The sequence below is a fragment of the Anomalospiza imberbis genome, chromosome 7, assembly GCF_031753505.1.
Source record: "Anomalospiza imberbis isolate Cuckoo-Finch-1a 21T00152 chromosome 7, ASM3175350v1, whole genome shotgun sequence".
Taxonomy (NCBI): Eukaryota; Metazoa; Chordata; class Aves; order Passeriformes; family Viduidae; genus Anomalospiza; species Anomalospiza imberbis.
Window position 1 is genome coordinate 12,671,918 of NC_089687.1, and position 71,835 is coordinate 12,743,752.

Consider the following 71,835-nt stretch of genomic DNA (forward strand, 5'->3'; position numbering starts at 1 on the left):
AGGGAAAGGTTAAGGAATAACAGAGTGATTTAGATCACACCACTTTACATGCATTTATGAGGGAGAAATTCAACACCCAAATAACAAATTCAGTTCAGATTTTACTTCCTTTCTCCCTCCCCCTCCACCCCCCTCCCCCAAAAATGACATACCCTTCCATTTGTAAATTATTTTAATTTAAATACTTCCAGGTTAACAAAATGTCTTAAGTTTGACATGTCCAAAGTTACAAAACAGAAACAAAACCTCTTGACAAAGGGTAAGAAAAAAAAATATAATCCAAGCCCAAACCTCCTTTCCTAAACTGGAGTTTATGGTCTGTGAGCTGGCAACCCTCCAGAGTCTGACACAATGTCTGGAGCACCCAGAGCAGCTGGAATTAATTTTCTTCCTCCAAATCTATGCACTTTCATATGAAGTTGTGTTTTGGCACTGCCGCCCAAGAGAGAGTCCAGTGCAAAAAATCTAAGCCTGGCCGTTGTTTCTTTGCAACCCAACACTTTCTGAGCAAACAACAAAAAGGAAGAAGAGGACAAAAAAATTAAGAGAAAGAAAAACCCCTTCCCTTCCCCCACACATACACAGAAAACTGTACCAAACAGGGGGGCTATTCAAGGCTGTTCAGAAATGGGTCACAAAGAGAAATGTTTGCAGATAAAACCAACACTTTTTTTTTAAACTTCTGCCTTTTTCTTTGTTTTTATAAACATCATGGAGGCCCCTGGAAGATGCTGGGGATGTTTGAGAGTTGAGGTCCTGCTGATCCCTTCTGCCTCCCATTTGCAGAGCTCCCACGCTGGCCGCGATGTGCAGCCCCTCTCCGGGGGTCCGGACCCTTTGAGCCTCCTGCTCCAAGTCTGAGCCGCCGTAGGGAGCCCGGGGGACCACGGGGCCATGTGGGCATCAGCATCGAGCTGCGGCTCCTTGCCCGGGCTGGCAGTGGGTCAGGAGGGAGGAGGGAGGCATCCAAGGCACTCCCAGGGTGTCCCGTCACAAAATCACACACTGGAGTTTATGGGAGCCCGTGGCTCTGTCCCCTCGCCATTTGGTCTTTTTCTTCTTCTTCTGGCTTTTCTCTGGGATCTGTTGCCTGTTTTGGGAGACAGAGAAGAAAACAGGCAGGTGAGGCATAAGGCTGGGCTGGATCCAGAGCCCTGGGCAGCCTGTAGAGCAGCATCTTGGTGTGCATGTGCGTATTTGCATACGGATCTCCATATACCCTTCCAGCACTGCATGGCTTTTCATGGCACACAGCTGAGAAGGCCTTGGCCTGCATTCTTCAGGAAGGAGGAAAGAAGCCATTAAGGCTAATAGCAGGGACGTATGTCCTGCCAGGGCACTATGCCTCCAGCTGCCCATGGTGAACTGCTGCCTCCTCCCATGCCATGGGGGCTGCTCTGGGAAACAGGGATGCTCTAAGCCATGCAACCATCCATTACACTGCTGACACTCAGTAGGGAAGAGGATGAGAGAGATACAGAGAGAACAGAGAAATACACTCTTCTGCCTTTCAGCTGGCATTGCCCTTAGCCAGCTGCACTGAGGCAGACTTGGTGACGGAGGGGAGCTAAAAAATAATAAACCAAAAATTGAGTTTGCTGCCAAAGGGGCTCTGGCTTCCTCTGAAGTTGTGAAGAGCACCGATGCACAGAGAATGAGCTGACCCCAGAAAGATGTCCCTGGCTGTCTGAAGTCACAGCCACTAGGAACACACAGCTGAGCGCCCTCCTGCAGTATTCCCTGGTGTTGTGAGCAGCCTCTGAAGCATTCTGTTGAGGGCTTCTCCCTGTCCAGTAAGGTGAGGCACTGCCCAAATGCGTGTTTGCAGCTGCACCCAACTGCAGCAGCTACTCTGGCAGCCCAGCAGTGCAAATCCAGTGAAGGCTCTGTAGCTCAAACACCTGACGGGCAGCCTGCAGATGTAGATTTTAGTGCAAGATAAAACATACAGACACCAGCAGCTTCTGTAAATTCAAACCTGAGTCTGAGCAGTTCAAAAGCAGCCTGTTTGTCATGTCATATGCCAGGCATTAAACCAAGTGTTCATACCAAGTAATCCAGACCAGGATGAGACATCACTGGGGCATAAATCACTATGCCTTTAGCTGGTGTTTCTCTTACAGACTCAGCTTCCAAATTCTTGCAACCATCTGAAAAACTCAGCCTTGACTAGTAAGACTTTTTCTCAGTGAATCTGAAGGCTGGAAGCATGAAAAACATAAAACTGTAAAGCTCAAAACTACAAAGATGAAATTCAGAAAATACTTTAAATCTGGATAAACACTAAGTGACCCCAAGCTGTTCACACTCTTCTGGATCTGTTTTTGAGATCCAGAAACCAAACCCTGGGCATCCTCAAGGCTTCTGCTGTGACAGTTCCTGTGTGTGCACTGCTGCAGCATAAAAGGGGCATCAAGAAATTTAAACCATCTATTGAGTGGACTCAATCACCCCACTTCTTTCTGCATTACTTCCAGACAACAGTTTCTTGCATGAAGCTACATAAACTGGGAATCAGCCAAGTGCAAGGAGCACAAACAGTGCAACCTGAACAAGCATCCTCACCCTGAGAGCTTACAAGGGCTCTGAGGAAGCCCTTCATTTGCAAAGCACTTTGTCAATGACAGTAACCAGGGAACTGAAATTTACATTTTATTTGAAAAAGCTTACTTGAAAACCAGAAAAACAATACTTGATGGGTGATGCTACCCTCGACTGTGGACAGTTTGTAATGTCCAAAAACCAAGCAAAGCTGCTTTGTTGCCAATGACCAGCCAGATCACACAGCATCTCCCTGCTGACTTAACCTGAGTTCCAGCTCTTGTGAACATTTCTGGTGCCCTTGACATCACAGGCTGGCAAGGATTTTCACAGTAGCTACTCAGGAAACTGAGGTGAACCACTTATTTTTGAGGTTATGGAGTGCATTTTCAGGGCTTCAAATTAGTAATGCCTCATTACAATACCCCTTTCAGCCTGCCTGGAGCTGTATGACATGGAGAAAGCAAACAAAGCCTTTCCATCTTATTTTTGGCTGCTTTCCTTTCCTGCAGAGCAGAGTAGATGGTGGCAAGAGCTTGCTGCAACACAGAAGTAATATCTAGGCAGCTAATACTGAGTTAGAGAACAGTTGGGAAAGAGCTTGGGAAACTTCCAGCTCAGTTCTCCAAAGACTTTCTGCCCTCTGCTTTTGAGACATGAGGGAAGAGTGGGCAGTACCATCTGGTTTTGATGGAGGCTGGCTTGAGGCTCTGCTAGGATATTCACAAGTACAGATATGCTGTGAATAAATGCCTTGTGGTTTAATTGCCGGGCGAGGCACTTTGACTGCACGGCAGGGAGGAGCGTGATTTCAGCTCAGCGCCCTCCCAAAACATGAAAAATGAGGGCCCAGAAAATCTGGCAGACAACTAGTGCCAGAAAAACAAATCTTCTCAGAGAGAGCTGAGGTTATCAGCCGAGATGCTGGGATGTGTGTGCAGCTCTTTTCCTGCAGGAGAGCCGAGCTTTGGGAAGGCAGTCCCTCCCTGCTGGAAGCCGGAGCAGGGGTTTGCCCAGAGACCGCGCGTTTGCCAAAAGGCAGCTCATGCCAAAAACTGGGAACAAACCTCTGCAGTCTGAGGAAACCTGGGGCTTAGCCATTAGGTCATGCAGTTTCTCATACAAAATGGCTTAATTTTTTCCATTAGTGAGCAGAAAATGTTAGAAGTCACTACAATTAGAATTTTGTAGAATTTTTTGCCAGTCCTTTTTAACTTCTAGCAAGGCAAGACCTTGAGAGGACAAAACTATGAAAACCCAAATTACTCGTCCAGAGCTTTCAATGCTAGCCTTTTAGAGCTGATCATTGTAGTAGGCTTTGCACTGTTCATTGAATAAAAAAATTTCACTATGGCCACAGTTATTTCTTCCTGGGCTTGGTACTGATGTCCTGCATGGGTAGCTAAGTGCTAGTAACATACCTAAGCAGATACAGGACTAGAAAGTTAATAAACATCAGAAATATCCTATCCCCAAGAAAACCTGCTCCCCAAAAAATTGGCTCCTGACTCTCTGGGCCATGACTCCTGCACATCCCATCCATGGGCAGTGAGGAAAGGAGGAGTTTGCAGCTTACCTTATTACTCTCACGAGATCATGGAAGGCCTTGTCCACGTTCAGAGGTGGGTCCTTGGCACTCGTTTCTATATAAGGAATCTGGAGGAGAGAAGTGTATCATGAAAGAGATCAGTGATAACACCAGTTTCAAAATGAAAAGCCTAAAGGCTGGAGAAATGGGCTGCTAATACCATGGAAATACAGGTAAACAAAATGTTGCCATGACAGACACTGCTATCAACACCCTCACACTTGCAGCAAGGTCAGCGGCTGCTCACAAAAGGTCTGAAATAAGCACCAGGCTAAACAGCTGCTATGGAGCTCTGGGTCTGGGGGAGAATAATCCCAGACTTCATGTCATCAGATGTTCTCTCCCCCTGAGCTGTGCTCACAGACATGAAAATAGCTGAAGGTTGTTGAAAGACCAGCACTTGCCAAAAATTCTTGCTTGCCACATTTTATTGGGACTACTGCATGAATATTTCATGACTACAATTCCCCTTCAGTGTAAAATGATCTTCCCCTTCAAAGTCTGACAGCCAGATGGGGCCTCCTAGAGTGCTTGTCCAGCACACTGGCAGATTTATAAAACTGCCTGTGATAAGGTATTTTCATGCATGGCCTTTTCCAAGGCGTTCGTATACAGATGGACACAACATGCTGTGCTGCAGTTTAGGTGTCCTGGCTCTGATAGAAACCAGAGTCCGTGGGGAGCTGGGGGAGTGAACCTGCCCTGCCAAACTCCCATCGAGGTTTGCTCAGAAACCACCACACAGCTTGTCCTTTAGGCACAGCAAGCTGCCAAGAGGTCTCAGGCTTGTTTGCCTTTAACCTCTCCTTCAGTTCCACCTCCTAAGGGAGTTGTTGTCTCCCTCTGGGTATTCAGGGCTGCTGGCATTTAGAGGTGGTTAGTGGAGCAGCATGTGATCTACACCCATCTAAGACCAATTTCTCAGGCTAAACTAACAGCATGAATAATGCAGAGCTAAGATGGTGGGCCAGATTTATATAGGCTTAACAACCCTGTTAACTTCATTATCTTTAACAAGCTCAGGCACCTGGATATACCTCCTAAAGCCTGACTCTGCCTTTTCACTCCAGGGAGGTGCACTTTCTTCCCTCATCCTGAACACTTCTCACCACTTTCAGACACCTTGTACGTAAGTCTTAGTGACGGCCACAGCTCTGCTACAGCCTTATGCACAGCACAGGTTCTGGTTTCAGTGAAGATTTGGCCCTACTGAAATGAAACTGCATAGCTGCTACTTTGTAGTAGTCAAAAATGTATATACAAATGTTTAATTGTAAGCTTTAATTCAGCTCCTAATGAGCACAGCTTTCGATTCTGAATGCCTGTAATAGGACTTTCAATAACCCATTAAACAATCCCACAAACTTACGTTATGTTTTGTTGCCATTTCTCTCCCCTGTTCTCTTGTAATTTTCCGTAAGTGCATTAGATCAACTTTGTTTGCAACCAAAATCATTGGAAAAGACTCCCTGGAAAAAATCAAAACCACCACCCAATTATTAGCAGACTACAACAAAAATTATGAGCATAAATTTCACTTTTTGATGCTGACATCATCTAACATTTTCAGCTACAGACATACCACATATGTGTAAAGAAATAAAAACAAAACCCTCAGGCTATACATATGTTCATATTGTAAAAATGTACTTGACAAGCTGCATGCATGCACACATTCCTTGTTATTTGTAGGGACTTCAGGAACTTACTGTCACCATTTTTGCAATGCCTGATGATAACTAAGCCTGCAGATCGAACTAGGTGAAGAAAGATCTAGAGAATTAGACAGAAAATCAACTGAGACATAAAGACAGATCTTGGACAGGAGACTGGGACTCTTGTAGCAGTTAAGGCATCTCAGTAACTGCATATCTTGGCAAGATACTGAGGGATGATGGAAGAATTGGAATAATTTCATTCCTGGTCATCCACTGAGAGCAACTGTGGGGAAAGCAAGATAGACTCTGGGAGCTGGTGCTAAGAGGGGCATCAAATGGTGGAGAAAATGAGTGGGAGCAAAGAGATGCCCTTCAGCTATTACCCCAAGACAAACTGGGCTTGGCAGTGGTAGCTGGAAGGAGGCTGGAAGGAACCAAAGAGATTTGTTAAGCTTCCAGTGCCATTACCTACCTTCTCCTGCTTCCAATCCCAGGAAAAAAATACCAAACCCATCTTCCTCCGTAATAATACACAGTCTTTCCTTAACTACCAGGCATGTAAGTGCCTGCCTTCAGCCACCACCTGAGAAGAGGTCCATCTATCCACAGCATGTCCTGTGCAAGACTCTCCCCCTCTCCCCTTGCAGAAACAGCGATAAACAGAACCACGGCTGGGAGCCATGGGAGGTGTTGGCAGTGCCACTCTCTCCTCTGGCTTCATGAAACAGAGCAATCAGCTGCTACAGGGCCTCTTAGCCACTGCTGGGAGGGAGGAGGTCCCTTCTGATCACTGACAGTTACTGCAGTATTGTTGTCTTATATTTAACCTTAAGCCCTCCTAAATGATCCCAGTGTTCTCTGCTGTAACAGACCAGATTTTACTGGGGTAAGGAGCAGCTGGCCATACTCATTTCTGTATAAAACACTTCTCTGGTAACTCTGGATTTTTAAACATTGTTTCTGGGTCATTTTTCATCAAGATGATAAGAGCTCCATCTTCCCTCTGGCATGTTGCCCCATTGCTCTGGCTGGAAAAATACTGTACTGCACTCTGCATTTTAAATGAGTCTTAGAGTTATTCATTCTGATAATGTGACTGTGATTTAATGTTAATACTTGAGCATTGATATATCTTGACTCTGATCCTTCTGGAGCAAAATATTTGCTTGTCTGGATTATTTGATTGCTTTTTGGCTTGCAGCACATTGATTAGAAAGGGATTACTTTTGGATGGTATCTCATTTGCCTTGTTTACATCAGGCATAAAACTCTATGGGGACTTTGTTCCCTATTGTAAGCTGTACAACTGCTAGCTGGACAAAGCTGCTACAGTTGGAAATTTTACTATAATGAAAGCTGCGGAAAGAAATGGGAGGAAGGCTTTGAACAGCCCTGCTAACACAGCAGCCTGCAATTCTTTTGGATTTTAAGTTGCCAAAACTGCCTGTCAGACTGAAAACCAGAGTGCTGCTCTGCTCTCAGCTACCTGAGGGTTTAGCAGGAGGGTTTTGTTACTCATGCTGCACCCACTGCTGTGATTTTCTGCCCAAGCTCAGGTTTTGGATGAAGCATTAATACGCTCCTCACGCTCGGAGTGGCGCTGAGCCGGGAAACACAAACAACCTCACCAGCCTGTTTCACTTCCTGCCTCTCACGCTGCTGCAGCATTTGCACGGCAGCGTACAGAGGGTAAAAGTTTCAGTCCAGAGCAAATAGTGAACACCGTATCTTATTTTCACCAAGTTAAATTAGATAAAATCAGCATCAGATTGGGGCAGGTTACAGGAAATTCTGTCCTGTCTCCAGCTTTTAGAAACAGATTTACTTTGCCCCAAGCTAAGCCAGTCAGTGCTTAGACTGCTGTGATCTGAGAGGCTGAGGGACTGACATTCTTCTTCATTTAAATGAAATCAGAAGGTGGTTTTTCCTTTACTTTTCACTCTTGTGGGCTACACTTTAGATGCTTTACTGGAAGAGCTGTCAGCTGTGAACCTCACATGATAGGAGTCCACCCTTCCTGTGGGGAAGTTATTCAGAGCTGTGAAAGGAAGCCAGCAACAAGGCCCAAACCCTCTGGTGACTTTTCTTGATGACTTCCATAATTAAAAGTCATTATGAACGGAAGAACTAAGTGTTTCAGAGCTGCAGACATATAAGGGCTTAATTCACACCCCACCCAGTGAGAATGGATTCACTGCCTCTTGAACCAGGGTGGGAAGAGGGAGTTATCTTGGAGATAAACCAGCAGCTTCCCCTCACTGTGCCAGGACACATTTATTTACCATGATTAAACTCCCAGTGCTACCTTCTCCCCTGCACATGCAAGGAGGAGAGAGGTGACCTCTCCTGCTGTCTTTCCCAGGCACAGACAGATGTTTTATTCTGTGTAATTGTTTGCTGCAGAGCACAGTGCATTAACTGTATAACATCCCTGGTAAGAAATACAGTTCCTTCCAGCACGAGTTTTTCTCCTTCAAGACACTTGTTCACACCCCCAAATAATGCAGGGCCTTCGAAGGTGTGTTTGGCACAAGCCAAGGAAAGGAAGATGGTACCAGGACACACAAAATAATTAGGGCTAAATGCTTGCTGACTCCCTGCTGGTGATCCCGAAGTGCCTGCACTGTGCACAGAGCATCCTTCTTCCTCTTCAGAGCTGAGCTGGTTACCCTCAGGAGTGTCTGATCTCTTTTCTCACCCTGCTCTGCCAGGCCATTCAGGCAGAAGTTTCTCCCTTCCAGACACATTTTCACTCCATTGTAACACTACTGACCCTTTCCACCATGAGAGCGCTTCATGCTAATCAAAGTAAACCACTTCTTATTCACACATAAGGATTTGTCTCAGGACACCCAGAAGGCAGAAGCTGTGGTCAGAGGTGCAGCCATGCCCCCAGGACGGTCAGCAGCGTGCAGGAGCCTGGCGGGTCAGGCAGTGTTGGCCCCGTGGCACCCACCTGTCCTTGACTCTGAGGATCAGCTGGTGGAACCGGTCCACGTGCTCGAAACTGGCCTTGTCTGTCACCGAGTAGACGATGAGGAAACCATCTCCAGTCCTCATGTACTGCTCCCGCATTGCACTGAACTCCTCTTGGCCTGCAGTATCCAGAACTAGGACAGAAGAGACAAAGGTTTTTAATTACTGTAGCTGCTGGCACCACTATGTGGCCTTTCTGCCTCTGCTGGGCTTCCTCAAAGACTGTAAGATGTGATGAAATCAAGTTGGATTGACAAGGGGTTTCTGTCCCAGACATCACTCATCCTTGTATGCCTAAGTTGGGAGCAGGAGAAGATGACTATGTGGATTTCATTTTCCTTTTCCAGTACCAATATAGATCACTGAATTTGGTAGAGTTGCTCCTCTGGTAAGATACAGCTCAAAGGATTTCACAACCCTCTCAACTTTTCCCTCTCCCAGAAAAGAAAACCCAAGATTGGAAGATAAGCTAAAAGCCAGTTTAAATGTCAGGGATAACCTACAAAATTCATGGTGAAGCAGAGTTGTGAGACAACCCAAAGTAAAAGGTACAAGCATTTTCCTTTTCTCGACGCCTGGATATTATTTCTAGACAATTTTGTCCTTTCAGAGTGAGCCTTGGGGAACTGCCCTTAAATATTTAGTCTCAAATGGTGTGCTGATATTAAGGAGGTACCTAAAACAGATGGAAAAGCTTTAAGTACCTTGCACATCCAATACAGTGATCACATTTCAGTGAATTAATCCATGCTGAAATCCCCTAAAACACCTCACTTGTGACAGCCACCCAGATGCTGTTCCCCACTAGATTAAACTTAATGGCTGTCATGGCTCTCATCATAACTCACTGGTTCTCCATGGATCTGTCTTGTAGGGGGTCCCATCACTTGTGGAACAAGCTACCCCAGCCTTCTGGGTAAACACCACATACTGATACACGTCAGTGCTAGTTCCTGAGCCCCAGCTTTGTGCACAGCCAGGATTTTGACTGGCAGGAGGAGGGTACAAGAGGAGTTCATCAGTTTAGGCGATGCCAGTACAAACATGGGGTGCACTCGAAGGGCATCAGCTGCTCAGAAGTACTAATCCTAATGCATCGTTGCACCCCAGAAGCAAATGTGGGACCTTCATGATGACTGGAGCATTTTCACATCCCAGTCAACCGGGCTGGGTGGGAAAATTGTTCTGCCTCTGCTGTACAGCTGTGGTGTAAACATCTGCTGCCCACAAGTGAAGGGGAAAGCCCAGCGTAGCCATGGATGGAGACAGTGGCAGGAGCATACTGCTGACAGAGCAGCAGGGCTTGATACAGGTTTGTCTAGTCTGAACCGACCCACAGACCCAGCAAGGTGTTCCCTGTAGGGGAAGTGCTCAGGCTGCCCCAGCTTCCAGATGGGGCCATGATAAAGACCACTTTGCTGCATCAGCACAGGTGGACATGCTGCACATCACAGCACACTTCACAAGCCAGCCACACACCTCCACTCCATGTCTGGCGGAGAGACAGCTACACTGGAAGACCTGGAGACCTTCCTTGGTGCTGGCAGGCCCTTTAAAGCCTCAGCCTCATTTGTTCTCCTGCCTTAACTGGTGCTGAATGTCTATTTTCATGAGCTCTTAAGGTAAAAAGAGCTTCCAGGCTCTTGCAAAGACCCTGAGATTTAGGCTTGTTTGCCAAGATTGTTGGAAAGTCACCTGAATCCCTTCATAGCCTTTTATCCTGCTCCTCCCCTCTAAATCTAGAAAACAAGAGTCTCAGCTCAAAGACCTTTCAGCTATTCTTAAGGACTGTACAAAGAAAAAGAAAAAAAAAAAAAAAGGAAATAGAAAATCCAAAGAGACTGCATGTGCTGGTAAATTTCTATGCCCTGGGCAGAACTGCTACTTGGAATAAGGCCAGGACTCTGGAGCTGGGACAGAAAAGTAAATTAATCTCTCCTACCTGCCCAACCTGTACAGAGAGGCTGGGCTGCCCTCATCTGACTCCTGCAGCAGCTAGACATGGTGTCAGGGCAGGGCTGAGAGCTGACAACCAGCACACAAACCCAACTTGTGGTGGAGTGGGAGAGCTCACCACTGAGAGCCGAGCCCTCCTGCCCTCCCTCCCCCTGAGACAGGGCAGGTGTCCCAGCACAAGATGTGGGCAGGAAGGTGGAGATGGATGTGCTGTATCCTGCATGGTAATTTGCTTAGGGACTTCCCCTTGCTCTGGCACATTTGCAAACTTCTCTTGAAACACATAAGAAGCATCCAGCACTGCCTTTGCACCCATCAACCCATCACCAGCTGCTGCCCCTCCAAAGCTCTGCATTCCCTGGGAAAGGGGGCAAGCCCTGATGGGGGCTGTGGGGCTACCCCAGTGCATGGGGCTCTCCTACCTTGCTTGGATCTTGGCCATCACACTAAACACAGGCAGAGCTGCTGTGTCAGCAGCTGCTAGTTAAAGGGAATTCACTTGCAGCATTGATAAAAAGGTGAGCAAGTCCAGGCAGCATTTAAAATGGCAATTTGAAAGTGTAAGTAAAAGACACACAGCGGTGAAGGTTAAGGTTATTCATACAAAATTAAGCATTGTGTAGATGACCAGAGAAAGTCCTTGTTTTAACTTTAAATGTCCTCTTCATCAAGGCAAACCCCCAGGCTAACATTTCTGTGCTTTGTGAATTGTAAACAACAGAGGAGAGGGATCAGGATCCTTTGTAGGCAGGAAAGGACCCCATCCTGAAAAGCATCAGCACTGAAAAGGGGCCAGATGTAAGTGGCTTTGCTTGTGGTATCTTGTGGCTTAAAAGCTCCAAGAAAACTCCTACCCATAGAAATGGAAAGTAGCAAGGAGGGGGTAACTCAGAAGGTGATTGGCTTCCCAAAGGGATGAGAAGATTTTGCACGTTAGCCAGCATTCACCTTCTTTTAAAATTCCTGTTTCCACAGACAGGATGCCAGAAGTAGTGAGTAGTGAACTGTGAGCTGGTACACTTTAAACCACCAGCTGCCCCACTGGCAGCACATAAATGCCAGCATGGAAACAAGAACCAAAGCACAGTGGGTTTCTCCTACCTCATTCTTCCAAAAACTGAAATCAGACTTATAGGTGGCACAGTGCATTGTCAGGAACTTCCAACAGAAAACTTGGATAAGTTCTCACAAATTTGACCAAAGAAGCAAGGAGCTTTATGAAAGCATTTGGGTAAGCTGAAGGAGAGGGAAGCCAAGGATGATGTATGATGCAGGAACAGACATCCAAAGAGGGCAAAGCCATTTAGAGCTATCATGAGACCATGAGAGTCTGCTGGAGACTAAACTAAGAGCAATTAGGCTGTGAGAGCCCAGCAGGGAGGTCTCCTGCTTTGCAGGTAAGAGGTTGCTGAGTGAAGAAATGGCCTTTTCGACTTTCTAGTGGATGTGACCCCCAGCTGCTGTGATGAACTCCTTGCTAATTGAATCCTGCCCCTTTAGAGCTCTCCACACCATTTTCCTGGGAATCCTGATGGGTTATGCAAGAGTGCAGCTGCCTAGAGAGCACTTCTGAGAAAGCACAGGAGGCCAGGAATACATGGGAATTTGTGGTCCAAAATAGAAGTCCTTGGTGCTTCAAGGTGTACCATGTGGCAATGTCTCTGCAACTGACAGCGCTCCAAGTGCCCATCCAGAGACAAAGGCACGTGGTGAATCTAAACCAAGGACAGAGACACACTGTGAACTCTAAGGCAGCAGTGGCATTGCTTTTTCTGGAGCCTAGGCTGGATTCAGTTCAAACACAGCATTCCCAGCCTTCAAGGAGCCCAGATCTGGTTGTACAGGTGAGTTCTCTTTTCATATCTAGGCAAAATTTCCTCCTACATCTTAGCCTTTAGACTGTCAGGTAACTGGGTGTATAGATCACCTCAAGAGAGCTTCTCCACTGTCCATGGCATCTAGAGGGGATAAAGATGAACTGACAGGCACGTCAACCCATTTTCTGTCCTTCAGCCTTTGGGTTTCACTGCCCTGCAGCTTGGTACCTAAGCTCATGGGAAAATTTAGCTTGAATTGCCAAGTCAAACTAACGAGCCTCAGGCTGAGGAAAGCCACCTCCACAGTCTCTGTCTTCTCCCATCAGCAGCACCATGGGAGAGGGCACTCCTATCAGCCACTGGCTATGGCTGAGGAATTGGTATTCTGGGCACTGCACAGATGGGGTACTGGGGTCACAGCTCCTATTCTGTATCCCTGCACTCCAAATCACCTTGAAGAGATATGAGGTGCCCTTGCCATGTGCAAAGCAAGACAGATGCTTCACTCGATCACTCTGATGCTTCTGCTCCTTCTCAGACACAGCCATGCTGCCCCTGGCATGACAACTTTCCTCAGAAAAAACACATGATAAGAAAACACTGGGGCTTTTATGAACATTTCTTCTGTGCCCTAGCTAAATACACAGATGTTATAAAATGGAAAACACCAGTACTTGAATTCTTGCCCTTTCTTTAAGCAAAAAGAAGACAGGCTTCCACATCAATAAATAGAATAAAGATGCAAGCCCTTAAAGGAGCCCTTTCTCTAACAAAGGGCAAGTATTCAAGGCCTTGTGTTTTCCATGTTGCAACATCAAAATTTTCCTGGCAGGAAAAAAAATCCAACCCAAGACAAAACCCCCCTCTTTCATTGTTGCAAAATCTCAGCAATTAAGGGAGGGGAAATACAGTACACACAAATAATGAAAGTACAAATTTAACTTGAATTTTAATGCTATCAGTGATGCTACTCTAAATTAACAATAATGAGAAGGAAGCGAGCCACAAACCAACCCTTCTGCCTGCAAATCTGAAGTGACCTTTGATCTCCCTCTGGCCTCATGGCTGAATTGATCTCAAGTTTCCCCAGAAGAAAAGCAGACACTGTGCCCAGGGATGACTAGCAGCAAAAACCCTCAACAAAAAGGGATTAAAGGGATAGACAGGTGGAAGGGCAGATAAGAGTGTGGGGGAAGGAATAGAGCTTGGTGTGACTGCACAGGGGTGCACACTAGGCTGTGCAGGTCCAGCCCAGCACAAGGGTCCCCCAGGATTGGGAGGAGGTCTTGGGAAGAGAACTACAAGGGAAACTGAAGCTCAGGAGCAGAGAAACAACTTCTAGGCTTTAAGAGTTTCATCAAAATCAAACCAGGGAAAGGAAAGGGAAGAGAAGGGAGACCACAGCTTCTTTTCATCCAACACAATTCTTTGTTTGGCTCATACCAATAGTCACAGCCCTACTGACAACTAAGAGTTCAGCCCAATTCCCCAGCAAGACCAGGCCATGTGCTTGTGGTCATCTCTTCATCTCCCTTTGCTTGCCATCTTTTTATCTCTGTGTGATGTATGAGCCATAAGGAATTCTGAACCACAGGGAACTTTTTGCCATATTAAGGTATTCCATTTTTGGCTTCATGCCCAGATTAATAATTCCAGACTGGCATTTTGCAGCCACACCGCAAGAAATGCTCTGCTACTTACTAAGTTAGCCTGCACACAGAAAGGAGTGTGCAAAATTAATCACAGCAATGCAACTGGAGCAAGAGCTAATCAAAGCAGATTAACCCCGGCCCCCACTTAATTCTGACCTCATGTCTGTACAACACCTATGTGCATTTCACTGAGCACAGCACTGTGCTGATTTCAGCACTACCAGAAGGGAATAAACCAAGATAATATATGCAGAGAATTGGAGGCTGGCCCTAAAGCCTCATTAGAGTGGCAGCAACCAAAAAATGGGCTAGCCACAAATTGCCTGCACATCTTTGATTCAGGTTAAGTGCCCTCTTCCACTCTACAGCACTTGTCTTCCAAACACTGCGCTGATGGTCTTCTAAAGCTGGCATAAGGTCAACAACAAAGTGGTTTTGTGTAGTGTGGAACATGAACACAACAATCATAGGTCCCACAGTCTTTTGGGAGGCAGGGAACACAGACAACTCTTGGTGAGAAAAACAGAGATGTGCCCAAGCCAAAGAACAAACAGGTAAAAGAAGATTTTAAATGTAATTTTTGCTCCAATATCTAAAATAAAACCCTATTCCATTTCAGCCTACTTTCATTGAGAGATTTCAGCAAAAGAAAAAAATGCAAGTCAAACATTTCATAATGCAGGCAGTTAGTGCTGTTGAATAAATGTGGGTGAAGGTCTTCATGGAGGGAAGCCAAATGCTTTATGCAAACTGCCTAGCAGAAGGGTTTTTTTACAACATAATGCTGGTGCAGTTACAAAATGCTCGAGATGTTTTGTACAGAACTGCTCAGGCAAAAGCCTGGAAAAGGGTGGGCTGTTTCCCTTTTTCAAAAAGTTGTTGGATGTCTACGTATTTGGTTTTTTAAAAATAATAACTCTTTCTGAAAATTTCAAAACTTACAGAGCCCCTCATGCTATAGCCTTATTTGGTTGTTCGTGTTCCAAAACTAGTTCCTATTTTGGGGGTGGGCAGCTGCTTCTGCCCACTAAGCACTGCATGAAACCTCAGCTTGTAAAGGCTTTGGTCATAAAGAACAACTGGAAAGTCTAGGATTTATCATGATGCATCTTTACCCTACCTATCATGTTTGTCCCTAATTTTATACTGTAAGTGATTCATGCAGCCACAGCAAGAGCAGCTGTCCCAGGATATGGTGACCTCTGAGAATGGCCTAGATCCAAAGCCTGTGACAGAGTGATGAGGCAAATGACACGAGTGTTAGTCAGTCCTGGTGCCCTGTTTCTTCTGGGCAGATGGAAAAGGGCCACGTACTTTTTCAGGCAAGAATATTGCCTTTCTTCCAAAACTGCGATTGTTCAAAATCTCAAGCGATAGGAAAGAGAAGCAGCTGCAGTTTCACTTCTCTGGCTGTGAAGCATCTGTGGGCACACAAGCCCTGGAAGTCAGGGATTCCCAACATGCCATTCAAGGCCACAGCTGAATTCAGTCCAGCCCAAGTTCAGCCATTAAGCTCCATCTGAGCAAAAGAAAGGCTTTTTTGTTAAAACAAAGGGTTAAGTTTCTGCTTGTTGGAAAATAATTTCTTTCACCACTCCCACTTGAATCAGGTTTGGTTGGGTTGTTTTTGTTTTGTGGGGTTTTTTTTTGTCTAAACAAAAATTCCAAATATTCAGTAAAAGATGCCTTTTCTACTTTTCAATAATTTGCAAAGCCAAGGCTGTTTCAGCCAACATCAACAGGTACAGCAGCTGGTGTATATATATATATATATCAGAACATGAGGCACACCAGTGAAGATAAAGGTCACTCATTTTAGAGGGCTGGATTGTGGACTCAAAATAATGAATTTCATTTACAGCAGGACTGGATTTCTCTTTTATACAGGACTGCAATTTAAAAAATAAAGGTGCATGTATACATTTTGAGATGGTTAATTGGGAGCAGATATCTCTAATGCAGATGACAAGAAGAGACATTTCAACACCAATTTCACAAATACTGCCTCATATCAACTACTATCATATTCAAATGAACAAAAGTTGGCAAGACTAACTTGCTTTATTGTTTGCTGGTTTTGTTTAATATTGAATGAAAGCTGTTCTTTTAAGGACTTTGTGGCCATTTGTACTCACTAAATTATATCTGATAAATCCATAAGAGTGCAACTAAGATCTCAGGTTTCAGACCAAGCTAAAAGTCTTCACAGCAAACCCCACCAGCATCCATATTCCACCACTCCTGACAATCCCCCAGCTTTCAGTCCCCACACACCAGTGACACTTATGCAGAGACATCAAAGATCTTGAGCACCTTGGTGGCAAGAGGGTGGAGGTAGAATTTGGCACAAGTGAGGCTAAAATTAGTGCAGTTATGTTAGTGGCCACATACATGAACTTGGGTAATTAAGGCACAAAATACCTGGCTTGCATTTACGTATTACCTAATTATTCTATAAAGCAAAACAAAACTTATAACATTTAAGAGCAAGATTCCCTTTGTAGCTGTGGTTAGTCTGCCTCATGCAGCACAAATGAACAAGCTGCAGCTTTATGTAATACAGGGCTTTCTCCTCACCTGCTAATCAAGGTGGTTGGTTTTGGGGGTTTTTTTTGTTTTTTTTTTTTTTTTTTTGTCTGTGTGTTTCACTGTTGTTGTTTTGTTAAAAAAAAAAAAAGGCAGTTTTTTTTTCTTCAAAGAACTGAAAACTTGGTTACAACAGATCTTTGATCTCCAGGCTCCGATCTCCTACCAATATTTAAATGAAACAGGTAATTGAATGTGAAAACATCACCCTGAATGACTGGATTTAAAAGCTGTAATGACTGTTCACTGTCAGTGGACAGCAGTTTTGATTAAATGTTCTTTCTGGTTATAACCCTCACTCAGTTACCCACTCACTGTTATTTCCCAGGGGATGAGCTCAACCTCAGTGAAGTATCTTTAGCAATAGCCACCTGGCAGTGCTGGAATTCACCGGCTGCAGAAGCCTACTCCAAATGTCAATGAGAATCTGTAGGTTTTCACAGGCCTGCAAGAAACATTTTTGTGCAGAACTGGAACCACTGCAACTGGAAGCAGAAGCTTTGCTGGAGACCAGCTGCAGACCATGCACTGCAGCTCCAGATCCTGCCAGCCCACAGCAGAGCAGGAGGGACAGAGACACTACATGCTGTGCGGGACACTGAGGTCTATTTGCAATTGTGCTCGGCTAGAAGGGAAAGGGGATCATGAGAGTAGCTTGCTTACCATCAAGAATTGCCCACTGCCCATCGATTTCTGTGTGCTTCAGGTAGGAGTCTTCAATAGTTGGGTCATAGTCTGGCACAAAAATCTTCTGGAAAAACTGAATAGTGAGAGCACTCTTCCCCACACCACCATCTCCGACAACCACCAGCTTGTATGTGGGGAGGTTTTCGCTGGGAACGGCACTTGTAGCCATGCTTCCAGTGTGCCAAACCTGCTGGAGAAAGAGATCATCTCCAATCACTCAGCAGCAATGACAAGAGGGCAATATGCACAAGGCAGCTTTTACCTCCTGCCTAAGAAGTGAGAATGAAGGCAGCTCTGACATCCAGAATCCTTCTGGAAAGGAGCAGCAGCACCAACCCTTCCCAACAGCTCTGCTCCAACTCAGACCCAGCACTTACAAGTGCAGACATCTCCACCACTGCACCTTGTTTGTCTGCAAGCATTGCTAATTGTCACCAAATGCACATGCAACACCTATGCCACTAAATATCTTTCCTACAGGGGCTGGGTCCACACAGCAATGACAAAAATCACCTTGCCTCAGTGCACCTATCAAGCTCCCAGCAGTTTCCTGTTGCCAGTGACCAAATCCCATTGATAAGTCAGAGTTGTGCTATTCCTCACTGCTTAACCCAAGGTATAGCAAACATTAAATGGTATGTTACATCCTAGGGCCAGATCTGCAGGCAGAACTGCTGGTGATGGATAAAACTGGAAATAAAGGTCCAAGCATGGCTCTGCCAATAGACAAAAATGCACTTAGCTGCTTTCTTCTCTCTCTTTCAATTTTGAGAAATAAAAACAAGACGGCAGAAGGCCAGGAACAACAGTTGGTTTTTGTTTTGCCTTTTTTTTTTTTTCTTTTAAAACCTCAACCCTGCTGTGGCAGGAAGGCTGGTGCCTGTGGCTGTGACACAGCCTAGAGAGCAGCATGGTCACACTACTCCCCTCACCTCAGAGCTGCCTCCTAAAAGAAAGATGAAAAAAATTCCCTGGCTGAACCTGGGCAACAGCACAGGTATGTGGAAAGGAGAGAAGAGGCAGCCATTGCTGACTGGCCCATTTCAACACTCAGCAGCAGAGACTGATCATTTAAGGAGAAGGCAGACAGGAGGTTCTGTGCATGTAAGTGTCCTCCACCCACCCTTGGGCAGCAGTAATACTGACTCAGATCACAGAGGAAACAGGTGGCCATCTCCCAGATCAAAATGACCGTTGCATTTTCTGGGAGGTCTTTAACACACTTAAAGAGAAAATTTTAAAAAATCCATTATAATGATAAGGCTGAAGACAAGGCAGTTGATTTTCTTGGTATTGGTTTTCTTGAAAATACTGTTCAGTGCAGCAGCAGCTGTAGTGACACTTTCTGCAGGCATCTGCTCCCAGACATTCTGGTTTTGCTGGTGCCCTTTGGGCTGCAGGTGCTGGCTGGGGTCAGCACTGAGGCGGGACCAGGACTGCTCTGAGGGAACCTCCATAAACTGTTGGCTCCCAACCTGAATCCCACCAACCCACACAAGCTTTTGGAGGCTTTCCCAATAACTCTAGGGATTTCTTTTTCATTAAAAAGACAATTTTAACTTTTTTATTCTCACTAAGCCAGTCTGATGTGCTCTGAGCCACAGAAGCTGACTGTGTTCTTGTCAAAACACAAGAACATAATCCCATAATCCAGGTTAGTTTCTGATTTCTCTAGTCTCTTTCTCCATAATCATTACTTCAGTTTAATCCAAAATATTGAATCATAAAAGCACTTTTGACCTGGCAAATTTGGGGGTCTCATGTTCTTTCAGTACACTGGAGACCCCATACCACCTCTAAAAAGAAAATCCCATAAGGAGACAGAGGATGAGATTGTTGAGTCTAAGAACAGCAAAGGCCTCTTGTCCAAGTTGAGACCAGCCAACATTTTCCGAGCAAGAAGCGTGATCAAGTCTGCTTGTTTCTAAACCACCTTTGGAGGAAATTCTTGAGAATAGCAAGAATTTCCACTGCAAGCAACACCTGCTGGATGGGGAGAAGATCAAACCAGCTGAGATTTCAAATGGTCTTACTGCATTTCCTCACAAAAAACCCAAGGAAAAGTTTCTTAGCCCTATTTTTGAGTAAGTCACTTTCTCATATTTATGAAACCACACATCAATACACAGCAGGCTGGGCTGCAGAAAAACCTATAAATTTCAATTAAATACCTTCTTTTTGCTTAAAAGACCAAGTTTTATTTCAGTGTAATCCTTCTTGGGTCAGATGATCCTCACAGGCTTTTTGACTGGCCCTGGCTAAAGCTCTGCCCCTCCTTCCAACACATTTAATGACAATATTTTGCTCTGCTCATGGCCAAGATTTCACCCATCTTTCTTTACACAGCAGAACAGCTCCAGCCAGGCAGAATGAAAGACTGATTGTTACTGACATGGCGGGGGACAGTCTGTGGATGTGAAAAACATATTCCATTTGTGCACGATTTCTGACCTCCTCACAAAACCACAAGTGGCTGCTTGGCAACAAGCATTACATTTTTACTGACATTTTGTGCCAGCCCTTTAACCCGCTCCTAAAAAGCCTCAAGCTTATCTTGCATGAAATGCTCCCCAAAGTGCTAGGATAATGTTTAGCCCATTGTACAAACTGTGTCTCTGCCCAGCATGCTTATCGGCTGAATCAGGGCATTTGCTTCCCGTTGTTTCCAGAAGTTTGGTCATGCTGTGTGTCTGAACCACCAGACTGAGTGTTACATCGCCTGGGGAAAACAGCAAGAACTGAACTGAAAAAACTATTAAAAAAAAAAGTCAAGAACTGTAGGCTGGCTTGTTGAGCACAATTCCCTGTGTTTTAGGTGATGCTAGCACAGCAAATGAAAACTTCAGAGTGTCAAAAGGCAGCAAGTTTGGATGTTTCTGCTACTCAAGGAAACACTCCTCTTTCTACTGAGATGGCAGATCCCATGCTTCAGCCATGCACCTACATAATGAAAACCTTCGGAAAGTCAAGCACTTCAGTCCCTCTACCCCTCCATCTGCCCTGATAACCAAAGCACGAAGACAACTCATGCCTTGACAAGATTATGAACTTAACCAGCTCATGATTCAAACCTTTCAAACAACATATATCATTTCCTGGAAATGCTCTCCCAAAGGTACACAAAGCTACAGGCAAGTGCAAAAGACTTGGGCTAATTTTCATGTGTTTTTGGCAAGAGTACTGACACAGTCCTCCTCAGATGGGAGCAAGAATAAGCATGTTTGCTGTAGATCTGACTGAGAAAAGTGAAGCACAAATGTTTTTATCTATTGTCTGAATACAAAGCAGCATGTGGTAATACACTAATAAGGTCTGATGATAATGATCTTACAATTTATATAGTTGTTTATTTTGAAGGAGCCAAGAGAAAGATCCATACCCTACGCTGACAAATGCCGTCAGGGCTCTGGTTTAGTCACTGGAAGGAGACTGACTTATACAACCACCTTCATACACACTGGCAAGACTGGTGGCCTGACAGCACAAGACAGTAATGCTGAGACAGTCAGAAGTGTGGCTACTTCTGGGGTAGGTGGATAGGAAGAAAAAAATAAACATTGGTCCAAGGGTGTCACTGAAGCTGAGCCTTCTCAGCAAAAAATATTTTCTTTTAGGAGGCAGAATAAACTGCATAAAACCCCATTTACCTGTCTGGACATGGAGGTGGAGTGGAAGGGCTGAGCTATCCCCTTGGAGCAGCCAAGTAACATAAAAACACCAAATTCATCTTAGTTTGTATGACTGGCCCACAAAATGTAAGTAGTGTATTTAATCCCCAACCTCATTACAAAACTTGCCCTGAATGCAAGTGGGTCCGAGCACAGCTCCTGAGCAGAGTTGTGGCCACATAAGACAATAATAAAAATTAAAATGGACCCCAGATAGCTGATATTTAATGTGCTGGCACCCCTCTCCCTGGTTTCTGCTCTGCTGTCCTGGAGGCTGAGCTCCCAGGGCAAAGCCTTTACAGAAGGTCAGCAAGCTGAGAACCAAGCCCTGGATTTGTAGGGGAGGTTAGTGCAATTAAAGACACCGGCTCCCTGACTGGGAAGACCAGCATGACAGTGATTTACAGTCTCCATGGCAACATGCAACACAAATTGCTTAATTCTGTTATGAAACCTCCAGGAAAAGCTACAGCAGGGCCTGTGTGGGAACTACCAAGCTCCCTCCTCCTCTGCTGCAGCTCTCCAAAGCAGACAGCCTTAGGGAGCCGATGTCCACCTCAGCAACAGGCCATGATTTAGCACCTACTAATGTACAAGCACGGATGCTGATGATTCCATCAACCCATGGCCAAGGCAATTTTCCTATCATCAGCTTGTTTTCGTCCATGGCTTCTCACCCATGGCCTGACAGAGCTCTGCATACCTGAGGACACCAATCTCACCTGAGGAAGACTATCAGCCACCAAGGCTGCCAACTACTCCTACAGTTGCAATTAAGGACTCTTCCTCGACCCACAGCTGACTCGATTACACCCTTTTACCCAGCCACTTTGTAAGCATTAGCAGCTCCACGCAGTGCCTGCAGGGCTGAAACTCTGCAAAATCTGAACACTTCCCGCTCTGTTCCTCTTGCAGACTGCTGGCTGCAGCCACACAACCACCACGACACACCCAGAGACGCTAGCCAGGTACCAAAATAGTTCAGCCTGATGTGTTGAAGGCAATCCCTTGGGCTGGGAACTACTAAGAATCCTTGAAAGACAGGACATGCCCCTTTAGGAGGCTGCTGCTTCCCTTGAGTCATGCTGACCAGGACTGAATGAACTTCAGGAATTTCTCCCTCAAGTAGGCATGACTATGTCCCAAGCTGCCAAGTGCCAAAGGACTTGTAGGTGTATGAGAAAAACCTGCCAATTATTATTAAATAAAGATGATTAACTCTTAGCCAAGTTTTCTCCAGTCTGTCAGATTTCCTTCCCAGTCAATGCCTCTGAAAGGACACACTGAACAAAAGCTGGACTGTGTTCCAGTCTTCAGTGGGAAGTCAGCATGGAACAGATATGTCATGTGGGAAGCCAGAGTCTGATGCCCTTTGTAGCTCTGGCATTACGGTTTTTCAAAACACAAGTGAAATTTCAAGTCTCTGAGGATTTCTAAGAAGGCAGATTCTAACAGGTGTTCCCAGCTCCCATCAGCTTCCGGATCTGATGGAGCCCAGCACCTGGTAAGACCTGCACAGGAAATTACAGGCATTTCCTTTTGGCCTAGTGATCAAAGCACTATCAGATGGCTACTAAAAGGGAGGAAAAAAAAGAAAGCCTGAAACCAACTGTAGTTTAAAAATAAAATCCTCTACCAAGCAATATAGAGCTGCAACTGGCTGGGCTTTGAATGTGAGATGTAAGTGTGGGTCCTGGAAGTGGCCTCATCAATTCTCCTCCTGTGCAAAAAGACGCTGTACCCCAAGTGTTGTGTTCCCTGAACTGCCCACTGGCTTCCTGTGCCAGCCAGACCTTTTCTCCCTTTCAACCCAAAATTGCATCACCTCCCCCACCACACAGATGCTGCTCAGATTTACTGTAAGAGAAAGAAAGCGCACCGGGGGAGTAATGAAGCACTTGAGATTCACACAAAAGGCAGCTAAAGGCAGGAGCTGCCTGATGAATACTTGGTAGTTATTTCAGGAAACACAGAATTATAGCCTGAGCAAATAATAATAATAAAAAGCCACGTCACTGGAAATGGCTTAGGTAGTAGGCAGCCCCCCCACCTTCCCCCTCTGCGGATCCCTAAGTGATGTAAGGGGGAGCCCTTGCTGTAGAACTGAGCAGCAGCTTTCCGTGGCCAGCCTGGGTTCAGGGACTCACTTGTTTTTACTGGGAAGCACGCGCTGGTCGGTGTCCCAATCTGTATGTAAGTGCAGCATAGCATGAGTCAATCACACTGACAAATGTCATCCAAAACCAACTCTGCTTCACTCTCCCAACTCCTCCTCCACCTCCCACAACAACTCCATTAAACTTCAGCCTGTTTCCCTCGGTGATGTAGTGCCCTTTTCAAAATATGTAATGAGAGTTCTGTCACTTTGACAAGCCAACAGTGAGGTGCAGATGCCAGATTTTTTTTTTTTTCATTATTATTAAAAACAATACTTCAGTCAGATTTGGGCCATTTGTAGTTACAGCTCTGCCACTACCAGTTCTGTAGAAGAATCCAGTTATACAACCAGAAAGCATCTACACAAGATCCATTCCTTTATCTCTAAGACCTCAAATGCAACTGTATTGCTGCCAGTTTAGGGGTGTCCACTGAAGGATGATCCAAGCCTTCTACCAAGGTATGAAATGAGAGCATCCTACTCAGTATCTGGGGCCTGTCTCAGCTACTCTTGCTTCCATTACTTCTTGTGTGTTTAAATCCACCATTCCTTTCCTTATTCATTTATTTCCAAAACTCTCAGGAGGCATTAGGGGATGACAGATTCCTGTATTACTATTGCAAATTCTTTGCTAGTGAGGCCAGGAAGGCCTCTCCTATGTTATCATGGAACCAATGAAGCTGACCTAAACATACTGTAGCAAAAAAGCAGATTGCCAAGATGTTCCCCTGCCCTGCCCAGGCAGAGATAACACAGCAAGAACAAATTTAGTGGAGGAAGCGGCTTCGAATTCCAATAGCTGCCCTTCCTGCTCGCACAATCCCTGGAAATGGGCAGCTTCCCTCCTAAACATCCCAGCCTGCTGACACACCAATAGAAAAGACCCCAAATTCACTGCCCTGGGTGGTTTTGCTGCTCTTAATAGTCCTCAGTGAGGTTACTGAAGCAACAGCCCAATACTTCAGCAATGTCCTGTTTGCAGCCCAGATGTTCTGCTGCCTGCATGCGGCCCTGATGCTGGCAATGCAGCCAGATGTGCATGGCACACCAGATGTGCATGGCACAGCCCTCCTGGCCTCAACCAGCATGACCCTGGGCAGGTGGAAGTGGTCCAGGCAACAAATTCCTGTGCTGCATCATGGAGCTGTGAGGGGATCCTAAGCAGCACCAAGGACTGCCCAGCATGGACCTCATCACTGCTCCACCCTGCCTTCCCCACATCAGTCCCAAAGCCCCTGCCAAAACAAGGGGTGCATCCACCCCTCTGCCCAGCTCCTTGAAGGGTCATTGCCCTGCAGCCTTATGGGCACCATGGTGTCCACACATGGCTGTGCCAAGGCACAGACTTCATGGCACCTATGGATGCTTTGGAGATGATTAATGGATAGAAAGGGTACAGGGCCACCTCATTCCAGTCACCCTCCTGCAAATCAATCAATGTAATTGGCTCCACGTTTGTCTTCCAGTCAGGCTCAATTCAGTATTTAATGCTTTTTACATCTCCAGTGTTGCTACCGGATGTCTTTCAGGATGTAAATGGCTTTTTAAAGACTCCCTTCCCTCCTGGCAAACACACTTTGCATCTCTTAGACAGCTGCAAAGAGCTGAAGGCTGTGAAGTTCCCTGGTAATAGCATTTCCACTAGGGGATGGGTGAATCCTACTAAGTCCAAGGGACAGATGAAGGAAAGTGAGGAGAGTAGGGATCTCCAGGCTATTTACAAAATCTGTCCTCTACCTGCAAATCTTTTTCCAAAGCTTGACTCATGTCTATGTCCTTCCTAGGCAAAAAGACTATTGTTGTACATATCCTCTGGGAAAAAAGACACATTGCCTGTTCACTTTGCATCACAAGATTCCCAGAAATTATCTGTGAGCTGTGGGGCAGCACTGATGTTTCTGCAATAGCTCTACACCCCAAGGCACAGGGCAGGCTTGAAGGGCTCTCTATAAATTTCCCCAGGGTCTTGGATCAAGGACAGCTGTCCCGGTTCCCTACAACACATCTAATACTCACTTACAGGTACAGAAGAACAGAGAGTATGCTGCTCTGTAATGCTGGAGATTTAGTAGAGCTTCACCAGCATGGACTTCAGAAGAGGAAAGAACAGCTACCTCCCAAATTTACCCAAATAGGCACATGGCCTATTTTACTTAGAATCTAATGACGCTAAATCCCAGAACTGTGTGGAAGGCTATTCCAGGCATTTCCCAGGTCCATGTCATTACTCTGTCACTTGGAAGACTCCAAGATATCATCACTGGGCCAGGACCCATAACAGTAATTTTTTCCAGGCTCATTACAGTGTCTGCCAAGAGCATAAGCCTCTTATTTACGAACAGCATGCTGGGGAGCTGACTCCATACTTGGCAAATCCAACTGCTTGTCTCAAAGAGGAGGGTGGGCAGAAGTTGGTGCTGGGTACAGGGATGAGGAGTGGATGCACAGGCCCCTCCTCTGCCTCACACATCATGATGCAGGGTTTTGCAAAGCCACAGCTTTCCAATGAACCTGCCTGAGGACAGGGTGCACATACACTGCCAGCATCCCAGCCATGTGCCAAGCCAGCCCTGCTGCCTCTTCCTAGCCCCTCTCTTTGGCAAACACCTTGGCTGTCCCTCTTTAGCTCTTTCCCTGCTATTGTCCTTCCACTCTGTGCCAGCCTGGACAAGCCATCCTGGTGGCAAGCACACACCTTGACACTCAAACCAGTGGGAAACTGGCCAAAGCACCAGTGAGGAACAGTTTACCCTTGTATGACTCAAGTCCACTCTCCTATCAAGTGCCTTCACCCTGCCAGCACTGGAGAGAAGCATCCCATGAGAATACCCCTCAGAAGAGAGGTACCAGGGCCTCAGCTGGTGCTGCTCAGTACCTGCACTTTGTTGTTGAATGCCCAAGTACCATCTCAGGTGTCACGACTGGATGAATCCATAGAGCAGCAGCTGAAAATCAACACATCTTTGAAAGCACCCTGTAAGTCAGCTGACCCAACTTTACACCCCCTGTGGCCACCCCTCACTCCCCAGTTTCAGCAGAGATCTGCATCAGGATACCCTAATTCTGGTTCCTTCTACACTCGGCCTAAATTCTCTGCCTTGACTTTTAAGTCATTCAACTTGCAGCCATGTGGGAGGGTATATATGTACATTCATTAACACTTCCATTATGCCCCGTGGTTTGGCAGGTGGTGCTGCATTATGGATTTAAACAGTGCCAGCAAGCAAATCTACAGCACTTCACTGGATTAGCATGTGATGGGAAATCATACCTCAAAAGTGTTCTGCACTCTCGTGAAGCAGCTCTGATGAACAAGGCAACAGCAGGGCTCCAACCACCACTACACTGTGCAATCACATCAGAAATTCACCCACAATTTCAGGGAAAGATAAACCCCCTCAAATCTCAATTACCATTGTGCAGAGAAAAAAAATGGAAAAGAAGAAAGCAACAGCAGATTCTCTTGCCAGTTAAAGGAGAAGAGAGGCACACCCACTTCTACCACAAAGCATCTTTCACACACACTAAACAATAACATCTGCTTTTGCCCTATAAACTGTTTTCACATGGGAGAAACACACCACACTTGGTTATACTCATTTCAGAAGTCAGCTTTCAAGGTACTAAGCACTCCACACCCAATATGATGCCTCCTTATGTCTTATCAGGCTGACACTGACAGATTTGCAGAAATTGCACAGTCAGATTCCCTGAGGGGATGCTGTCCCAGAGGAATGAGAAGATGTGCTGGGCTACAGAGCAATACAGGTACTGAACACACCACTGAGTCTTGGCAACAGGGCAGGTAAGGACCTTGGATGGGACAAGAGGATAAAGCATCAGTTAAACACTGGTATCACCGCACTGCTTGTCATTTTCTGGGGCTGGAGCACACTCACCTTTCCTTAACTGTGAGTGGTACTACAGTGCCACTGGACACTGCAGCTGTACCTGAGTGGTACAGAGCTCCTTCAAGTGTACAGAACTTGTGCTTTACCTGAGCAGTGGGAAGGGTCACTTCACAGGTAAGGCCACGCATGAATCGAATAAAGCAAAGTAACTGGACAAAGTTTCTGCATCTAGACTATTAAGGTAAATCGAGAGCTACCTTCAAAAAAGAATCCCTGGTCCTTCATTAGCTCTTCCAAATCATTGCTTTGGTTCAATTACTCTGCTCTCCTTCTCCTGTGTGAAACTCCGAAGAATCTGAGCAAGGAAACACATTTAATCTCCTAAAGATTGGTTGAGAAATTTCTCTTGGCTGAGAAATTCCAAAGAGATGTTTAGGTTCTGCCATAAGACCCATTTTTAATTTCCATCCACCACACAGCTCTGAAGTACAGCTACCCTGCTGCAAAGTTGTGTAACCAAGTCGAGACACCAGGGTCTCTTCTCAAAACCAGCGGGGCGCAGCTTTATGTTGCTCTCGCCTTAGGGTAGATCTCTTATGCCATTCCTATGTATGTACAGTGCCATTATTTTTAAACACCAAGCAAAGAGATTATGGATTAGCCTTAGTCTTGGCAATCCAGGCAAATCTCTCGTTTGCATCATATTTTACATACCAGACTCGCAGAAACAGCAAAAAATTTGGATTTGACCCTTCTTTGTACTGCAAGGTTCTCTGCAAGGACACAGACCTTTACATGGAGTTATCCTCTTATGCTTCAGCACCTTCAATGACGATTCAGACTTAAAATTTTAAATAAAACACAACTATAGATATTGGTTTTTTTATTTTGACCTAGTGAGTGATAATATAACATGGGGTGATTTAACCTGATGGCATCTTGACACATGTCTGCATATAAAAATACCTCTACTAAAATCACAGATAGAGACAGCATGGATGGCAGCCACTTGAAAAAAATAAAATAAATAAATCCCCAAAGCATTAAGGCCTTGTAAGGGACAAGATTACTTTCATCCTGCCACAGCATGTTTCAATTTAACCACTGCATCTCTCAGCACTTTTGGTTCATATTCTTTTACCACACAGAGACACAAGTTTGGTATACGCCCAGCCTTAGGAAGGGGAAATGGTATTTTGGGTCACCAGTTCCACCCACCCCTCCACTCAACAAGGCTTTTGAAGTGCACCAGTCCCAAACAGAAGCCAGAATACATTAGCCTGGGGTCAGAAGGGCTTGGAGAGCCTGAGGTTGGGAGATATTTAAGGAGCTTTTTGGGTCCAAGTGGCTTTGTCAGCAAGTCCCTCGCCTCCTGCTGCCCACGAGGACACCCTGCCCAGAGCTGCTGGCATGTCTGCCGGAACCATGGACACTAGCAGGCATTTCCTCAGCCCTTTTGTCATTGCCTTGAAGGTGGCAGACCTCCAATACACTGCCCAAGTTTAGCAGTTCTTCACTGCTCTGGCTAAGACAACTCCCCTTTCTCCCTTCTCACCTCTCAGCTATGCCAGTTCATCTTCACCAGTCTTCCCAAGCCCACATGAACTACAGCTCCTGTTGCTTTGCTCTATTCTCTTTTACTCCAAATCAGAGAGCTGCTCCCAGTGTTTTGTGCAGTAGAAGGATTTATTCTTATGCTGCACAAAACCAAACAGATGCTTCGACACAGGATATGCCCAAAAAACCAATTTTTTTGCTTTGCTTTGACAGCCTAGCATTTATTTCCATATTCTTTTGAGGCTGGTATGTAAACAACAGAGAGTAACTTGCTGTGCTCAGGAGACCTTAAAATAAGAGTCCTATTTCTCTGTCCTCCTGGATCCAGCAAGTCACCCTCCTGAGGTTCAAAGAGTTTCTGGAACTCAATTTAAAAATCCATGGAATAAAAACAGGGTTGCTGGAGATCTTTACCAACAGAAAAGTAGGTTGAAACTGTTCTGTTATTTAATAATTCAAATCCCAGTTGCCTAATTAAACAGGCTTGCTACATTGCAAAAAGAATAAGGAATTATATATTCTCTTAGCTAACTTTGCCGATTAACATGAAAGCCTTTTCATGCTCCACAGGCGTTTGGTCCAGGTAAAACTTTAGAAAACAGACTTAATACTCCACAAGTAAATCTCACATAACAAAACCCTTGCTGCTCACAGGACTAGGGTGATGCAGCAGCTTGTCAGCATCCTTGTGCTTCGTGGAGCTATTTTGCAGGATACACAGAAGTGATGCCCAGCAGAGCATCTTAACAGAGCATTCAGTATCTCTTTGGACCTGCCCAAAGCTCAAGAAAAGCAAATGGTCTGCACAGTTCCTCATGCCTGAAATATTCCCTGTTTGCAGATTAGACCTGAAAGCATCCACAGCATGTGGAGGAAACAGAAGTTTCTCTCAAAGCACTCTGCCCTTGAGCTACAGAATATTTTCTTGGAGAAGTTCTGCAAGCACTTATTCAAGTCCACCTCGTCTCTACAGCTGATCACAACCTCTGGATGCTCAAATTCCAAGCTATGATCCATCCCCAGCTAGCACCAAGGTCTCTTCAGGTGAAGTGCACACAATGGGCTCAGGCAATACCTGCCTTCATCTCCAAGGGCAGGTGTGTCAGATGCAGGCAGGTACCTTAACAGCAAGATCATGCACTATTCTGAGAGCTACAACACCAGTGTTTGACCTTGCACTGTTGCACAAAAACAATTCACAACAGCTGAGGGTTTTTCCAGAGCACTGGGGCATGTCTCCTCTTGTTCCAAGGTTAGTTAGGGATTCTTGTCCCTACGAAACACCAAGAGCCACCAAACCAGCCTCAGTCTACAACTGCAGTCAGCACTGCTGAGCCAAAGGGATTCCTTCAGTGATCTCCCACCTCCCAGTTCATCACCCTGCAGCACAAGCTCTGTGGATACCCTTATGACTCTTTCTGGGATTGAGTGCTTGGTACTGAATAACTTCTTCCAAAGAGTCCTGCTTTACAGACATACGTTCCCCATCCAGCAAGCGCTGCACGTAGGCTGGTGACACCAATACTTCCATAGCAAGTGTTACGTAAGACATCAGCTACTTATTTTCTGAAGATCACAATCTCTACTCAACTGCCAGCTGTCTACACAGACCACTCAAGAGCTATCTGGGTATGCCAAGTACAGATGACAGACCCGATTACAGCTCTGGATGTGTCCAAGAGATTAAATTCCATCTGCATCCTGTTACTTTTGTCATTTGGTACCCCTTCAGAGTGAGTGTTTCAACAACCAATGGGCAAAGAGCTTGTATCACAAGATCACAAGTTTACAGGAAAAAATCCTTTAAATGCTTTCTTGGAGTCAACAGGTACCTGAAGACATGCTACAGTGGTGTTTTAGCAGTTCTTTAAGTGGGAAGGCAAGTTCAAGAAAAAAGTGGCTGTGATTCCCACTACACTTATGTCCATTAATATCCTTTTAATCTGAAATGGGTGGGTCTTTGATCCAGCTATTGCCTATCAGGCTCACCATGAGGCTTAGTGCTTCCAGCAGTGCAAAGAGCAGATCCCTATTCAAAAGCCTTTCAATCCCTCTTATATTTCCAAGATGAACAAATATTTGTTTCCATAAACCAGAGCATTCCTTGCACTGGAAAACAGAACAGGCTGCAATAGTGTACTACTCAAAACTATATCAAAGGAAGATTAAACACATTCATTTTCAAACTGATATGAGCAATTCTTAAGAAAAAACAAACAAAAAAAAATCACATGAAAACAAAATAATAAAGCCCAATAAAGCTGAAGATTTCACTTTAACAATTGTTTTTTGCTCACTTCAAAACCTTCTCCTTTCAGTAAGTGGATTATACAGAGGATCTACGGAGCCTTTTGCTGTTGTCAAATCTGCATTTTTTGGACACATGGCGCTGTCAGGGTTTGTTCACAGAGTCCCTCTCCATACTCCATTGTTGGCTCACCCACCACTGAAATCCTGATCCCAGTCCTTCCTACAGCTGTGACAGGAGCTGAGGCATGCTGACAAGCAGATGCTTGGAAAGCTGAATTCACTGGCACTCTCAATCAGATCGCAATTTCATTAAAGAACTTTTAAATAAAACAAACTCCAACATTTGCACTTCATAATTAAGTGGAAGCCAACTGAATTAGTGTCAAGCCATGGCATACGTGAAAGCATCTGAACCCTGGCACCCCTCTGACCCTAGCCAGCTCTGAAAGGAAAGCTCCAGCAGCTTGTACCACAGCAGACCCTGACACTACATCTCCTTGGGACTGCAGGAGAAGCTGAGACATGCCAGACTCTGCCTGCTCCCACTCAGGGCACAGGTACCCGTCCCTATGGTGCTGCAGGCATGGCCTGGGAGGCACAGCACCATTCCTGCCCTGGCAGCAAGCCAGGAGTGACTTTCCAGCGGCAGAGTAATAACCACTGGGAGCAAGTCAAGCTCCGGCCCGAGCCCAGGGAAGTCGGAAGCACTGAGCGCTCCCAGGTTTCCCAAGAGGAATATTTCACTGTAACCCACACACAGTACATGACATGGGCCCCGAGCAAGGCACTGCATGACTTACAGCTGACTTCAGCAGGCTTTAGTTTGATCCGTAAATCCTCTAGACACTTCACAAGAATGTTGCTCAACTCCCACTGCCTTCAGCCTCACAAGAGGTAGACATAAATACTTAGCATTAGCATAGCTCTCCATGACTCATTTTTATTCCTTTTTAAATATAGCATCCTATAAATGTGGATACATTCTGAGCAATAAAACTCATATTGTTACTGTTCATCATGCAACCGTAACAAAAAATTCCTCCTGACAGCTTTGGACAACTTCCTTCACCAAACTCCAAACACTGGTGACCCTCACATGGCTGAGATGGAGCAGTGGAAGCTCTGCTCCATCAGGGAAACCAGGCAGCACAGGGACTCAGCACTGTGGCAGCAGATATGGAGCTGGGCAGGAAGCTCCATCATCAACCCAGCCACTTATATCAATTTTATTAAGAGGAGCAGAGCTGGCTCTGGGCACAAGCAGAGCAGGGATTTGCCAGAGAGGAACAATTTCATTAGCTGAGAAGCAGCCTGTGCCAGCCTTGGGGAAGCCACTCACTGAAGAAGTGGTGGTGGAGCCATCTCTAGCTAGGGGATGTTCCCCACTCTTAATCTTTCCCAGACACACAGCACCTCCCTCCCTCCATCACGAGGCTTGAGCTTTCTTAGAAAAGCCAAACCCACATTGTCTAACCAACCAAATGCCACAAGCTGCTTCAGAAGCACCAAGGAAGAATCTGGGAAAAGCATGGACCAGAGCTTGTTGATTTTCATGGGAATTAAAACTGTTTGAGCACCCTCCTGTCTGTCCTGCTGCAGACTTTCTTGTGTGATCAATCCTTCATGCTGTGTTTAGCTTTACTGAATACTTCAGTTCCCTAGCTGTACAAATGAGATAAACAGCAGGTCCCTATCTCACAGGTATGTTGCAAAATAAATAGATTTTGCATTACAAGTGTTACAGGAATGCTTTAAAACTTGCACAAGTATCAAGACTAATCCATCACTGCTCATAAAGAACCCTAGGACTGATAGCAAATTAAAATCTTACCTACACAAACATTACAGTATGCAAGACTGTTTTCTTAGTTTATCTGTTTCTGCTGATAACCATGTTTGCCCCAGTAACTTCAACTGTTCTAGTCACAAGCTGTGAGTTAAGTGCACCAAATCCTGTCTAGAGAAATACATGCTTTGCTTTGTCTACAACAACAGCTGAGACATCTGTCATCCTCTTAGCTGTCCTAAAGACACAGCTGAAAATGCATGCCCATATCCATTCTGCTGTCAGGTGACTGAAAAGTACATTTTTACCTCTTGGACTCTCTAGTAAGATTACCCATGAGAATTCATTTACCACAGTATTTTTCTAATTGTTTCTCCAACACTCTTATTTAATATCTGAAATAAGTGGAGTGGCAGAGCAGCTGCTCTCATCCTGGAAACTGGCATTTTAAAGACAAGATAAACAGAAGCCTTTGCTTAAAACTTCCAGGAGTGTGTGTAGCTTAAAAAGCTAATTCCTTTTTAAAATAATGACTAAGACTCTGAGGAATCTAACTCCCAAAGTCACACAGGTAGTTTTGAATATGTTACCCTTTCAGAGTAATTATGCCATCAAAGTTCCAGTCAAAAGCTGATGAGCGTTACTAATATATGCTGATGAGAGAGCCTGAATATGAAAACCTTCTTGGTTTATTTACACTTCAGTAAATCAGAAAGCACACCAAGACTTATTTTCACATACAAGAGTAACAGACCTGACTACAAGGGACATTTAAGGAGGTTAACCCACAGCCCAGGGAGTAGGTTTACTGTAAATTGGCTGTAAGCTGATGTTGTACTTGTTTTCACTGGAGATGCTAGAAACTTGGAGCAGCTGTCTGGACTTCAGTGGACTAGCACCAGTCACTATATAAAACAGTGGTCTGGCCCATTACCTGAATCATTACAAGTCACCATTCAGAGGCAAATTAGTCCCCAGGCAGTCCTCAGTGACCTTTATCTCTAGACCAAGAACTAGGCAGATGCAGTCAAGAGCTGGGATGAAGAAAGAATAAACCATTTTTACCACCTTGCATAAAGTTATATATTTGGTACAACATTCTTTACAGAATTAGATCTTCTCAAAGAGAAAGCAAGGCAGGCATTGTGTTATTTGGGAGAAGGTGAAAGAGTGCCAGGAACTTTTTAAGCTGCTCTGTAGTAGAAGAAAGTACAAGAAAGTAGTTAAAGATTTTAGTCTTGAGCCTATCAATGTCAAACAAATTCCAAGGTTAACAAAATTTAGCCAAAAATTAATATGTAAATTGTACAAGCACTGACCATTTCTACTGGTCAATTCTGGCCAGAAGAGAAGTAGCAGGAAGGGAAATCCCACCCAAGACTGTCTCAGATACTTAGATGCCTTCTGAACTATCTCAGCTATATTTATGCTCTTAACACACCCCACAAAGAAATAATTTCTACTACTCCATTTTAGAAAGAAGAAAAGTGGACTCAGTGACAGGCAGGTTCATTGGTGCCTGTAAGAGCTGCTGACCTTAGCCTACTTACCTTTGGCCATGTTGTGACAGAGAAAGTACTTGGGGGCAGTTTCCCAACCCTTCCCTAGCTCCAGCAATTGGGCTGGTGTCTCAGATGGGACCTATCTGCCTGTGCAACATGAAGCACCACTCACTGGAAAAGCAGCGTCTGAAGCAGTAGAATTGCAGGAAAGTCAGTAATGAGTACTATAAGTAGAGCAAACTACTCAAAAATATTGTTAACCTCCCCCAACCCTGTCCCTACCCCTTCCCTCAATCATTATTTCATTATCTAATGGCAAACTGGCTGTCTGTTCTATCTCTATGCAAGATTTTCATATATATTACTCCTCCACTGACATTTTCTCACACATACACATGCACGGATCAGCAATTGCACCACTACATTCTCAAACAGAGAATAAAACAGCCATAAATCTCAAGAAAAAAGAGTATGCAAAAAAAAAATTCAGCATCTGAAGTTACAGCTCTTCATTTCTCCTCTCTGTTCAGACAGAGCCAGTCTTGGCTTATTGCAGATGTTTTTGAAGTAGATGGTGTTGCTTTAGATTTACTTTGGATACAAACACTCATGATGCGACCCACTGGAGCACCGGAACTTTGTTTCACCACAGAGAAAAATACAGCCAGTGACATTCAAGTAGAACAGGAAGGCTATTCTCCCCACCCCAGTAAGTATCTTCTCTCAAGCACCCCAGTAAGCAACAACAGGAGAAAGAAGCAACAACTCCAGCAAGGAGTGGGCTAATGTTCCTCCCATCTGCCAGTCCCACGCTCATTCTGTTTTCACTTGGACCAAATCCTCCCAAGCCTCCTGCTTTATACCTCGTTAAACTTGGGTGCTTCACACAACAAAATTGTCATCCATCTTTGCAAGGTTACTTTCAAGGCACATTTCCATATCTTTTAACACCATTCTCTTCCTCAGCCCTGCCTTGAAAGCCTGAAAATTAATTCCCTATTTTTCACATTGAATCTGTCCCCCGATTCCTGATCTACTTATTTATGACAGTAAAAGTTTATGCAAACACCTCCACCACGCAAAAACACTCCCCTCTTCATTCCTGTGGATTCATGTTCATATTCTCCACCTCCAGAGTCTGAAGTACTCCCTGCATTGAGAGCTGCACATTCCCATGCTGAGGTGCAATCCCTCCTAACTCCCCCTGTGCAGGTAAGAGAGGTAAAGGGATGAGTGGTCATGGAGAGGTTACAATGCTGAGGCAAAAGCAGCTCCACAAAGTGTAGGGGCACTGACTGAAGGCCCTGCATGGCTCCAAAGGCTGAGCAAGTCTGAAGCAAGGAGCCACCAAAAGTGACAGCTTAGCTGAAGCAGTGACAAATAAACCAGGTAAACCAAATTATTAAGAGTGGTCAAGCTGAAGTCTGGAGCCTAAAACTTTTACAGGGCATACTGATTCATCCTAATGAACTGACTCACCTGGAGCCAGTAGGGATGCCAGGCTTGGCAGCTGTGGGTAGAGGCCCTTGGCTTGAATCCAGCTACAAAAAGGACTTCACACCCAAGGAAGGAAGATAAAAATTAAAGGGCAGAAATGAATAAAGCTTAACAGTTTTGCTCAAGGAGGCTTCTAGAATAAAGAGAAGGGAGTAGTTTCTGCTCAAATGTTTCAGCCCTGAAACACCACTAGGAGCACACGGTGCAGCTAATGGGCCAGGGAGGACTTGGGGGCAGGACACTGCAGTTGAAGAAGAACCTAAGAAACCCCAGCACAATGACAATAATGAATCATCACATCCAGTTTTCCTATATCCACCTGCCTAACATTGCCTTTGCCAATGACAACACCAGCTCATCTGCAGGACTCATCTTCCTCCTTCCAGTCCCCAAATGCCATTTCTCCACCAGTGCCAAAAAAAATCTGTGAGAAGAAGGAAGCAAGTCCTCTCTAACTACCTTCTGCTACAGTGTTGTTCCTCCCCGGTGTTAGCCTCAGTCCTAGGTTAAGAAAAGAACATCCAATGCGACACATTCCAAAAGTTCCCCCCAAAGAAGGCAAGTTTAGTTTCTGCAATTCTTAGCACCTCTGCAAAAATTTTTGAGCTTGTGAAAATACCCACCAAAAACATAAATAAATAGAACTGCCTCTCAGATAATTTCTGAAAAGAGGTGCTGGGCCAGCTCTGACCCTAGTGCAGCTGTTCTGGTTCAGGAGCGATGCTGGTGGGGTATTTGGCCCTCTGCAATCTGGGTATACACTCTATCATATTGGATAGCTCCTGGAATGGAGGAACAAAATCAAAGAAAGACAAATTGATGCAGAACTACAATATGAAGCTATTCATACCTATTTTCCACATACACTATTATTTTTAAGGAGATGCTGTCATTGGTATTTTCAGACTCAAATATCTAGAAAGAAATCTTACCTCTCTTAGGCAGTTTGAAGCTCTACTACAGTTTTTCTTTAAAGTTGTTACTTCATAATTTCCTTGCCATACCCCTTGATCTTTCTCTTATCTTTCTCCTAGTCTTTCTCAATAGACCCTCTTTTTGCAAATGAGTTTTAACAGATTCAGAGCAAGAGACAAGTACCATTCATAAAGAAAAATAACAGTTTTAGGCATTTGAAATATATCTTTTGTGCAAAAAGAGCCTGAGTTAACCAGGTAATTTCAGACAGAAAACTCAGAAAGCACATCTATAGCTGATACAACTATAAAGCTGATTCACTTTTGTCAGTATCAACTCTTGTATGAACAAGTTTCCAGGCAAGACGTACATAAACATTTCCAGTCGGAAAATAGCATCCCTTTAAGCCTGCCGACAAAATCCAAACTTAGGTGATTTAAGCTACCTGAGGAGTTGGTGGCTTAGATCTTCCTATTTCTGTGGCATTACTGGAGATCAGTGCCAGCTGACAGTGCTGAAGGGCTGCAGTTCCCTGTGCTGGGAAAAAGCCTCACGCCGGGGTCGGGGCTCCCCTGTGTGCTTTGCTCTTCTAAGAAAAGCCCTGTCTCCTCTCCGACCTGCCGGTGCGAAGTCCCACTTTGATGCACGACGTGATCAGCTCGACAGGGAGGCTCACTGGAGCGGAGGAGTGCAGGATGCTTGCGACTGATCCACTCGACGACTAACACTTAGCTTGCTCCTCAGCTTGCAGCCAGCGTGGCTCTATCTTAGTTTCTCTGTCTAGGAAGTAGGGCTTTATGGGTTGCTTCTAGGGCTCTTGAGCCATTGATTAAAGAAAATAAACAAACAAAAAACCTACAAGTTTTCTTTCTAATCCCCAGCAATCCCAATCACGAGGTCTGAAAAATCCTTGTCCTACCTGTGGTTCAATTTGTTTTCTTAAAGCAGAAAGTAAAAAAGCAAAGTAAAAGTAAAGTAAAACCAGAAAAAAAAAAACCACCAAAAAAACAACCAACAAACCCAAACCCGTACCGCCTCCTCTCCTCGTTTCTCTGTAAAATAGCATCTCTATCATTCCAAAAGTTATGGAAGCTTATATAAAGTACTCAGTGATCCAAGAGCAATTGTAATGTAAGATAAGAATCCTTACCATACCCAGATCACATCCAAACACACCCGGGGCACGAAAGTAAAGTATTACCGTGGCTCTGAATCTGTGGCGGGGGGAATAACCCTGACAAAAGCAAAATCCAACAAACCCTCAACTTACAAAGATCTTCCATTACACCTCGTAACTCAGAGCGACCCCCCTCCTCAGCGCACACCCGGGAGAAGACATGGACCGCGCGGCGCTCCGACCACTGCGCCATACATTCCCGTTTCCCGGCTCTCGGCGGGGCGGGCACCCGGGCCCCGCAGCCCACCCGCCGCACGGAGCGCTCGTACCGTCCGTCCCTCGCCCGGCGTCCGGCGCTGCCGCGAGCGGCGGCTCCGCGGCGACAGTCGGCGACAGCGCTTTCTTCCCGACACCGAGCTGCGGCCAGGGAAAGCGGCGGTGCCCGGGGCGCGCTGCTCCCGACGGGGGGGCTCATGCCAGCGTGGGGCGCCGCATTTCAGCAGGAATCGCTGTGGAGAGAGGAAAGAAGCGGAGGGGGAAGCCCCGCCGCGGTTACCGCCGGGTGTCACGGCGGTCCCGCCCCTCCCCCGGGCTTGTCACGCGTGGAACGCCGAAAGTGCGCGGCGCCGTCCCGCGCCCCGCGGCGGACGGGCAGAACGCACCCGAGTTATTGTTTGCTTGGCCGTGTCCCCCCCGCCCCGCTCACAGAACGGAGCGGCCCCGCTCCGCGCCCGCTCCCCGCCCTCTCACCCGGGCTGCGGGGCCACGCCCTCAGCGCCCGCCCAGAGGCGCCCGCGGCCGGACAGCGCCGGCGGCCCCCGCGCGCTCTGGCCCCGGCGGCCGCGGCAGCGCAGCCCGCGCCCCGCCATCCCTTATATCGCCGCGGCGGCTGCTATAAATAGCCCGGCCCCGCCGCCGGGGGCCGGCCCGGGCGCCGCCGGAGGGGGATTCGCGGCGGTGCGGGGACCCGCGGTCACCTGCGGCTCGGCGGCTCGGCCGCGTTTGCCACTTGGGCCGCGCGTGGGTGCCGCTGTCCGGCGGGCGCGGCGGCCGCGCGGCTCCCGGGGGCCCGGGCCCGCCGACCCCCGGCGCGGCAATGGGCCCGTCCGCCGCCGCCGCCGCGCGTTAAGGTGGAGCGGAGCGGAGCGGGGCAGCGGCGGCACCTTAAACCGCTCGGGCCGCTCTCCCCGCCCGGCACCGCGGGCCCCACGGGGCTGTGGCTGAAGGGGAGCGGGGCGACCCTCCGGCCGCGGGGTTTGTGCAGCCGCCCGCAAATGAGGAGGAGGACAGTGAACGGCGGTTCTGTCTGATGGACGGGGCAGCAGCCGGAGGGCACGGACTGCTACGAGTGCCGTTCACGCCGCATGAACACGGCACACACCGAGCCTTTGAGAACCAGCTGCTATGCGCACACAACCCCCTTCTCCCCCTCCCCCGTATATATTCATACTTAATACGAGGAAGCCTCATCAACTTTAATCCCAATAACAGAATTCGTGTTTAATTCACCAGAGCTCATCCTATATAGCACTCGGGGAACACACATGGGCAGTGGTTACTTTTCTTACCTCTCATTTGTGCCCTTGGCTGGCACTGGGAGGCAGAACCAAAGCAGCGCTTCCCATGTCACCTGCGGGCTCCTTTGCCACCTCACACCTTGCACCTGACACCAGCAAAAGCTCTGCTCCCGCACCTACGCACACTTAATGACATGCTGCCCTCACAGAGGATGCTAGCAATGGCTGTGTGAGAATAATCCGTGGCAGGAAGGACGTGTCCCACCACAGAAGCACCTTGGGCACAACCCTGGGTGGTGCTCAGGTACCGACCAAGTGCCTGCAGCATCTCAGGGGGTACGTTTAGGCACTTGCTGATTTACCGTGCTGGGTCAAGGCTTATGTCCCTGGTGGTGTGCAAAGCAGAGGTACAGGAACTCAAAATGGTTCTTAAACCCAATTGAGCAGTCCCAGCTCTCCTCCTGTGCTGAATTAGCATTCCATACACTCCAGCAGTCCTCAGAAACATCTACCCAAGGAGTCTGGCACAGCGCTGTGGCATGCACGGAGCAAGACAGCCTCCGTGCTATCTTTCCCACACGTGTAAGAGGCAGAGAGAAGTGTACTGCCATTTTACAAACAAAATAAGTGAGTATCTGCTTCAAAACCTGCATTGATCCAGCAGCATGGAAGAGGTGAGAGGGAGCAGACCAGGAGGAACCCCACAGGCTTTCCGAACCAAACCTTGGGACAGGTGTGTTTTGTTCACATGAATTGACGGCTGGGTTTGTAAGATATGCATTTGTCAAAAGGAGTCACATGTTTACACCTGAATTTGGTGTGAAACTGCTTCTCTGTTGGTTACAGATTTTCCCTCTAGGACAAAACAGTCTCCGCATCTTCCTAGGGCAGACTGCAGTGCAGTGATGGAGGTGACTGTTTATGAGGAATCTGGTTTTTGCTATCAGCACATCTTGCCACCAGGGAGGGTAGAATTGGCAAAGCTGTGCACAGCAGGTCATTTGTACACTCTCAGAGGTGTGGAAATGCTGTCACTAAATGCTGGGGAAAGCAGTCCTGGGACTGGTAGGCCAAAGATTTCAGGTTTAGATCTTTAAATCTGAGCATCCAGTTTTCTATTTGGGCATCTTAAACAGATCACCCTTTAGAGCTGCACATTTTTGCTTCTGCATTTGCCAACCAAGCCCAATATTCATACACCTAAACCTGAAAATCTCTGATGCATTTCATACCTAAGTCAGGAACACTTGACAGGAAAAGCCTGTGGCCTGGCTCCTGTACATCAGGTATCTGGGTTATTGCTCAGTTCTCAATAGCCTTCCTACCATAAGAAATACTAAAATTATGGATGGAAGAAAGCCAAAAAGTCCTCTTTCAATTCCATCCAATATCTGGAGCAGCATTAAATTTCTTGTAGTGCGTACTAGTTAGCAACATTGCTAAAGGGGAATTGCTGCTGTGGTTGAGCGCTTATACAATACAACTCCTATTTTAGTGCATTTTTGTATCCTGCTGAGTCACCCCGAGGAGCCTCAAACAAAGCATCACGTTCAGTTTGACAGCAGAGGCAGTGGCATGAAGAGCTTCCCCTTTACCAGCCCTCCCTGGGGGGATGTGAATGCAGGATGGGCGACACTTCAAACCTTGGAACGAAATGGAAAGCTAAAAGAAAAGAGTGCTTTAAAATTTCAGCCAACATTTCCCCCATACAGATTTAAGCACATGACATTTCCAGTGTGTTTCAGCTTCAGTGAGTAGATTAAAGTGACCATACAACCTCTGAACTCCTCAAGTCAGATTATACTTCAGGCAAACTCTCACTAAATCAGAGGATGCATTATGTATGCAGCATGGTATTTCACTATTAGGTCTAGATGAATGTGGCTGTTTATTATCTCATATTAAAGCTGAGTGGGTTAGTGCAGCATGAACCTCTTGGCTTGTTTTGTTGGCAGCTGCCTTTTGGGCTGCTGGGGACACTTCCCTTGCCCAGGCTCTGCAACAGGAGGTTGCAAACATGAGGGCTTGCACACAGCACCACAGCAAGGCAGAGACTGTTTGCACCAAAAAAAAAAAAAAAAAAAAAAAAAAAAAAAAAAAAAAGATTTCCTTGCAGGAACAGTGCAATGGGTAAATTTTTTGTCAGTACAAGTTCCTGCTGGTGCCATATATCCAGGGATAAGAGGTCACTTCAGGGAAGTCAGACGATGGAGATGGGGTTTGAGGGGATGCAGTGGCCCTCCCAAGAACTAACCCAAGGTGCTGCTGGCATCAGTGTCTGGAGGACATGCAGGTTGTGCTGCACCAGGGAGCTGTACCTGCCTGCATCCTGCAGAGATAAAAGCACCATCCTGCACCAGATTGGATCTTGCAAGAGCAGAGTCCTGCAGGCTTGACCCTTGGTGTTGAATTTGGAGAAGAGCACAAAGAGACCACAGCCTGAACCGTGTCAGATGGCACAATCTCAAATGAGCTGCAAAGGAAAAAGCTGAGGTGTTCCTGCACTGCCAGTTGACTCCAAATCTGCATGAAAACAATGCAGTAGCTTTGCTGCCACGGTGAGTGCAGTTGGTCAGAGAAAGCAGATCACACCTTTGGGCTATGGAGGAACAATATTGTTCTGCTTCTATGGACTAGGAACAATGAAGTTATAACATAGTTTAAACAACTGAGATTGATTTAACCAGATTTTTCTGGTGCTTGGCACAGACCACAGTGAAGCTACTTAGCAGTAGAGGACATCTAGTGATATTCACATGCAACTACATAAACATGATAAAATTTCTCATGTGACTTCCTGAGTCAGCGTTGCTGGAGATGGGACATGGTGTGGCTGTGACATCTGCAGGAGGGCTGGGACAGGCTGACCATGAGCACCCTCTATAAACGGGTCACAAAGAAAACACCTCCTGAGAGGCTTAGGGAACATACAGTGAGGGCACAGGTAGGAAGCTGGTGGTGCTGCTCCTTTTAAGGAGACATTACAGGGCAGTGCAGAGCTTTTATTTCTACAGCAAAGACCATGTAAACTGGGATACAGGGATTAAAATCAGTCGTATTCTTTCAGGAGTCTTTGCTCTTATCTCAATTTGCCTTTCATGTGACTCATCCTGAACACATGCTGCAAACATCAGCCTCAATATCAAGATTTTTTTTCTCTAGTACACTAGATCAGCCCTTTCTCCATGGCCTTTTACAGCCTGCTGCTCTTTGTTCTAGTAAGGATACAAAGAATAATTCCCTTCTCCAGGTTATAAATAACAGAGGATTCTCTAGAAATGTTTTTCCAGACATACTCCAGGCCTAGGATCAGGAATTTGGCTGTGAAACAAAGAGACTGCCAATTTGATTTCTAAAAAGGCAAGGATTGGCAGAGCTTTATAAAAGAACACACTTCCCTAAGGAAATAGACTAATTTTATCTGGCACTTCCTTTGAATGGAATTATTCCCATTAAGATCACCATTCATTTAGGAGTAAGGGCTTCACATTTGAGGTCTCACCATCTTGTACTTCCATGTCAGATGCACTCAGTTTACAAGTGTTGAGGAAAGGCAGGACTTTTATTACTCCTATTAAAACACAAGGAAAGTAAGTTTCTGCTGGCCAGATTAGGTCCTTGGAAACAGCTGTGCAAAGCTACAATACCTACTCAAAATGCAAAGGGTGATGTTGAAAGGCATCAGTGACACAGGTGAAAGAACAGAGGAAAAGGCTGCATTAGCACCTGCAACAGCTGTTGATTTTGTGCCCTCCATGCATTTATGTTATTTATCAATGGACTGTATTTAGCAATCATAAGACCAGAGCATGGAGCAGCCCCCAGTCTTTGCTCTGCTCTCCAAAGGGCAGCTGGTGGCTAGCAGAGACTGGCACAGCTCTGAGAGATCCACAGTAGCTGCTCATAGAAGGCAGGAGTAATTTCTGGAGCACACTGAGTCATTGTAGGAAGGAGACCGAATCTTACCCAACTTCCAAAAGCAGAAGAGCTCTAAGCTCTCTTGTGATGAAACAAAAGCTGGCAGAGCACATGTTGTTATGTGGCAGGCAGGGAGGCCACTTGAGACACATTCAGGAGGTCTTCATGTGAGCAGCAGTGAAGGACACTTCAGAGGCTGAAAGCTGCTGGTGTTGAGCAGCGAAGGCACAGTGCAGCTGCTTCAGTACCAGAGAGCCACAAATTAATGTATGATGTGTGTTTCAAGGCAGAGGAGATGAGGAAATCAATGACCCAGACAGGAGAGATAGTGCCAGATGAAGCCCGATGACGACATTTCCAGGCAATTTGTTCACGCTGCTGGGTGAGCTGCTTGGGGAGAGATGGAACAGATTAGAGATGACTGCATATACTTTGCCTAAGAGCAAGACTGTGAGATTCACAGTAGCAAGGGCCTTGGTGGCTGTGCTGCCTCCATGCAGAAATATTAATAACTGCTTCTCTTAACTATCAGAGCATTAGCTCCAGCTGATTTTACTTTTGCGCATGTAAAAAAGCAATTACTCTTCCTCTTGGGGATTTCATCTGAGGGTTGTACAATGTTGGACAATTATGTGTTCACTCACAAATACAGTGTGGTGAAAAAGGCAGGCGTCAGGGGAATTTGAACCTGACAGGACACATATCAATCAGAACTCTAGCAAAATTTAGCTATGAAAATCATGTTCTAAGGAATGTAGTAAATTTCATTTTACTGGGAAAAAAATGACACGGGCATCTTATGTTGCACTTGAAGTTCCAGGGCATTAACCTGCAGAAATCTTGAACAGGAAGAAAAACTAGCTAATCTGTCTAATGAATATATTTGGTTGTTGCTCAGGTTTCTGGCCGGACATTCACCACACATCAGGAGCTCAGGCAACAGAGTTAAGTGCAGGGGAAAGACAAATGGTCACGCAGATTGGCTGTGTGCTGCAAGGCATGAAGACAGGACATGGCAAGCGGAAAGTGAGGTAACTTTCAGCAGTTGCCATTTTAATGGTCTTAGTTGCACACATAGAAGTGAGTTTATCTTCTGGGACTGGCTGAGCTTGGGGCAGGTCTGTTCATCACCACATCTGAAATGCAGCAATGTGGTGGAAGGCACTGTGTCTTAGCCTGTGACTCCAAATACAAAGCAAGGAACACACTCTGAATGAAGCATATTATACTGGGAGAGCTGTAACAGCTGCAGTTGGTCGTGGCTCTGTCCTGCTGCTCTCTACAACTTCCCTACAAGTAATTTTTTATTTCTAAGCTCATTTTAGTCATCTTATCCAGTGATCTTATGCACCTTTTGGGCTGCTTCCATATGGTTAGAACATAGGACAGATGATCCCCCAAAAGAAGACACAAGACAGGCTTAGCAAGGAGACTAAGAAAGACAGGCCCAGGATTTCCCAGATCTCTGTCCTTGCACCTGGAGCTTATTTCTGCTTGTGCTGCAGGCACACTGCAACTGTATGCACAAGTGCTGTGTGTGGGTGACTCCCTGCCCACGCACCCTGGAATTGGCAGGGCTAATCTGCCCTGCCAGTTACTGAGGGCAATACCTTAATAAAGCAGTTGAACTTGTAGTGGCCGTCAAACCTACACTGGGACAGGGAACCTGCTTTTGTCCCTGTTCACTTGTATGCAGAGCAGAATGCTGTAAACAGAGCTATAAATACTCCTGTGCCCACTGAATGCTCGAGGTCAGAGCAGATCAGCATAGCAATTCCTTCTGGCTTTGAAAATAAGCTATGAATCAATGCATTCATTGCAGGCTGAGTATCTCTGGGATGAGGCTGATAGTGCTGCTCCAAAACACTGGCATTCTGGGCAAGAGCACTGCAGAGAAAAGAATACATGGTAGTGAACCACACAAAGGGCACAAAGCAGCCAGGTCCCTAAAACCTACCTTTGGCAAGAAGTAATTAATCAGGACATTTGGATGCCAAACCTGGAAATACCTGGTGGCTCAAGGAGATATTTATAGCTCTCTAAATAACAGTGATTTTTATTTATAAATTATATGTTTATAACCCTCTGAATGGCAGTCAGGTTACATTTTGGATCTCCCTGCTACATCTCAGCTCCCATGCTCACCACATGAAACTCACTTTATCAGCTTGTAGTTGAGGAAGCAGGACAGATGAGAAGATGGGAATTGACCTGGAGGTGGAAAGCCAAACCTCAGCCCTAGGCAGGACAGCACATCAGTTACCACCCTGCAAGCCCAGAGAACATACTCAGGAAGGTAGGACACATCCTACTCAATACTGCCGAGAGCAAAACCTAATGTTCTTCAAATTCCTTCAAGCCCAAACTCCTTACACTAGGAAAAGGTTTTAGATCCAGAAACCCAGCTGTAGATTAATCCAGTTTGAGCCAAGCATGTGAATGAAGGTCCAGCCTCACTACATCCTTTATGGGAAATCCCTGTAATTACAGCTAGATGTGATACACCCTCTGAATCCACCTTGGATGTCTCCTGCAAGGAGACAGAAATCAGTTCTCTGGTTTTTGAAAGACAGTTTTATGTGGAAAGAACAACCACATAAAAAAACCCCAGTAATTTCTTGATGCTACCGGCCCAAAGACTACAGTCGCCATGGAAGCTGGTGAAAGGTCTGGAGCACAAGTCCTGTGAGAAGCATTTGAGGGAGCTGGGAGTGTTTAGCCTTGAGAAAAGGAGGCTTGGGGGTCACCTTACTGCCCTCCCTGAAGGGAGCTTGTAGCCAGGTGAGGGTCAGTCTGTTCTTCCAGGCAGCCAGGGACATGATGGGAGTTGCACAAAGGAAGGTTAAGATTGGAGGTTTGTTAGAAAAGAATTATTCACTGTTAGGGTGGTCAGGCCTTGGTCAGGCTGCCCAGGAAGTGGTGGAGTCCTCAGCCCTGGAGGTATTTAAGAGAGGTTTAGATGTGGCACTTAGGAACATGGCCTTGGCAGTGCTGGGTTAATGGCTGGAGTTGATGATCTTAGAGAGCTTTTCCACTGTAAACGCTTCTATGATTTTTGTGGAAAAACATTTCAGAGAGACTCTCCCTTGAATTCTCTTTCTGATTAATATTGTTCTTCTTTCCCTCCTTGCCAACTTAACAAACATTTCTGTGTCTAAATAGCATTTTTGGTCCACTGCCTGTTGCAATCAAAAGAACCTTCTTATTGACTTCTGGGACAGTCAGGCCCAGCTATTAGTGAAACATAAAAGCATTCGAACTCCACACTACTGGGACTGTATGTGTAAATGGCATTACTTGCCTCCTCCTGTGGTTGTTCATGAGATCAGGACACAAAGCCTTGTCTTTTGGGAGCCGTCTTTCCTTCAGAAGCCTGTTTGCCTTTCTATCTCATAATGACAGTGAGAAATCCTTAAGGGTTTTCTAACTCCCATTCCCCAGCAGAGAGCCCCAGCAGGCAAAGGCTTTGTCAGGCAGCATATTAATGAAACAGAAAACATGACCTGAATTTTTATAGCTTGTATTTAGCAGGTCATTTACTTGTCTTGAAAAGGGATATTTTGCATTGGTTGCCAATAATAGCTTCAGAAAAGCGAGCATTTAGCTCTCGTGTTTAATTCCCATGAGGATGAAGGGTGAGAGGAAGAGCACCCCAGCTGCTCCCTTACCCCAACCCCACGCTGGGATATTCAAACTATGCTGAGCATTCTTCTAAAATTTTGTTGCAGGAGCAGGGGTCTTGTGTGACCCTGGTAGTGAAGCCCACACACAGGCCGGGCTGTGTCCCAGATCTCATCCTGGAAGGATTTCTTATCCTTGCATCCCACGCAGCAGCAGCAGCCCAGCTGAGCAGCTCCTTGCAGAACTGAGCTTTGCCAATTTCCTGTCAGCCCAGCACGGTTCTGGCTGGTCAAGTTATCTCTTCCAGTCAGAGGTAGGTCACTAGACCCAGGCAAAAAAGTTGATGCAAAAGTGGGGTAATTTTCACAAGCTGTGGGGTGATTTTCACAAGCTGTGGAGTGATTTTCACAAGCTGGAGGGTCAGGCTTTCCGCATTGTGCAAGTGGAACAGCAAGGCATGCAAATTCCCTCAGAGATAAGGAAGATGTTCTTAAATAGGCTCTGAATCCAAACTAGTGTATGTATCAGCTACAATATACGTGAACTGGGCACAAGAACATTCTAGATCTGTGCCAAACTTTCATCATGAGCTGAACTGTTGGTAAGTGCCTTAAGTCTCTTCAGAAGGGACAAAAAGGCCCATTTCTCTCTTCTCCCCTCCCAGGTAACAAGTGACAGGACAGAGGAAATGGCCTCAAATTGCAACAGGGAGAGTTTAGATTGGATAATAGGAAAAATTTCTTCACTGGAGGGATTTTTAAGCATTGGAAGAGGCTGCCCAAGGAAGTGGTTGAATCACTGTCCCTGGAGGTATTTAAAGGATGTGTAGATGTGGCACTTGGGGACATGGTTTAAGTGGTGGCCTTGGTAGTGCTGGGTTAATGGTTTGACTCAATGATCTTAAAGCTCTTTTTCAACCTAAACAATTCTATGATGACTTAAGCTTCAAATAATAAAAAGGGTTGGCATGGACCTCCTCAGAGGGCCTTTGAGCTCCTTTAAGGGCAACAGTGTCCAAGAGCTGACACTTTGTCAGTGATTTCACATCCTGCATTTTGAGCTGTGCAATATTCTTTGTGTCTCGTGGAGAAACCTTAAATCTGAGGCCAAAATCTTTGTGGGTCCCACTCTTTAAATGGGAAAAACTTAGACTTCCTCAGAAAGCTCTAGGGACTAGGAAATATCTGTAGCTTTGCTCTCTACCCAGTATCTCAGTTTTTCGTCTCAGCTTGTTGCCCCTGTTTCCATAAACCTCTTCAGCACCTCCTTGATGTCTTCAATTAGCTGAGTCCCTTCCAAAGAAGAATACTAAAGACCAATGAAGGAAAAGAAAACAACACCGTAATATTGTTTCCAGATCTGTAATGATTCCCTGTGTGTGTATATCCAGTAACTTCTCCCCATCCCTAGACCCCTTTCTTTCTCACTAGAGTGTGAACATCTGTGTGTCATGCAACAGGACAGGAATCCTGGGCAGGGTCACAGACTCCTGGAAAGACGTGTTGGGAGGGACTTTTGGAGGTCTGCAGTCCAGCCTCCTGCTCAAACTGGAAGTTACTGCCAACAGCAGACCAGCAGCTGTGGGTTTGAGCCTGCAACAACAGTAGTGTGTCAATTTCCTGCACTCTCGTGTAAGTGAGCTATGTGACTGTTGGTCAATGGCAACAGAATTGGGTCAGGATATTGTTCATTCCTTCTGTTCCTAAGCTTACTTCTAAGTCCTGCTGTCATCTATACCATTAATAAACTAAAATAATTTTCTGGAGGGCAGTGATACTAAAGGCCAGTGGTTTCATGTCCTAATCAATTTAGTAACACTAATCACTGATTAGTGGTTCATCATTGATTGTTGAATAGCCCTTCACTCTGAAAGACCCAGGTGTCAGGAAACCATCCTTGCCAAGCTGAAGCAGACCAAGCATTGATGAGGACACATGGCTGCATGAGGTAGGAACCAGGAGTACTGACACTGTTCTAACTCTTGTAGTTCCACACACTTCATCACACGTTTATGTGCCCAAGGAACAAATTCATAAATCTGTCAGGTAGTTCTGGTTGATTCCTTTCACATATGAGCCATCAGACTGCCAAACGTGCCCCTGTGCAGGCTCTCTAAGAACCTGGTATCCAACCCTGTTCACCAGGCAGGATCACTAGATTACTGAATGCAGTTAGTACAGGAGATTTAATAAGGGAATGAAAAGGCTACTGAGAAACAGAGATCATGACCGTGCTTCTGCTAAGCCAGTTTAATTTTAAAATAAAAATCTCTAAAGAAAAATTTGAAGGGACTTATAAACAAGGCTAGCATGGCTCATCAGATTAATTACAGGACAGAGTGCATTTCAAATATTGATCTGGGTCTGGAACGGATTTAATAACAGTAGTTAGGAGTTACTAGCACAAGATGGAGATATTAATCTGGTTCATAGCTTTGCTGAAGTCAGAGTACTTAGACTAGGCAGAAGTGCAAATCTTTAAAATCCTCAGGCAGAAACTACCATGTACTTTACAAACATCAGTAAAACAAACCTCACTGGGAAGTGGGAAAACAGGCTCTTTGCCCCACTGTTTTACAGGGAATTGATGGAAAACCTTCAAGCAAAGCAAATTTGAGGAGACAATCTTGCAGCTCATTGAATGTGGCAGGCATTAGATCAGGTCTCAAACAAACTGAAACTCCTTACTCAAAGAAGGACTGTCTTGGAATGGAAAGGCACTAAAATTCCATAATGGTTGGTACAAATCCGCTCTTTTTCAGTGCTTCCTCAAGGGGAATTGAGTTTGGAACAGCTTCAAAGGCAGAGTAATGATTTCAGCCTGAGGAGACACTGCTTGCCCAGCATCCATGCCCCACATGGACACCTCATAGGGATGCTGCTGTGATTGTGCTGCTCTTCAGACTTCTGCTTGCTGCCAAGTTTTAATAAAAGTGAACGATTTCTTTTCAGAAAGAAACTAATGAAATGTTGCCTGAGTGAGAAAGGACTAAGCCCTTGACACCTCCATGCCCTCACTGACCAGGACTAGGTGGTGTTTATGGAAGGCCAGACATTTCCATAGCTATCTCTTTGCAAGAAGCAAAGCTGATCTCAGGCTTTCTGTGGATGATGAAGGACTCTGATGCTCGAAGAGCCTTTGCTTGAACATGGTTGGGCGGACACATGCAAAGCTGCTTGCAGTGTTGAGGTTCCACCTCACCCTCAGCATATTGCCACTCCAAAGTCTATTTGGATAAAGGATGTTGTTCCTTGCACAGGTCTATATATCCAATGATATAATCTTTTGAATTCTGCAACAGTCCAGGTTCCAAAGGAATAATCCAAACAGTTTGAATACATGGGGGTGGTTTGCATTGACAAGAGGTTAATTTGATCTAAAGAGATGTTTCATCATGCTGCAGTAATTCAGATTGCATGCTAATTCCATCCTTGGCTTCTTCTCTGTTAAGAATGTGTCACCAAAATTTCCAGTATTCCATATCAACCACATACCGTTAGAAAATAGAAACTGCCAGTTCATTTCAAAACCAGCTGTCAAGTAATGTCAGTTTTTACTCAGACATCAGCCAAGATCCAAATCAGTGAGATTAGGAATAAAAGGTTCTGAAGTGGGCTACTAGCTGGGAACAATCTGTTCTCCCTCAGCTGTGCAAAGATCATGAACAGTTAAATAACTTGAGTGCCTGAGCACTGTTTCTAAAGCAGAGAAGCCACAGAGAAGAGGAGTCCAATTGCCATTACTGGAGACACTTAAGGAGTCATCCTAATAGTGTATGAGGACAATTCAGTGACTTGCAGAAATTCCAGGAACAACGGCAGAAGGACCTAGTTCAACCATGGATTGTGAAAAGTGGTCTGGGCCATTCATGAGAGGTTTTCCATTCTTCCATCTTCTGGTAGATGGCATGAGCAATCAAGTGCATTGATCGTTGCCTAGAAGTAAAGCAGAAAATCTAAAACTTAAGAGAAGATGGTGTGGTTGTGTGATGGTATGTGGTTACTGAGTTTTAAAATGCTAAAGTTAAAAGGAGAACCTCTGAGGAAAATGGGAAGTGACACAACAGACTGAAAACAAAATACTTGGACGAGTTCAGACTCAGACTCAGAATAAAGGGATTTAAGGGGCTGACATATCACGTGCACTTAAGTGTTCAGAAAAAAGCTACAAATAAAAGTAAGCATTCCTTTACAACTTTTACTTTTCTTTGGGAGTAGGGACAGAAAAGAAGCCTGACTCTCAATTGCACTGGGGGGAAAAAAACCCATCTGATTGTGTTTCCCTCTTAAGAAATTAAGCTAATAAGGGATTTCAATTTGAAAGGAAGAAAGACAATCCTCTTTACTTTCAGGTTAAATACCTAACAATGCCACTTCTGCCCATAGTGCCTAAAATCTAAGGAAGTGCTCAAATGTACACTAAATCCAAAGGAGTTCGGTCTTAGAGGGTGAGACTGCACAGGCCTGGTGAGCACCAGCAGTCAGGCTCCCCCTCCTCCTCCAAATCTCTCTCCTCCCACTTGCCTTTTCAGCTTTGATGTGAAATCACCATTTTTAGGATGCGTTCTTGGAAGCTCACAATCTGATTTTGGGGGAAATCCTTCTTCCATGATAAGCTGTTTCCATGGGGATTAAATATTTCATTTTCAGTTTTTTGCTGGGAGCTTCTATAGAAGATTTACTTGCCAGTTTTCATGCTGCTAAAAAGATAAGGAAAATATCACCATGAAAGAGGTCAATCTATGCTCCCTCTATGTAGAAGATACTGGCTGGGGTAAAGTATGGCATATCAAAGCTGCTTGATTCTGTATGAAAAATACAAACATTTTCTCATTATGGAACAATCTCAATACATAAATCAATGAAAAATATCAAGAGATCAATTTGAACAGGTTCAAGTTTCCCAGTCCCTATTAGCATTCCAGAAAAGCCAGTAAAAAAAAAAAAAAAACCAAAAAAAACCCCTAAATCCAATCAGTCTGGAAGCAATCTGTGAAAACAGATACTAAGAACAGACCTAACCAGGGATTTGTCCTTTGCTTTTTGTTGTAGTAATGATGACTAGCCCCAGCCTGAATTCTGCAGGTATGCAAGATCCCCAGTGAAGCCACCAAGCATTAACCAGGGCTGGGGGAGTGACACCTATCAGTTGCACCTTTGATATCTGGTGTCACTCCAGCTGTGCCTGGGAAGGCTGAAGAGCCTGGGCCTTATCCTTTTACACTGACAGAAAAGCCCCTAACTTGTATATAACTTTGCAGTGTGACTTTACTGTTAAAAAGTACATCTTTGATGCAGTTTTTCCTCTGCTTACTAGAGTACAAGATCACTGATAAAAGCAGTGTGTCCCATAGACTTAGTCATATCTCCTGACTGCAAAACAGATATTTGTCTGGTTCCATATCTGCTTATTTGCTCAAGCCTGAACTGAGAGTAAATTCTTATCCCTTGGGCATCTCCTTCACATATTTCCAAATCTGGTCATTGAGAGCAGTTGTGAGGTCTGTTGGGTAAGCTCTCCATGCTGTTGTCTCCTCAGATGAGCCATCTGAGAAGTCTAATTAGCATCCTGCTCTTGGAGCAGTGTCCTGTCGGGAAGAATGGATACAAACAGTTCAACAGCAGAGACAGAGCAGACACAAGCCAGCACAGTAAGAGCAGGCAACTGAGCCCTGCAACAACCTAAAGCAGAACAGTTTTGGTGCAAATGATGCCCAAATGTGTCCTTCAAGGGAACTCTGCAATGCAAGTGCTGTTCCTTGTGCAATGTCTGGATGGGCCCTACTTAAAAATGATGACTATAATCAGACTATAATCATAATCTGAAGGATTTGTCTTCATACTGGAGCTGATCAAACAGTGGTCAGAAAAGTTTGGGTTCTGTTCTCCAGAAGTACCATTTTCTGTTGAAAAAGTGTGTTTGTGTGTGCGTTTGGGTGGGAAACCTTAAACCAGGTTTCATCAAGAATTCTCCTGCTTTCACTGGGTACCTCTAGCACTTTTAACCTCAATATTTTCCAGAGGTAAAAATCCACGAAAGTTAACAACAACAACAACATCTAAAGAGATCCCTGTGGCTGTCTTTCTTCCCTCTTTCACATTAAGAATGGGAAAGTATTGAAAGGTGCTTTCTGGACAGCTGTGATGGTGAGTAACACGCAAGGAGTATGGGACTTGAACAGAGAAAAGACTTGTTATCTTATCCCCTCCCTATATCTGCCTCTCTGGGAAGCACAGCAGTGTCTGTCCACCTTTCTGCTGTCAGATAACACCGACTCTAAGCTAGTCAGTAAGATGCTGGGGTTGGACACTGAAGAGTAAATGAGCGCTGCGTGAGCTAATTGCAGCGTCGAGGAGAAGGGAAGGGAAGATCCTGGCTTCCAGCAGTTTTGTTGTGTATTGTCTCATTCATTTAGTGATTTATAATTTGTTGCTGGTGAAGCAAACCAGAGCTGCTGCCCATCGCTGCCACATGAAGAGCAATGGGGAAAAACTCCCTCTGTGATCTGACTGTGATACAGACCTTCCCATGGCTGCATCTTGGGCCCAAGAACATTTGCAACACATTGCTTAAAGGATGAATTTGACACTGTCTTTCCATTTAAAGAAGCTTTAAAGCCACTTCTTTGTATTTAGCAAGTATTACTACTTTGAAGAATTTGGTTCTCAAATTCAGCTTGTAAAATTAATCTCACCATTTCCCTCAATCCCTGTTACCAGCTGGAGTAAAACATCCACACTGTTTTCTTGATTAAAAGATTGTTGCAATCAGCAATGAATGAACAACTGTTCATGAGGGTAAAATTGAAACAATCCCTGATGTGAGCACATGAGCTGTTACAAATTTTTCCATGCTGAGCTTTCAAAATAATTATAGTAACCCTGCATAATTTAGCCTAGTTTTTATTGTATTCCACATCAAACTAAAACCAATAACAGTTATTTTTAAAATAGCAGTAATTCCTTCAGTACAGCTCACCCAAATACAATCAGTTCCTGCAAAGAAAGTGCATTTTCTGCAAAGAAATACAGCGTGAGTTTCAGCTGCACAGAAAATTGGCCCATGGATGCCATTCTCTCTGGTGCCATGAATAAAAGGCTTTGCTGTGAGAGATTCACCTTATTAAAGATACTGGGTATTTCACACCTAATACATCAGTGACAGCCCAAAACTTTCAGTTGCTCTAGGTCTATACCTTGGAGAAATAAATGCTTCTGTTTTTTCAGTTTTGTTCTTGATCTTGCAAAAAAACCTGGCTCTGCCATCCACATCCCAATAGCCTCAAGGTGGATTCTAACAATTCACAAGGAAAAGGATCAGGTTAGAGGCATGTGTCCTGATATTTGTCAGGACAAAGAAAAGGAATAAATAATTATACAGCAAAGGAGAATTATGCTGGATTTAAATAGACATGAAATATTGCTAGATACAATTGTTCAAGTTAATGCTCAATTGGACAAAAGTCAGAAGCCCTAGAAAATAATTAAGAGACTTTGGACTGATGAGCATTGAGTTTGGGGAACAGGAATGGGAACTGAGGGAGATAATCCTCTTATTATACCCCTAAACTGTTGGTGGAATTACTGGGTGAAAGTCCAACTCATGAATTGATGCTGTGAATATTTACTTAACAGGAGATTTTATCCCTCTGAAGCTTACCCTAGCAGCGATTGGCTGTACTTGAACAACCTGCTGCAAACTTAAGCTAGAAATGTTTCACAAAAGAAATAGGGCAAAATAGTTTCTATCATTGGAACAAATCTCTAGTGGAAGGGCTGGATTGTCTCACATTTGTGCTTTTGTATGGAAAAAGATCTGAAAAACCTGCATAGGTTTTCACCTTAAAATAGGAGAACTTGGTAAAAGGAGGATAATATGAAATACAATGTTGTTCCTTCATGAAAGACTTCAGTTTTGAAATAGATTTTTATCTTCTACCAGCTACAGAATTTAAACTTTCAGGGTTCCAGACTCCCAAGTAGAGAAAGATTCCTGAAACAATTATTATGGCAAAGCCCAGGGCTGCTCAGCAATGTGGTTCAATCTTCCTCTGTCCAAACTGAAAACTTTTGGAGCAGGTGCATTGTTCTGTGCACTCCTTGTTGTCATCATATAAAAGCTGCAAAAACATTTCTTTAAGCTGAGCAATAGTTATCATACTAAAGTTATAAAATTAGTTATAAATTCTTTCATTGCATTTACTAAAACAATTTCCATTATGAAAGGATCCATTTCAGGTTTGTGGAATTGGGCAAGGAGGAAGTGTGAAAAGATTCCCCTGCAATTCCATATGTCCTGTGAGGTGCAGGTGATTGCGATACATGAGCTGGTCTGCACAGACCTTATTCTCCCCAGCTTGAGACATCCAGGGAATGAGATTTTATTAACAAGCTAGCTGAACTTTAAAGGCAGTGAGCTTAGGAGCTTAACAGAGACAGTTGTGAAAGCTCAGTCTGGTTTTTCCTCCAGTCTGAAATACACACAGAGGTCTATGGGATGTTTCCCAGTTGGATTGTTTAGTTATCAGTGAACATGCAAGGGAAGAATTGCCTTCAGCATGAAGCACACACTGATGCTTTACAGAATCAGGACTCAAAATGAGGCCAGTCCATTCTGTCCAGTGCCCAGTTAGCAGACACGGTGTGAAAGCGTTCACACTTGCTTATCCACGGTGAGGCAGACATGCTGTCTGGATCAGAAGGGAATCCCGGGGATTTTCGGCTCTGAATCAGACCCTACAGGTCAGTCTGCCATACTCCACAGGCTTCGAGGAGCTAAGACAAGCCCCTGAATGTGGATTACAATGTCTTCACAGTGTGGGTCCCATCCTGAAGCCATTCAAACCCAAGAGGCATCAGGGGAGACGCTGCAACCTCAAGGTGCTCAGTCAGAGCCTGGGGAGGACTGATTTTTTCAGATTAATGCCTGTCGTAAAAAATGCGGGTGAACTCAGGTCTTCTTGCTTTCCAGCCTCTGTCCTTCCTGAAACCAGAGCCCTTCCTTTTCCTAGTTGATCCAAAAGCAGGCGAGCGAGGACACGAAGTGGAGAGTCCCGTAAGAGCAGCTTGCAGCCGGCTCCCGGCACAGGGGAGCTCCCCATGCCGGGAAGCCAGGGCAAACCCGAGGTTTTAGTGGTCACTGGAGCTGTCTGCGGCCAGACCAAATAGCAAAATGTTCACACACCTAGAGGTGGCACCCCTGGGCTCCAGATGTGCACGCTGAAGTACTGCTCAAGTTCTGTACAGAATAAATGACACAGCCTGGTCCCTGTGCCCGGCAGTGTGAGCGTCACAGCCCTTGTTCTTCCACGCTCCCAGACTTGTTTCTTCATTCCACCTTGGATAGTTTAATATTTTAGTTTATTCAGTGTGACTTTTCTGGTTTTGGCTGAGATAATTTTTTTCATAGTAGCTGGTAGGAGGCTATGGTTTTGATTTGTGCTGCTATTAGTGTCGACAATTTAGGGATGTTTTCCAAGAATCATAGAATCACGAAGGCTGGAAGAGATCATCAAGTCCAACCGCGAAACCAGCACTATCACTGTAACCCCTACTCCACTAACCTTATCTCCCAGCTCCACATCCAGATGCCTCTTAAACACCTTCTGACACCTCTTGCTACTATTGAGCAGCGCTGACACAGAGCCAAGGCCTTTTGGGCTCCCCACCCCACCACTGAGGAGGCTGGGGAGGGGCTACAAGAAGTTGGAAAGAGCCACTGCGGGGACAGAGGACACCAACTGGCCACAGGGACATCCTGTATAGCCACATGCTCAGCATAAAGCTGGGGGGAGAAGGAAAGGGGGTGTTCAGTGTGATGGTGTTTGCTTTCTTCAGTCGCTGTTACATCAGAGGTGGCTGAACACCTACTTGACCATGGGAAGTGATTAATTAATTTTTTAGTTTGCTTTGCTTGTGGAGTGTCATAATTTATGAGTGGTGAGGCTCATTATGCGGTTGGCAGGGGAAAATTCTTTTTTTTGACACCTTCTTGTGGTGGGACTATGGAAGTACCTTGGCACTTGCAACAGTTGGGGGGAAAAGATTGTTCCCTGGTAACTGGAGCAAAGGGATTTTGTAGAAGAATGTGCAGTAATGTACTTAGTTACTCTGAAAAAACCCACCTGACATCTATATTTGATACCAGAAAGCTGATGCCTGACATTTTTAAAAGAACTGACCAAAGTACCTTAGATAATAATATATACATAATCTAATCTAATAACATAATCTATTTTCTTATCCCTGTTTTTTGACTCCTTCGTTGCACCATCTGTTTTCACTGCAAGCTGTAACAAATTCCCTGCAATCTTTCTGCTACAGAACAGAGATAACATAAGAGATAGAATAATAACTGTCTCAGACTAAACCAAAGGTTCTTCTCTCACAGAAACAATTTTTCCCAAGGCTATTATCATGTTTGCAAACTCTGCTAACCATGTTGAAATTACATTGCAAATGACATTCTTTTTGCAGAAAGAGATCTCTGTAGCACAAAGGGTATTTGCAACAATGCTACTAAAAATAAGAGCATGGTCTGACAGAGCATTCAATTATTCATGTGCTCACAAGTACAGGGCCAGCGGGCTCACAGAACTGCATCCAACACATCTCCAGGACTGCCTGCCTCTATGTCCAGTGCAGTGTGTGCTGGATGCACAGCACCCTTCTGCTAAGAAAGGACCTAAGTTTTATTTAACAAAAAGCAATGGAAGTCCAAGGGGAAGATCCTCTAAGAAAGCTGCCTCTGCGACCAGAAACTTCATGGCTTGCTCCTGCAGGCCCTGAAGCTGCCACCACCATGCCAGCTCCTTCCTCTCAGGGAGGAGTCTCTTGGGAGACTCGTGAAACATTTATTCTGCATCCATGCCATACTATGCACTTTTCTGTCCCAAGCTATAAAAAATGCAGCATGCCTGCCTGCCTGCAGTTAAAGGGAATGGTTTTGCAGTCAGCTAGTTAACCTTTTGTTCCCCAGCCTTCTCTTGAAGAAATCTCCCTGCAGCTTTACCTTAGCTCAGAAGGAACCCAAGTGTTTAAGGTCACTTGCAGTATAAAAGCACTTCTGTTGGGTGAACTTCCTTCAGAAATGACTGGGATAGCAGGGGTTTCTGTGAGCAGTGAAGCAGTGGCAGGGACATCAAAGGCTTCAACTGAAGTCTGTGGCATACCTGGTCTTTTGAATGAATCAGCCAGGAAAAAGTGGTGTTGTCCTTCAGGTATGAGCTAGAAAGTCAAGAGATCCATCTTCATTGTGTTATATGTTTAAAAGGTGAAAGTAAGACTGATATGGTTTGTAGCACTCAGGCTTCTTCTTCTTTAGGAATTACATGATTTTTTTGTCCAACCAGTTTCCAACCAATAGGTCATTAACTGTTTGGAACTATCAAGTGCTAATTTATTTGTTAATATAACTTAACTCTTAATTTACTGGTAATGATTATGGTACTCTTGCAGCTCTCTCAACCCATGAACACAAACTAAAGGCAAAAACTAAACGGTTAAAGAGCTTAGGACTGTTTGAGAAACAACCTCCCCCTACCCCACCCTATAATATATAACAACTTAAAAATAGCCACAGCAAAACTTGTTGAGAGCTGTGATGGTGAAAGATCAGATTCAGCTCCTATTTTGAAAGGCAATGTCTGCAGTAGAGACTACAGCTGGTTGAACTCATTTGGTGGAGTGCTGCTCAGGAGGGCTGGGTGCTAGGGTAGAATGAAAACTTAGACTCCTTGGGTGGATTTGTTGAGGTGGAAGTGATCCAGCCATGTTTTGTGTTAAGGAATCTGCAATTCAAATAGGAAGGAAAATTCTCTTTCATCACCAACTTCAAAGTAATTTCCAGTAGTCTCTTTGACCAGAATCTCTTACTGATTCTGCCTTTTGTTCTCAGAGAGGAAAAGAAGTCCAAGAGACATAGCTTGCCTTAAGAAACAAAAGGCTGTACTGTGAGTCTCATTTAAGTTCCCTGTGATTATTCATTATGTGGCAGCTTGTTTCAAAGCACCTCTTCAGCTATTTTACATGCCTTCATTTTTAATATTGTCCAGGATTATCCTGTAAGGTCCTGATCTCCTAATGCAAAGCTTCCCCCATGCAACAGAACACAAAGGAACCTTTCTGTATGTCTTAAACATTTTACAAGCAAACTCTGATAGGTGTCTGCAAGTTCCATGTACTCCATGCCAATTCTTGCTTCATCCCATGACCTTTCATGCAGCCTGGGGATGTGTGCAGAGCATGAAAAAATCGTGCTCAGCAGTGTACAGGGAAGACCACAGACATCCTTCTCTCCTCATACTCTGCAGCATGTCTCAAGCTCTACCAGATACCCAACAGCAAATTCACTGTTATGTTGCCCCTCAAATGCAACAGAGATGTAGCTAGGAGCAGGAAAGTCACAAAACATTAAATTCAGGCTCCTAAGTTTGGTAATATTTGGTGTAATTTTTTTGGAAATGAAAAAAAGTACTCAGGAAAGTTTGAATCTCAAATTATTTGATGTCAAGTTTAACAGCAAACTGGCAAGCTTCTGAACTGGCAATTACTTCTGTGCAGGGCAACATTCAGAGCATGAGGATGAGTGCAGAGCCTTGTCAAGTAGTAGGAAGTAAGATGGGCAACAGCTGCAGAAATCACTTTGCCCACATTTATTGGAGTTTAGCACCACCTAATGTGTGAGAAGTTCAAGCACTTCCCAGCACAGCCAGGATGAAACAGCCTAAGTGGAGCTAGAGAAAGCCTCTGGTGTCAGAAAGCATTGAAATTGAATCCCTTGTCTACTCAGTTCCTTGTTGTTCCCTTACTAGGGGAGAAGAACCTAGGAGCAGGCAGCTCCTGCTGTGAGCAGACCTGGAACAGTCAGGAGGCAGAAGAGCCAGGAGAACAGGGACACCAGGGACACCTATGGTGACAGTCCACAGATGAGATATAAACAGGGAAAGGCCGTTTTTTGCTCAGTCGACAGACACAGCTGGGAAGAGTTTGCAGCCTTCTCCTGGTTGTTTTCATCCTGGCTACTCGGCATTTGTAGGCTTAAAATTAACAGATGGCCACTCCAGCCGTTTTGGGAGCAGCAGATGTCAAGGGGACCTGTAAAGGATTTCAGGACTGCTCTGAGTCTGGGATCAATTTGGACTGTACAAAAATTGCAGGAATTGCCTTAGAAACAGCTTTGCAGGGATTGAGAAATGAGAAAAGTACTTACACTTCTAAATTAAAGCTGCAAGTGTAATGATTCACAGTGCCCTGCAGGAGCATGGGCCTATTTTGGCACAAGTAATTCAGTTGAGCCCTAGGGATATTTCTATGCTTCTAACTTCTTTAGCCTCCAAAGAGTTATGATTGTGAGAATATTGTCTACAGTAATACTTGGGAAATCAAAATGAATATGCTGATAAACTCTGTCCTCCTTCCTCCAATTTAAAAAATTTGCTGTTACAATTAGGATATGCAGACTGTGGGGCTAAATGATAAATTCAGCAAAAGAAGATAAAAGAAAGGGTTTGGGTTTCTGACACATTTGGATCTAAATAAACAGAAGAAGAGAGAGGCTGAAGTGCTGCCAGGTTTGCCAAGGCTCCCTATGGAGTACCTGGGGAGAAGTAAGCGCTGAAGAGGCACCTACAGCAGCCACTTCCTCTTACACACAGAAGCTGGAACATCTCATCACACCTATCTTACAGAGCACAAACTCATCATATACCCATACTTTGAGCTGTTGGACATTCCTTAAAGCTTAGCACTTGGGCCACATATGGTGCAAACAAATGTTTTGTCCTCTGTCCTGGCTAGGAGCCACCCTTGGCTACATAAGCCATTGTGTTCTTAACATACTGTAGCTAAAAAGAGAAGAAGCCCAAAGCTTCCATCTGCTTCTCCAGTGAGACAGAGAAAGGACACAAAATAGGCCAAGATGACAGCTGCTTTTCAAAAGACCCCACAAGGAATGATATCAGGATGAGGAAATAAGTCCCTCAGGCAAAAATCCACCAGGGTGTCAGGAAAATGGTGAGACCACATCCTGTCCAGCCTACACTGATTTTTCAGAACAATCCATTCAGAAGGCAAGTCTAGTAATATCCATACATATCAGTTTTACCCTGGCAGGCATCCCTCAGGACATTGGAATGCTGTTTTCAGTATCAAAAACCAGATAAAGAAAGCACACAAACCTGAGCATCCTCCCTGCCCAAGTCATTTGTCTCTTCTCACTGCTTGTGTTTCACACAGTGGCCTGGGCAACCTGACACAGCCAAGGGCATATCTGGGGCACCTAGAGGAGATGGTTCCTACCCAGCCCTCTTCCAGAAAGAGGGATTCCCCAGCTCCACTGCAAAAGTGATATCCTTTGGCCTCCCCACAGTGACACATCAGACTTGTTATGAGCTAATAAGAAGTAGGCTCTGAGTTTAGTGGGGGTTGAACCAGAATAAAGAATGGGGTTTCAAATAAATATTGAAAGTCTCAGCCATTCTAAGTCATCTTAACACACAGATGAATAACCCCTTTGAGAGCACCATCCTCCCTCCACCAAGTGCACTTGCTATCAAGGTGACTCAGATATAAAATGTATGCCTCAAAAGAATTGTAAATTAAGGGCTTACAAGACTGTGACTTGTAGCATCTGCATTACTTGTTGAGACTTAGTGAATCAAACTTGAGAGATTTTTCTCTCCAGAATCATTAAGTTTTGGGTAATCAGAAACTTAAAATTACATGACCTCTTAGAGAATATGCTGAAAAAAATAAAACATGTCTGTTATATTAGTGCTAATGCTGCAGAATATATGGTGTTGTAACAAATGAAAGGCAAGTTTTATCTTTGTTAAGTCCAAAGTCAAGTGATTTTTAGCAGGCAGAAATTAATTAACATCCCTAGAGATAACTATCTGTGTGCAGTTATGGTTCCCTGTATTCCTACCTCTTAAAAAAGCTTGATCCAATCTAATAGCAGACAATTCAGAAGTCCCTCAGCCCCTTAGATCTTGACAGCTCATGATTTTCAGCTTGAATATTATAAATATTTTGGTGTTTAAAGTAGCTAATCAATTATGATTCACAGCAAGATTGTAAGTGACTTTGTAAACCACTTTCAGGGACAGGTCTCTCTTGAGGTGCAATGCTCTGGACATTTTAAGTCATTGAATTTAATCACCTTACCAAAGTACATGAGAAAAATATCTGTGTCTATGTAGAGCTCATCCTAACCATAAATAATTTTGTTAAGGGACTAGTAATACATAGGAGAAGGCTTCAGCATTTCTCATTTATGTGACAGGAAAACCATAATGAAGTTTCATCCTGGCTGATTTTTCTCCCCCTTTGTAAAACAAAACAAAACAAAAACCCTACAAATGATCCTACTTATTTAAAATCACCCTTCTTTTAGCCTACATCCTTTACAGAAATTTGGTTGCCCATAAACAAACCACTGCAGTTTTGTTAGTCTTTTCAATAAACTTAAGCTACTATTCTTACAGCCAGGACTGTAGAATACCAGTCACCAAGCCAGTATTATGGCCTGAACCAAATAAATTAATGGATTTATAATACAGTACTAGAAAAGCAGTTAATAAAACTATCAGACTGAAAAACACTGGTTAAATTCAGGGAGCCCAAGACTAGTTTTTACAAATCATCAGAGCATCTTAAACACATTCTGCTCACCAGACTAAGACAGCAGATGAGTCTTTCTGAAATTTACTGAAGCTTCACCTTGTCAAAGCCTTTAGTGAAATATTAAACCAGCTCTCAAGAAATACATTAAAACTAAGGTGTTACAGGACAGTAATTTGGGGCTCAGGGTTTGCATACCAACTCTGCCTGCATTTCCCGGCTGGCAGGCTCCAAACCAGCTCTGGTTAAAAGCCCTGTAAAAGACCTTCATCTGTGCATCATTCCCTGGCCACAGAGACTACAACTTTTTAAAACTTACTTGTACAGGAGTGTGTGCACTCTCTGAAGATGACATTGTAAGTCTCTTTTTTTTTTTATCTCAGCCATCACAATCCCAACAGTACTGTCACAGTGATCAATACCTCTTTCTCCAACAGCATCCTCTGAAGCCCAGGACCTTCCAGCATGTTCTCCCAACAAAGCTAAAAACAAAGAGAGAATAACAGTAAGATAAACATAATCTACATTCTATAGAGCATGTTACGCACACCTTTGTCCTCAAACACCATCTCCTACAGATACACAGGACCATTTGCCTCCAGAAGCTCATTTACCCCCATCAGCTCCTTCCTGTTCCGTCCTCCCTGTGCATGACAACTTCCAAGAGGAACACAAGGGAGATGTAATGGTCTATTAAGCCCTCTTTAATTAGTGTGGGATTACAGAACTTGTGAAAAGAACTTCGTTAGATGGTGCAAATGAGACGATCATTATGGAGAAGTATACGACCTGACTATATTTCTACTTTGAGAAAAAAAAAAGAGAGAAGAATAGCATAAGAGCTGGATTAATTTCTCCTTCACCCAGACCATATTATCAGTTCTCCTTTAGAATGAGACAGAACTCTCCAAAGCCCAGAGTGAAGAGGAAGCTTGTGCCAGATGTAATACAGTTGTACAGGAACAGGACTATCACTGAGCATCTTCTCCAATGGAAATGTGCTCCAGAGCAACTTTCCAAAAGTTTGAAATTCTGGCTCCTACACACTGAAACCCAAGTATTCTCCTTAAAGAAAAAAACTCAAGTGATTTTTTTTTTTTTTGGTAAGGCTTTTGTAATTCTCATCTTGCATCAAAATACAGCCTGGAATGGAGATGTTTCAGAGACACACTTTCCATTTAGGCTGTGGCTATAGGTGCATTTGGAGATGGAATGATGCAGGTACAAAACAATGCTCATTTCAGTCTCCATACAAGAGAATGGATGTAAAATGAGATTAACCACCTGTAAGACCAGCTACTGCGAGTGCTGTTCATCTCAACTGATCTTTGAAATAGAAGGGTTTTTTTTTTTTTTTTCTGCAGCAGTTATTAAATCAGAAGGAATTGAATCTTCAGAATAATCCTAAGGAAACTGCAGCAGCATGTTGCAGAACACCATTGCCTTTAAGAATGGCTTGGTGGGTTTGCTTATTGCTGGCAGTGGCTGGAAATCTTATTGGTTCTACATTTCTACAGCCTGGTTTGTCCTGAGAGAGACCTGCCCATTGCTGTCCCTGTGGTTTGATCGGGTGGACAGCAAATGCTGATGGCTCTGGCAATGATTTCCTTGACATTATGGCTAACGTTACCTGGAATCGTTATGGTTAATATATTTGGCATATGGAAAATGGTACCAGAATAAACCTAACCTAATGCTGCCCTTAGTCAAACTTCATATCACTGAATTTTGGGGCTGGAAGGTTTAACTGCAGGAAGAAGCTGGCTTGCTTTTTATGTAAGTGAAATGTTTCAAGTGTGTATTTCTTCCTCCATGCTTTGTTTAATTTCCTTTTGCTTGCACTTCTATTTTTAAAGAAACCAGTTAATAGAAGTTTTTTTGTTTCATTGTTAATTCAGTATTCAAAACTCATCATTCCAGTAAAAATATAAACTTCCCTTGTTCAAGAAGATCGTGAACTCAAATCCTATATAAACACAAGACATTTTAAGCCATTGATATCCAAAGGTTTTTTTTTCTTTTTAATACACTTCTCACATAACACACTTTTAAATTCTGATTTAGTAACTCCATTGCTGCACCTCCAGTAATGAGGCAGAACCACACTATGCCAGATGCTGTGTAAAGAGAAAATAATTCCTGGTTTAAATAAGTATGAAGTGCAGTTTAGGTAAAATATTTCATGTCCCTTTCCCTGATGGTCGCCATAAGATGAAAGGAGTCGGCAGCACAGCCTGGAGCAGCCCCCGCTTCCCCTCTGCCAACTGCTGCAGCAAATGCTGCTTTTGCCTGAAAGGGCTCTTGTCTTCCAGGGCTGCTGCTCACTCACTGCTCAGCAGTGACCACCACAGTGCGTTTCACAGCATAAACCAGAGGATTGTTCTGTGCTGAGTATTGACATATGATGATGGTGCATTTTAAAGCATAAACCAGAGGATTGTTCTGTGCTGAGTATTAGCATATGGCTTTTGACATCTGGTCCTCTAAGAGCAATAAACTGCCAATCAGGCAGTTTACATTTCGTACAAGCATATTTTTTATCACTACCCGTACTAATCACCAAGATTAGTCCCTGCTTGGCAATTGTGACTGACAAACACACCAAACCTATTCAAACATCCTCATCCATATTCATTTCCTTTAAAACAAATTAAATTCTCACGTAAAATATTCGTCAAATTCTCAAAAAAGCTGTTTGTTTTTTTACATAGGTGGCATGAGTTCAAAGACATCTGGTTAAATATGCATAATTTCTTAAGAGCAAAAATTACAGCCTTTAATGATGTTTGCCTTCCACTTCATGAAAATCTCTTTTAATGTCACTAGAGATCTGTGTAGCCTGGACAGAAGTTTCCTTTCCTAGCCCAGAGGGGTAGAAATGTCATCATTTTCAGAGCACAGCTGCTTTGTCAAGACAGTGGCACAGACAATTTGAATAACAAATACTGAATTCCTGCAAGCATTTCTAAATCTCCTTTGATTGAAAAAAACCCCAAAAACTTCAAATCTACAACAATAAGCTATAAAGGAAGAGGACAGGATAGGGATTATCATCCATTCATCCTGAATCTTTAGACTTTTGGGGAAGGAAATAGGTTTTTCACAAAGTGACCTTCAACAGCCAGTAAATACACATCAGAGGAGGTCGCTTTTCAGTGGTTGTCTCTCAGAGGTGAGAGAGAAGGACATGAATTTTAAGCAGAGATTAATCTAATGAGCCATTGTATTTATAATAAGAAAAAATCTTCAAGCTAAACTGAATTGTTTCAGGGAGTCAAAGGCAGATGAAATTGAGAAGATGAAATAAAGCCAAAAGTGAAAAGTAGTTAAGATAGAGCAGACTGAATTGCTATTTGTCATGGACTCCTTAGCCCCTCATCACTTGGAAATAATAAAGAGAGAACAGAGACTCTAGGAAAAACTTCATTAAGACAATTAGTGCAGGAAGGAAGAGTTTAAAGGAGCCAAGGGGAACAGGTGTAGCTGTATAGGTGTAACTTTGGCTTGTATCTAGCATGGGCATGTGCTTCCTGTTGTACCATGGGTCTCAAACCTATTATTCAAAAGAGCTGAATATAAAAAAAAAAAAAAAAAGTAATCAAAGCAGTGCAATCAAACCAGTTGGCTCCTTTTCCATCTTCCAGTAATATGTCACCTCTTTCTGGTGTGTGGTTTTGTTCATGCCCTTTTTTGGAACACTTTCTTCTGAATTGATTTAAGGATTTTCCTACTATCTATAGGTAATAGGAATTTTTATTCTAAAATTGTTTTGTTTGCTTTACTGTGACAACTTACTCAGAAGACCGTACCTCATTAGAAACATGGATATCTGTTTCATGTTTCATTTCACTTATGAAATAATTTTACAGTACAAATTATTTATCTGGAAGAATTCTTTCTCTGTATATTTATAAGAATATAAATATACAGAGAAGCAAAAATTGGATTATAGATTTTCAAGGTCTGTGCTTTCTTGCTACAATAAACTGTAAAAAAGGAACTATAATGGAATCCTCTAGATCAAAAGGCAGCCCAGATGCCATTTTAACAATTTCAGGGTATTGCCATGACCTTATAAAATGACTCGTTAGGAAATTGCAGCAGTGTGAGAACCACTTGTGATGTTCACTTTATGTTGCTTTGTCTCTGCATGCATAGGGGAGAATAACATGTCATTTTGCAAGTAACATATCAAAAGGAGACGGTGATTCTATGGACTTATGTCTTCCAGCTGCTCTCTCAAGTGCATACTTTGATGTCTAATCAAGGGTCAGTTTATGCTCCACTCTTTATTCTGGGTAAAAGCTCTACTAGAGTGTCTCTGATCTTTTCTTATTTTTGCAAAATGTATGGGAATTTCAGGTCTTTGAAACTTCCACTGTGTCAAACAAATTCAAACTGAAGGAAAGAATGGTAGAGATACTTGCAGTCCTGCAAACTTTGCCGCTACAGAAAATCAGGATAATGAGACAGATTATTCCCTGTCAGAACCGACTGGAAAATATAATGCAATTTAGAAAATATACTAGAATGCCATTAGATATGTATTTTCTACAGTCTCTAACCTCACTAATGTTGCCATTACTTACCTAGCAAGAAGTACCAGAAAAAGTTTTTCAGAATTTAGCACAAGCTGGCCTAGACAGAGTGCAGGAGACAACTTTGTGCCCTGCGTCCCTGGTGTTGTCAATGGGGCTGACAAGGGCTGATCCCTTGATAGTGTAAAGAATGCTTAAAAACCAATACAGCTTCCCTGTATCTTTCCTAAATCCGAGTGAAGACAGCTATATAGAACAACAATTAATCCCCATTTTGCTTCTTCTGGGAGTCAGGACAGGCACTAGTCCTCTAGGCAGATCCCACCATCCTCTTCCTTGGCCACTCACTAATTTCTCTCTGGGAGCTTTTGATGGTGTGTGGGAAGGCTTGGAGCAGCAGCCGTTCCCAGGGACGAGGGCAGGCTGGGAGGCAGCACTGATGGGCACTGTCTGTGCAGCCGGGCTGGCTCAGGGCAGCTGCCAGGGATGCAGATGGCCAGGGATGCAGATGGCCAGGGATGCAGATGGCAGTGCCGCTGCAGCCCCGCGCGATGGCACAACGCGCACACGAATGCGGCTGCAGCCTCCTGCAGAGCAGCAGAGGCAGGAGGGAAACTGCCTGCTCCCCTCCCTGCTGCAGCTGCACAGGTTTTTAGACTACTGAGGGGATAAGACTGGTGAAAACCAGGAAGAAATTCCATCTCCCTAACTGCGAAAAAAGGAATACCGCTAAGCCTCTTGGAGTGGTGGGGAGCATCGGCTGCTATGTGCTGCACATCACAAATGGCTAACAGGCATATTCTGGATTAAAAAAAAAAAAACCCAAAACACAGAGCTGAAATTAGAAGCAGCATTTTTGTCCCCTCTTTTATAAGGATAAATCTTGGGAAACTAAATTGAGCCTTCTTTCCATTACACCTCCTATTTATGAGAGAATTTGCTACCTAAATGACTGTTTGGTTGTTAAGGCAGAGAGGCTTGATTGACAACAAGCAGTCAATCAAGCATTACATTAATCCTGTCAGTCTATTAATAGGTAGACAGACAAAAAGACAGAAAGAAGAAGGGAGAAAAGTGCAGATATTTATCATGGTTATCATTTATCCTGTCAGCAATTAAGCACCACAGTGGGGTGGGGGGACAGAATTAGAAGAATAAAAGTGAGGAAACTCCAGGGTCAGAGTAAAGACAGTTTAATAGGCAAAGAAAAAGCCCTGTACATGAGGACACCAAACCAAGGAATTCATACACCACTTCTTATGGGAAGGGATGTGTTCAGCCATTCCCAGGACAGCCAGGCTCCATCACATGTAATGATGACTTGGGAATACAAATTTCATCACTCTGGACATCTCCTTGTCCTTCTTCCCCCAGGTCTATGTGCTGAGCATGATGCCATATGGGATGGGATATCCCCGTGGTCAGCTGGTATCAGCTGTCCCAGCTTTGTCCCCTCCCAGCTTCTTGTGCACCCCCAGCCTCCTCACTGGAGGGGTGGGGTGAGGAGCAGAAAAAGCCTTGACTCTGTGCAAGTGCTGTTCAGCAATAATGGAAACATTATTATCAGCACAGTTACCAGCACACATCAAAAAGCCCCAGAATATTTACCATGAGGAAAATTAATGATGGCAAAATAACTAGAAAGAGATGTAGGAACATTCAACAAGTAAATCTTGAAATGCTCTTGCTTTTACTCATGGATTTGTTTTTTTAACTTGTGGAGAGCAAGGGCAGAGGGCATCTGTCATCAACTAGATTTATATCTGGGCATCAGGCAACAACACAAGAAGAGTAATTTCACTTACCTCCCCATTAATCCTAGAATGATCAAATCACCTTCAGTGTTCCTGACTTCTTAGAGACAAGTTCTGCACAACAAAGACGGCCTTGCTGGCTAATTGTTAGCAGGATATCAATTATTATAAGATGTTCAAGGTGAAATATTGAATACTAAGTAAAATGCAGGATTGTTTTTTCTGCCTCGTGTAATAATCTATTCCTGAAGCTTCTAAACATTTAATGAAGTGCATCTTTTACATCATGCTTTAATTTTTGTGAAGGACTCATATTCCATTAGGAAGTTAAATTGGGATTCAGAACCAATTGTTTCTTGATAATTTCAGTCTAATTAAGTAGCTACAAGGGATTGAGGCAAATTCTGAAGAAAACAGGAGCTCTGATGGCCTTATGACTTCAGAAGTTCTCCTAGACCCCAGGCAAAGCCAATTCTATTTTTGATCCTATGGTCTACTACTTTTTGCATTTTCAAAGCACTCTGAAATGACACAGCAAGGGTTCCTGTTTGTAGGGTGCATAATTTTTCAGAGTGTAGTTTTTCCTCCATGTTCCTGAAGATTTACTGAGAGATCAGTTAGGAACAGCATGAAACTTCTGCAGGTGGCACTGTGACAGCAGGGAAGTCAGCTCTGTTGTTGCTGCTAATCTCAAAGCCTTTGTGTGTACCCAGCTCCCTGCTCCACTACCACTTTCCATATGTGAAGAGCTGTGGTGCTGCATGTTCTCTCCCTAGGAAATGAGACTTGTTACTCATGGTAACCTTTATCTCTGTGAGGCATTTGAGCTGTGAGGAGAGGATGGCAACCCTTCCATTCCTGTGCTTGCGCCTTTCCTTGGCAAAGTGTCAGTCAGTTCTGGGTTGTGCTGCTTCTGCTGCAGTTCTGGCATACTTCACAGGAGGTACAGAATTACAAGGTTTACAGGATGCTTTATCACTGCACACAGTCTTTTCCTGTGCCACTGCCTGTATTCCTCTCCAGTTAGAATAAAAGAGAGCAGAAGCTCCTATCTGCTTCTGCTGGGCACGCGACTGATCCTCTCACCTTGCACTCCTTAAATTCCTCAGTGACCTTGATTTCACACTGATCACTACAGCTGTTGTTTTCTGTTTTAAGACTTGTGTACCTCTTTGTGCCAGGACTGAAAAACTTTCAGTATTTTCCTTTTTACTAAGTACCACTCTACTTTTAAAAATAAAATTCCATTTAAAGTAAATCCTTTTTTTCTTTTTGTCTTTAAAGGGATTATATCATGCAGGTATTAGCAGGGGACTAAACTTTGTCATTTAGGAAGTTCTTTTACTCTTACATTTCTGTTAAGATGATAAATCTTTGTCATGCTGCATTAGACTTGTGCCTTTGTCCTGAATCTGAAATTTGCTTCATCCAAAGTACAATGAAGTAATTTTGAGTTCTTGAGTCCTTCACATCATACTCAGGTTTTCATTCTGTTACACAGGATGAAAACTCATCTGAACCTGTCTGAAAGCTAATGTGGTTGGCTCAGATTCTGAATGGGAAAACATCCTGAAACTTTGTGTTGAAAATAAAGCTTTAAATAAAGTTACAAGAAATGGATAGCATGCTTCTTTTACATCTACATCCCTCTAATGTGTGTCTATACATGACAGAAATGCAAGGATTTTGGTAGGAAAGGCAAGGATTTTTTTTCCTTCCCATGAAGTCCTGAGAAGAGTAAATGTGGCAAAAATATACACATTCTGGTTTATCCTTCCTGACACATGCCAGACAGGGGACCTGTCCCTGGAAATTCTATTTCATTAAGAGATTCATATTTCCTTGAAGGTGGAAGTCAGATGCAAGAAGCTGAAACAATGAATGTTCCTGAGCAAATCTATAGTGAGAGAAAAAGAGCATTAACAGTCCAACTCAGCTGGTATTACTCACATTCTGGATTTTGAGTCTTGAAACACTTTTATTTTAAATACTCCGCTCTTGATCCCAGTGAGCTTCAGTATTCACTTGTTTTTAAAGTTCATTTTTACAGCTCTAAAGAGAAGATGTACGAATGTGATCAAATACTACCTAAAAGTTACAAATCAAAGTAAAATGCAGTCCTGGAGACTGTGAGATTTCACAAAGGTCTACAGTGTCGGTCTTAAAACTTTGAATGAGCAGGTGTCTCCATTGCAGCACGTGGCAGTCGAGCACCTCTGCAGAGCAGGGGCAAGGTGTACAAGTAGGGCTGAAAACAGCCCCCAGACACTAGTGCACATTGAACCTCTGCGTCGTTGGACCTGGAAGACTTTCAGGCCATTGCTGTACCAGCAATGTCTGCCTCCTTCCCACCTCCTGCAGTGTGAGATATCTCTGCAGAGCTGTGCTGGCAAGGAATATTGCCATGTTGTTCTGAGCCTCAGGCCAGTGTTGTAAAGGTCAATGTAAATAGCTCCTTAGTTACCCCTCAAAGACTTCAATAAAGCCCTGCAATAATGAAGTTGTACCAGACTGCCCTAGAACAGAAATGCCACTGACACCTGGCAAAACTGATGATCTTCATAATTCTAAACAAATTCCAAGTCATTCCAGTGACCTGTACTCATAGCTTCAGCCTTGATCCCCCTTCCTTCCAAAGAAAAGGGAAATATAATTTGGCATAAGATATTATAAAGTCTGGATTTCTTGAGGAAATAACCACCCTTTTCACACAGGGGAAGTGCAGCAGGGTCAGGAAAGGCTCTCTTGGCAAGGGAAAGCCAACAGTTGCATACTATATTGGGTTGCTGTGCTGAGTTTTACTTTCCTCTTGAATAGCTCTGAGGGATTTTTTTTTAAGCTTCAGTGATGAGATTTCTGTATTTATGATCCAATCAGTAACTGTGACCCATTAAACTAGTATCCAGCATTATTCACTGAAAGAAACCTGGGAAGTTAACCACAGAGCAGTTAAAGGGAACTGATGGAAAGGCTCAGACAGTTACTAGGTAGAGGTCTAAAGTGCCTTCCCCCCCCCCTTTTTTTTTTCCTTAATCTTTCTGCCTGGTAATTATGTAGGAATAAAAATGTCTTATTTTGTGAAGCATGAGAAGTGGGGAAGGGATT

The 71,835-nt window shown here is 44.4% G+C and overlaps 1 protein-coding gene and 1 long non-coding RNA gene across 4 annotated transcripts; one reads left to right on the forward strand and one right to left on the reverse strand.

The window, feature by feature from the left end:
* Positions 1 to 689: 689 nt before the first annotated feature.
* MRAS (muscle RAS oncogene homolog) lies at positions 690 to 38,659 on the reverse strand. 3 transcript variants are annotated; one of them, XM_068195455.1, is made up of 7 exons: positions 38,513 to 38,659; positions 38,092 to 38,271; positions 17,438 to 17,651; positions 8,744 to 8,897; positions 5,499 to 5,598; positions 4,118 to 4,197; positions 690 to 1,090 (listed from the first exon to the last, which is right to left on the reverse strand). In XM_068195455.1, exons 3-7 carry the CDS (start codon positions 17,628 to 17,630, stop codon positions 991 to 993), a joined length of 627 nt encoding a protein of 208 aa, XP_068051556.1. In that variant the 5' UTR covers positions 17,631 to 17,651; positions 38,092 to 38,271; positions 38,513 to 38,659; the 3' UTR covers positions 690 to 990. The 3 variants fall into 3 exon arrangements, with proteins under 3 accessions (XP_068051556.1, XP_068051557.1, XP_068051555.1); XM_068195456.1 differs by lacking the exon at positions 38,513 to 38,659 and having other exon boundaries at positions 17,438 to 17,648; positions 38,092 to 38,459; XM_068195454.1 differs by lacking the exon at positions 38,513 to 38,659 and having other exon boundaries at positions 38,092 to 38,459.
* Positions 38,660 to 43,182: 4,523 nt separating this feature from the next.
* On the forward strand, positions 43,183 to 52,540 carry LOC137477594 (uncharacterized). The gene is made up of 3 exons (XR_011001077.1): positions 43,183 to 43,579; positions 44,096 to 44,228; positions 52,357 to 52,540. It is a non-coding gene; the product is annotated as an uncharacterized lncRNA (long non-coding RNA).
* Positions 52,541 to 71,835: the final 19,295 nt, after the last annotated feature.

Coding starts and splice junctions, on each gene's coding strand:
- MRAS (XM_068195455.1), bottom strand. CDS start 17,630: ATGGCTACAAGTGCCGTTCCCAGCGAAAACCTCCCCACATACAAGCTG. Junction 8,898..17,437: donor GCAGTGGGCAATTCTTGATG/GTAAGCAAGCTA, acceptor CTTCTGTCCTAG/TTCTGGATACTGCAGGCCAA. Junction 5,599..8,743: donor ATCCTCAGAGTCAAGGACAG/GTGGGTGCCACG, acceptor GATTTTTTCCAG/GGAGTCTTTTCCAATGATTT.